Below are 72,089 nucleotides of genomic sequence, written 5' to 3'. Positions count from 1 at the left end.
AACATTCTGGGCAATGTAGTCCTGGAATATGATTGACTGGGCAGTTACTAGATACAATTGGAGCACTGCTAGAGAGAGGGCGGGGCTCAAGAGCCAGAGCCTATCAGAAGGGGAAGGGGACTGTCACTTTGGAAATGCTTCTTATATTAGAAACATTAAAAATGTCTTCAAAACATTTTTTTAAATGCTACACGTATTTTCTCATAGTACAGAATTGATTTATTTAAAAAAACACACGTAGAATATTGCTTGAACTGCTGCTTTAATATGTTGAATTTTGAAATTATAAGTATGATGAGCAATACAAAAAACTATTTTGTGGAAAAGTATTTTTTCTGTTTCTTGTTATTTTTGTATTATTTATTTTTGTATTATTTATTTTTGTATTATTTATTTTGTATATTGTATTATTTTTCCTACTGTATATTGTAATGTTGTTGTTTAAACACAATAAAAAAACTATGCCCCTTCAACATGAAAATTCAGCTCACGTTTAAAAAAAAAATGCAAGATGTGAATAAAGAATAATGTATCTGTTCTTTCTGATCTACAGTACATTGATTCTCACCATCATTGACCCCTGTAATGTTTTTATAGATAATGTTTTTAGTTTTCTGTCCAGAATGTTGATAGAGAATGAGAAACAATCCAAAGATGTGAAGCGGTGCACAGCTGAAGAAACGGGGCCAGCAGCCAAAATTCAAAGGTTAAAAATTATTTGATGGACAACATAGTAACGGGGAAACACACTCTAACGCGTTTCAGGCACGCAAGGATAAGGAGCTGCTGTATGTGAGTACCGTGTCTCCCCCTCATGGAGGAGTTTTTCACCGGTAACAGTGTTGTTCATTGAGAGTTCTGTCTGGTGAGGTACTACAAGAATTTGATACACTTACAAGAAGAAATGTATCCACCTCAAGGACGCTTAGAACTACATCCTATCATTGTATATTCTTAGCACTGGGTCCAGTACTTCACTTATTCAGCGTTATTTGGCTTCTTCTCACATGCATGTGTGTTTAAACTTTAATATTTATACATGTACATGTATCTGCTCTCCTGAGCACTGCTATTTTGAACTTTGTTTCTACACTATCTACCTGTTGATAGAGAATGTAATATTTATTAGGTTATCAGTCTGCATCATTTACTATGATGTTCTCAAATTTATTGATGCTTTTGTGTGAATCACTGCAAGAGTCACAGATTATATATAAATGTGCTGTTGATGGCAACTTGCTGAGAAGCAGCATGAGGGAAAGTTTCCAGTTTATCTCCAACATCATGTACCATTTATTTATTTTTGCTTTGCATTACCGTGCCAGTGTCTGGTATTTCACAAAATATGCAATTGATTGGGATAAAACATTATGCAGAATACACGAGTTCAATGTTGTTGCTTGTTAATACCGTCTGACAAGCAGCTATAAACAAATAAGTCTTATAGTGTATGCCTTCATCAGGGTGGTTTAGCAGTTCTGATGTAGAATCTGGCTCATACTTTCGCATATAAGTCCTGCTCAAAGGGGCAGTTCAATTTTGCGATTGAAAATAACATTTAACCAGCTTATCGGTAGAATTGGTTTCTTTGAAAATATTTAATCACCCTTAGCCCTTTAAGTTCTGTGGGGCCCCGGCATCAAAGTGTCACAGCGCAGTCATGTGACTGCGGCAACCTTTAACCTGGAAACAGAAAAGAAGGCATCCTACTTTTCATTTCCCTTCACTGAAGATCATTTCTTGCACTGCATGGGAGCACAGGACATGATCAAAGCTGAAAAACAAAATGGCTTTCCTTGGGCATGATGTAGCCACTATATCATGGGACCCCTGGAGTGTCAGACCCTATGTCGTAGTGACTAAATCTGCGGGCACGAAAGGGTTAAACTATTTTACTAATTTCTACCTTGTGAAAAATGAATATGTATCCCTTCTTGTCGGGAACACTAAGCATATTAGCTACTTATGCTTATCAGTTTGGCTTATGATTAAAATATGCACCATGATTACTTTGCAAAAATAACAGCACTAAGTTAACCCTTTAGATTACTGACAAATAGTCACCAAAAGACAGTAAAAGATTGTAAAACCCCTCCAAACATTTGTTTACCATGGAAATGTTAAATTAAATTATAATTTTTTTATTTTAAGGTGTCTAGCAGCTATATTTAACCAACTAAATAGGGCACTGTACTTTTGTCTCAGGCAGGACGGTCCCTTTAGGTCCGATCCACAAAGCTTTGTTAAGTCACTAGGGTGACGATAACCTAACACCACCCACAACAGGTCAGGTTTTAAGGATATCCCTGCTTCAGCACAGGTAGTTAACCTAACTTAACGTCATGTTGACACTAATGGTGTATCTTCACAACAATAATATAACGTTAAGTAATGTTTTATCCTCCTTTATGAAGAGCATAACTATAATGGCCGTTGGCGATACTGATATGCAAATAAGGCCTTATCATAACATTGAATATCCTCTTAAGTCCGTTAAGGTTAACGCAGTGACTGAACGTTACATTAGTTAGATCACATCTAAACTTGCTGTTATTCACATCCAGACCATGAAATACGGCTTTTGCGGTGTACAGGTGGCTGTAATGCCATTCCTATAAAAGCATTATTTCCCAGCATTATTTCCCTCGCCTTTATCTCTCCACTTCAGCAAAAGCCCTATTTCTGGTCTAGATAGTAGTAACGCTAAGACTGACATAATGTCAAGTTATTGGAAGATAATGCAAAGTTATTCTATAATAACGTTATGTTAAGCTTTTGCTAATTAGATGTACAGTAGTTCAGGCGTTGTTTGCATATTATTAGCTTTGAGGATACCATGTTAACTCGGGGAACATAACGCCCATTTCTGTTTTTAGGTAACCTCACGTTATGACCCATGATTTAACAGAGCTTTGTGGACATTAATATCTTAATGGGAACCTGACACTAAACATAGTTGACTATTGTTGCTCATTCTTCAGTTTAACAGTTTCATGCTACAGACATTCAGGTGACATGAGATACTTTGCTTCACTGATAATAATTGTATTACTTTGCAACAGACACACATTATAGTAGCAATGAAGAGAGAACTCAGATTTAACCTTAAAAAATCATGTTTGCATTTTCTTGTCACGGAAGACTATAGTGTATTTTTAAACAGTGTGTGATGGTGGTTGCTTTTGATATAAACATGTTCCCTGTAAAAATCCAGGGATCCAAATGAGGGAAATATGAGAATTTAACAGATTTTTTTTGTAGATAAGTCATGCTTCCCTTCCCCTGTATCTTATCACAGCTGGACTTTGAACGTATAATGTACAGTAGCATATTCTATATTATTTAGTTTCACTTACAAAAATGAAAATCAGGGAGCAGAGAATAAGTATATATTGCTATCTACCTATTGGAATCTACTATGTCGCAACGAACCTGCTTTCCATTGATCGCTTCCATTTTCTCCACCTCCAGGAGAAAGTCATCCCCCTATCCATAGTAAGTATGAAGAATGACAACGAAGAGGAGATAAAAGTAGCGCTAAATAATACAATTAATCAAAATGGGTGGCTAATCATTGAGAATATTCAGCTGGCATCAAAGACTGTCTTAAAGAACCTCTGTAAGAACCTAACATATGCCACTAAGATGCCAGGTAAAGTTATATGCTCAGCGTGTTCAGATTCCACGGATCACTGCTAAACGTTTGAAACTGTTTTTCAATGTCAAACCTAAGGAGGCTACATACTGTATGAAGCTAACATTACGTAAGTCTTGCAGTAGATCAGTTGTTTTTTTTCTCTGTCTGTGATAAATGTAAGAAATGTGTAAATCCCGTTTATTGGCTGCGACACTGGATATGTTTTCCAGGCTTACCTCAGGTTAGACATGATGGTGGTATTTATGCAAGAAAATGGGGTTAAAACTTTGTATGGGGATGCAGGAACATATGTTTTAATTATAATATGTATGTCAGGTAACTCAGTGCCATGCAGTGGAAATTGAGCAAAATATTTTGATACACTACCTATATGAGACTCCTGCTTCTAATGACTTTATTTGAAACAATTTAATAGCAAAAGCATTGCTTTATGAGTTGGACACATGTACCTCAAAATACTGTGGCAATGTATGCATACATTTCAGACTAAGATTAACTGCAGTAAAGTTACTGTTGAACCTATTTGCTTTGCAAATAACACATACCGATAATGAAATCGTTGATTTTATACTTAAATCTTATAGATAACCATGAACCAACATGGTTTCATTTCTTATATTAATTTAAATGTAAAAAGGCAAATGGACACTTTTACTAAATAGTGCTATTGTTTTATTCAAGACAGTGGGGAGATGTAAGATGGAGCAATGTGCTTCATAACACAAAAACAAACGTTTTAATTTGCTTCAAACTGCTCCATAAATCCTGTTATATGAGGTTCTTACATATGTAGCATTGGTCACCAGAGACCCCCCTCCTTTGTGTCAGCGTGGTCGCGGGTGCCGTCGGAGGCAGGGACGGACCCACAGGCTGTTCACAAAGGTGGGGGCCAGTGCAGGGAGCGCTCGGCATCCCTGAAGTTCCGGCGGCGCACCCGGCTAGCGGGGGTCGCCATAACGAGTTGCGCGAGCGTGCGCGGGATCGCGCAAGCGCAGATAGAAGCAGAAAGTTAAGGTAGCCCTTAGGGAGTCGCGCGAGTGCAGGGACAGCCCACGAGAGGTTGTGGCGGCCATTGGAGACTTGCGCATGTGTAGGGCAAGTGCGCACGCGGCCCCAATGCAGAGACAGCCTTCTCGGGACTACAACACCCATGGGGCATAGCGAGGCAGGCACCAGGTGCCTCATAGGAGCCAATAGGGCTGCAGGATTGCTCTGGAGACAGATAAGATACATTTCGCGCGCTGAGAACGGCAGTTGGAGCAGCGGAGCAGAAGGGGAAGGAAGGGTGCAGGGAGCGAGTGAAGCTCCTGCACCGCGTAAGGGCCCCCATATCCCAGGTAGGCCCCAACTCCCCACCAGGCTAGTGGGTAAGTGATAAGGGATGGCCCCAGTTAGGAACTCTGCCCTTAGTGTGTGTGTGCTGTCTTGTCAGAGTCACGGCTGTCAGTGCTGTGAGGTCTGACAAGCAGGCACAGTGTTTGTGCAGCCCGTTTGCTGTACGTACCAAGTAGGTGGCAGTGCATTACTGCAAGTACTAGGTACTAGGTAGTCAGGACCGGGAAGAGCTAGGGGGACAGGATAGGCCATTAACCCCTTAGGTCCCAGGTAGGTCCTCACTCCCCAGCTTGTGGTGCTACAAGGACAGGCCCTAGGTTAGGGACTTGTCACGTTAGTGCCAGTGATAGATAGGGACACAGCGGACGCTGCGCTTCCTAAAAGGAGACTTGGGTTCAAGTCTGTGCCCCAGAGACAAAGACTATCTTCAGGGTGGGATCGCCCCTGGCGGACCCCAGGCAAGGAATCACCGGATCAGACGGGATCACCGGTCGACAGATCCTTTGCGAAGTGGTTGCAGGCCCAAGTGCAGGAGCACTCGTCAGGAACCCCATAAGTGCACCAACAAACCTTAACATTCTCAACACACGTAGTGGCAGCGCTGACCACGGGACAAAGGGGTTGGGCTGTGGGCAACGTGTGGGGATGTTATAATATCTCGGTGGTGTTATAAGTATTATGTAAGAGTTCTCATTTATTCATTCAGTAAACTTGTTACCCATAACACTGGTGTATGTGGTTTCTGGGTGGGTTCCTATGTTAGGGCCATTCTACATTCCCATAGAATCCTACATAGGTGGAGGCGCTGAAACCGAGAACGTTCCAGAGGATTCACCCCAGGCTCTCACTGGCGGAGGCTCAGCCCTCCTGTGAGCCTGCAGGTATACGCACCACACCTGGTAACACTGTATGTTCTCCGCACCCACACTATATATATATATGCGATTGGGTGGGGGGGAAAATACCCGTTACACATATTTTGCTGATCTCCTGAGGAAAAAGTTTAACGCAATCTCATACAGTATTTGGTGAATATTATTGATGCAGCCCTGCTTCATTATGTTGATACAACTTATGATACATCACATTATATAATATTATTGTTCCTAGCAACATCTTCCTAACGTCTCCAAAACCACTCCCTAAATCGCTAAGTGGCACAAGTGGGGCAACAAGGGCGCAAAGCACCTTAAAGCTGCAGTTCAGTCTTTTTTTTTTTTTTACTTCAATAGTTTCATGTGGCCAATCTCTAATTACCTAAAGAACTGCATAGCTGCCGGTCAATTCGTTCTCCGTCTATTGATCGGCAAAGTTTGGCGACATCTTTAAATATGGGGAATGTAAATCGTTCCTATAGGAACAAGCATGCTTGTTAAAATAGAATACAAGAAAATTGGTCTTTCAAAGTTATTTTTTTTTTAAACAGAAAATGCTAAAAGTATTTTTTCTTACTACAGAACTGATTTATTAAAAAAAAACACACACATGCAGAATATTGCCTGAACTGCAGCTCTAATACATTGATGAAAAGTAGCACACAGTCAAAATTGTCCCAATTTCTGTACTTTTTATGCAATGCTTCAGCTTGCAATGCTTGATACATACTTATGGGGTGCTAATGTTTAGCACTGTTTAAATTCTCAAAGAAGGCTTAGAACTAGTCTTACAGTATTAAAATGTCCAGAAATCCTCATTCACACTGGAGTTTCTCATTGAATGTTTGGTGTGACTTTCTTTTTTTGTTAAGAACAGTGTCGCCGAAGGAAGAGAGGGAGTTCTGTGTCTGGCTAATATTTGAGCCTGGAGCATCTATTCCACAGAATTTCCTTTCTCGTCTCAAACAGGTAACAGAAGAAATGATGAAATCTTCTTATTTGGTTCTCTTACAGTTTCACCCAAGATGTGTTGTAAAAATGATGATGGCTTTTTTCAAAAGAATTCGTAGCAGTCAGCTTTTAGTCCCCAAAATATCTGATAGAAAACAGGTAACATATTCAGCAATCTAGAAATGTACCTCATGAACTATATATTTAACAATAGTTCACAAATACTTAAAGCAGAACTCTGTAGTAAACAGTTAGGACACTATGTAATGTGCTGTAAAGCCTCTTTCAAATATCAGGGAAGCATTTCGTTCAGTAGAAGGTGTTCGTGGATGAAAAAGAGAAGCCTGGTTAATAGCCAAATTGGCAATAGATCTATGTATAGCTGCAGCGGCCGTTAGCCGATCATTTACCTGGGTGAATCATGCACTATACCGTGTGGAGGTCCGAGATGGTCCTCTGCAGACTAAATGGCCCATCGGATTAACACAGCAGGGGTCCCACATTACATTTCCTGCAATATTAAAAGGCCAAAAAAAAACAATTGATTGGCAAGGTACCACTATGCCAATGCAAATGCCAACCTAAAAAAAAAATCCACCTTTTTCTTACTTTTTGATGTCTTCACTCACCGAAGCCGACTCCAACAGTAACTCCAGTAGCAGCAACTCCCGGTCTACGATGCAATGATCCTCAACAGCCTCGGTCCACAAGTAAAATCCTTAAGTCTTTTCTTTCTTTTCTTTTCTTCATCTGTAATTTGTAATCCATTTTGGGGTCTTCTTTATCTTCATCTGTACCTGTAATCCACTCGTGGTTCTTCTTTATCTTCTTTATCTTCATCTGTTCTTCTGTTACTCAATAGGGAGGTGTTGCTCCTTCAGCTCCGTTTTTTTTTTTTTGGAGGTGACTTCATCAAAAGGGAGTGAAGCCAGCCAATCAGGAAGGCTCAGCTTCCTTTCCCTTTATGATAACGTCACAGAAACCAGAATGCCTGGCATCACATGGTACTAGAACCAATAGGATGACACCTCCAATCCTATGTCCCTGTGTAGTCTCATTTGATGGCACGGAGCTGAAGGAGCAACAAATTACAGATGAAGAAAAGAAAGAAAAGACTTAAAGGTATTACCCTAGGACCGTGGCTGCTCAGGATCATTGCGTCGTAGACCTGGAGTTGCTGGAGTTGCTGCTGGAGTTGGATTCAGTGAGTGAAGACATCAAAAAGTAAGAAAAATATGATTTATTTTTTTAAATGTATTTTTTTTTTAGGTTAGCATTGGCATAGTGGCAGCTCATACCCACAGGGCATGGGTGTGCCACCTTTCCAATCGATTGGTTTTTTTTTTTGGCCTTTTAATATTTCGGGAAATGTAATGTGGTTTTTATTTAATGCATGTTTTTATTTTTTGCAGGTTGCCCATTGCCTGGCATAGTGGCAGCTCATGCCCACAGGGCATGTGAGCGCCACCTTGTCAATCAATAGTTTATTTGTCATTTGTGTTTTAAATTGCATGTGTTTTAAATATGAAGATTGTTTGTAAGATTGGCAGGATGTATGTGGCCTGGCATAGTGGCAGCTCATGCCACAGGGCATGGGAGTGCCACCATGCCAATAAATTGTTTTGTTGGCCTATTTTCCTGTTTTAAATCCATATGTTTTTTATTTTAGGCTTTTTGGTGATTGTCAGGTTGTATATTACCAGGTATGGTGGCAGCTCATGCCCACAGGGCATGGGAGTACCACCATGCCAAGCAATTGTTTTTTTCGGGCAAAATAAGAGATAAGACATTTACAAAATCAGTGATCCTTTTGTGGGAGGTTTTTACTGAAATAGCAAACCTGTGACATTATTATTGCAGTTTTAAAACATTAATGCAATGTCTTAGGTCTCATGGCTATACATTACCTACTGGTATCTAACATAGTATTTATTAAAAATGTACACAGATGGAGATGTTTGTCTTGCTTGCATCATACCGAGAAAAAAAATATTATTATTTATTATTATTAATGTTATTATTTTTTTTGTCTTATATTGTGCTGATACGCCTCATGAGATAAAATGTAGAACAGGAGTCAATTATACAGACATATATGAAAATTATGGTACCTATTCAATAGCTTGTGAAGCTGTCTTCACAGCATATTGAATTGGGAATGCGTGAAAAAAAATCCTATTCCTAACCGCTTTCAATGAATAGGGTCTACCTATTAAAGTAATCTAGGACAAAACACACACAAACCCTGCAAGCTCGGAACCAATATCCACCACACATATTTGTGTCAAAAGGAGTGTGTAACAGGGACTTATCACTGTTGCAGAGAAACTGCCTCTAAATCCAGCAGTGTGCTTGTTAATTGCACAGGCAATCAGCCAGACTCCACCTGTTTTTTCCACCTGGCTGATTAGGACTGTTAGAAAAAGCCTGGTCTGAGTTTCAGGAAGGAGATTCCTTAGCTCAGCGGTGCGCAAACTGGGGGGTGCATGGGCACGAGAATTTCTTGGGGGGGGGGCGCAGCAGTTACAGAGGCCCCGCGCTCTTCCCCACGGCATTTAAATTAAATGCCGGGAGAGGCGTGAGGCTTCTGTAACTCCCTTACCTGTTCTCTGCCGGGTTTTCGGCAAAGAGTCGCCATGGCAACGCGGCATCAAATTATGCCACAGGTCATGTGATGTGACGCGTCGCCATGACAATGCGAGTCCTTGGAGAGGGGGGCGCGAACGCTGTGGCTGCCAGGCAGGGGAGCGCAGCTCAAGAAGTTTGCGCACCCCTGCCTTAGCTCACAAGGGAGCTGACAGAAAGAAAAGGAGGGCTATCCTGAAAGAAAGACACAAGGGGGCCAGACCTCTATGCCTGGACCCTCAAGCAGACACCTACCCAGACACCACTGACCTGAAGGGCCACCTGCGTTAAGGTATAGCTGAGACTTTGGGATAAGTGGGTAAAGGGCTTCCCCCCCCCCAGCCTTGCAGAGAGGGGCTGGGGAAGTAAGTCCTCCCTTGCACAGGGATAGGCGTTTATTGTTTTATGTATCTTTTTGTTTGCTATATTGTTTAGAGGAGCAGGCAATAAAGCCTTATTTTAGTTTCACCTTAAAAACGGTCTCAATTGCATACCTCTGCACACATCTCTTACAAAGTGCCACTGAGTTTGATCAAATGTACTGTATACAACAAAAAACAAAAAGCTCCAATGCAACATCCAAAGGACAGGGTACTGTATATAGTCAAATAGTTATCTGTTTGTCTTCTCATAAGTAAGGTAATTTAGTTAAACTCTTTGGCCAAAGCGTTATAAGCCTGCAGCCACGTCACGGCTTGACCAGTCTGCAGGTGCTAACACTACCTGTGAAACTTCTAATTTACCTCTACAGTGGAGAGAGAAATGTTTCAATAGACAAGTCTTCCCTAGGTGCATGAAGACAGGTCTATTAAGACATTTCTCCCTCAAATTTTTTTTGTTGTATACTGTATAATCTTGGAGCAAAATTAATACAAATTTATATCGCAGTTTAGTGAATACCCCTCAGAAGCAGTATTTTTAAGTTGTACCTTGTTGTGTTGAGGTGTCAAGATAATTTGCTGCAATGTTAGACCATGTGCATCTGCTTGAGATCTGAGGTGATGTCAGTAGGAGGAGTTACATGATGCATACTGTATATTGTAGTTACGTTGTGTGCCTCTCTTAATCTTGCTTTCATCCTTATTGTCGGTATTAGAAAATACCCAATACAGGTACTTAGTTGGAATAAACCACCATTGTTAACAATCTGCACCAGGTATATACGGAAAGGATTTAGCAAGCTTGCTACATTCCATAACTTTGAGCAGAAAAGGGTTCAGAAACGTTAGACGTATTACATGCAAATGCACAATAGAATTGGGATACCTAGCAATCACATGACACCTTTATTAGTATATAAACTTTATTCACCAGTCACCATCAACTTTCCTCTTTCAATACGTTATCAAACTCTGTCTCCCCTTGAATCTCAAACAAAAGGGGTTATGTCTAGCACACCTGTAAGAGTATAATGAACCAGCAATATACAGCTGCGGCACATCCTATTCTAACTTTTACCCGTCTTGCCCCGCGCGTAATTACGGGCTGGCGCCGAACGTGGCCGTGCGCCAGCCCACCCTAGCCGCATCTTCCGCTCCCCCTTCCTTTCCTCTCACGACCCCCTGGCTGTTTCGGCCCGCTCCACGCTCCCAAAAATAAAATACCCCCTTACCTGCAGCCTCCTTCGGGGATGCCTGGCGTCTTCGGGGTGCCTGGCATCTTCGGGGATGCCTGGCGTCCTCGGGACGCGCGGCACGCCAGAAAAAAAAAACAAGTAAGCCGCGTCTGCCCGCACTTTGCGGTGGCGGCCGAGTTAGAATAAACTCTGCCGCCACTGTACTTGCAGTTAGAGGTACCGGTGCTCCGTGGTTCAGGGAAATAACCTGTCTGTGTAATTTCAAGATATATGAACAAATGGGAGGATCCAGGGCACTACGGATTTTTAAGAAAATAAATTTATTCTAGGCACACTCAACGTTTTGAGCTGTACAAAGCTCTTTCTCAAGTGACTGGCAAAGAAGACAGCATAAAAGTCCAATATATATCGTCCAAACTAAAGTGATTGATTAAAGTAAACCCCCTTGATTACCCATGTGATTCCCATAGTCTCTTGATTGCACTTCCGGTTTTACTTAAGTCAGATGACACCCTAGTCCTGGGTGTGTAATGTCCGTGTCTCCTGATAGGCTCCAGTCCCCTCTTCCATATCCTGATGGGTAGTCTGCTCCGTGTCAGCGTGGGATGTTCCCTCTGCTTTCCTCGGTCTTCGTGACATCATTTCCGCGATGTCACTTCCGGTGTTGAGTTCACGAACTCTGTCCTGGCATAATGGGCTTCTCCTTTCGACTGCGCATGCGCAGCGGTGTCCCTGTCGTCCTGATGCGTCCGTCGCTCCCATGACGTCATCGTCGGCTTCTGGTTCCCAAATGTGTTGCAGGCTTCCATTGGCTTGTGCACATGTGCACTACTCCGTGGGCCTGAAGGGGGGTGTCAAATCATCAGTGGTCATGCGCAGTGATGTCCTACTCATAGGAAATGGGGAGGCAGGATATCAGCCACTTGTCAGGATGTTGTACATATATAATGAAATAAGAATGAAAGATTGCAATCAATATTAGGTCCTTAAGTGTTCCCACCACCTCTAAAAGTAACCTAACACTGTATAAACTATAAAATGAAAATCATTGTAGGTTTGAAAAGTACTTGGTAAGAAAGGAGGAGATCTCATTCTAGCTAAAGTACCAACCTTCTATATGAAATGAGTAAGCAGCAGCAGCAGTATGAAAACACTGTGAATTACAACATGATGGTTAGTATGTGTTATCTGCTATCCAAAAAAACTGCTCATGGATAAAAAATCATTAAGTCCTTTAGGATAAACTGTATCTAGGGTGAAAGTCCAAAAAGCCTGGTTTTGGAGCATGCTTAGTCTCTTCCAGCTCCTGAGATAGTCCTGTTGACCTGATCTATTCCCATCAGTTTAAGGAATGCAACACTATGTTTAAATTCTGTACAGCGAGATATCAATGCAGTTTCTTGCTTTTTGGCATTAATTTTACTCCGATGCTCTATAAATCGAGTCTTGAGCATCCTATTTGTCTTTCCAACATAGATTAAGCCACATTTGATGATATGTACAATGTTAATGGAAGTGCATGTTATTCTATGTATGATTTTATATTTATATCCGCTCCTGGGATGAGAAAATTCACTGCCTGTATTCAGACTATTGCAGACACTACATCCGTAGCATTTACAACATCCTGGCGTTAAATGACTCATAAAATGTGTTGTTCTGTAGTATATTTTATCATCTGCTGTGATTAAAAGATCTTTTATACTTTCGCCTCTTGTGTGTTACGCCGGTGCTGCCCGCAGACCAGACCCGTCCCCTGTGCTGAGGTGGGACGTAGGGATACACGCACCCGCAGCAAAGGGAGCGTGTCCGGAGTGTGGTGTTATTGTTGCCAGGCCAGGTATAGTAGTGAAGACAATACTTGCCGGTACCGGTAGTAGAGAAGGAGTAGTTATTGCCGTTGCCAAGGTCAGGGATGCCAGAAGTCACGAAGTCCAAGTAGAGCCAAAGTCGAGAGCCAGAGGGGGTAGTCGTCCAATCCGCGTCAATACCTGAGGAGTCACTGAGAGAATAGTCAAATGCTTCCATACATAACTATGTAGAGCGACGAGTGATGGGAAGCACAGGCATAATAAAGCTGGGCAGGCCAATGGGAAAAGGGGGCAGGCCTGGAGGACTGCAAGGAGTCCTCCCTGATAGGAGAGAGGTGTTACAGCCCAGCTGAGTGTAATCGTTGCTTTGCATTGAACTGTGTGATACTTGGGGGCGACGCCTCACTGCAGAAGCAGAGGTTAAAAGTGCTCTGTTAGGCGTGTGCTCTGTAAGCTGAGACTGCATGCACATAACGTCTGAGGCTGGCGTGCGTGTAGGAGGGCGTGGGCGCGCCAGACGCCGAGTAGAGGAATCGCCGAGGGGAGTGATCCCGTGACAGCGGCAGGGACGAGGAGCCGTGGAGGACGGTAAGGCAGGCTTGTTTTGTGTGTGCAGGGGCTCCCTGCGGAGAGGGAGTGCTTTGTGTGGGAAGCGAGGAGAACGCCGATTCCTGACAGTACCCCCCTCTTCAGGAACGGCCTCAGGACGGTCCAAGAACGGTTTCTCTGGAAACTTTCTCCTGAAGGACTTAAGAAGGGCCGGGGCATGAATGTCCTTTGAAGGTACCCAGGATCTCTCTTCAGGGCCAAAGCCCTTCCACTGCACCAAGAACTGAAGCTGGCCCCTGGATAGGCGAGAATCCAAAAGAGAGTGAACTTCGTATTCCTCGTTATTTTGTACAGTAATGGGATCCGGTTTACGAGTCTGATCCGGAAAGAATTGACTGGAGATAAATGGTTTTAAGAGGGACACATGGAAGACATTGGGAATCTTCATACTGGGTGCTAGTTGGAGCCGGAATGCCACAGGATTGATTTGTTCACAAATAGGGAAGGGACCCAGGAACTTAGGTGCCAGTTTAGGAGATGGTACCTTGAGGTGGATATTCCTAGAGGAGAGCCATACCAAATCCCCTGGTTTGTAACTGGGCGCCGAACGACGACGACGATCGGCCTGTAGTTTCGATCTGCGGGAGGAGTTGAGAAGGGTAGACTGAATCCTGGACCATGTGGTTTGGAGGGAAGAAATGCATTCATCTACGGCTGGTACTCCAGAAGAAATGTTGGGGATGGGAAGACAGGGAGGGTGGAACCCATAATTTATAAAGAAGGGAGACTCCCGGGTAGACTCGTTTTTGGCAGAATTGACGGCATATTCTGCCCAAGAGAGGAATTGAGCCCAATCATCCTGGAAATCGGATATAAAACATCTCAGGTACTTCTCCAGGGATTGATTGATTCTCTCCGTTTGTCCATTGGACTGAGGATGATAGGCGGAAGAGAAGGAAGAAGAGATGCCCAATCTCTTCGTGAAAGCTCTCCAAAATTTGGATACGAACTGAGAACCTCTGTCAGAAACAATGGACGAAGGAATCCCATGAATCTGGAAAATCTGCTCCGTAAAGATATCAGCAAGGGCGGGGGAGGTGGGTAATCCTTTAAGTGGAATGAAATGGGACATCTTCGAGAACCTGTCCACGACCACCAAGATAGTGTTCATTCCTCTGGACCTGGGCAACTCCACGATGAAGTCCATAGAAATGTGGGACCAGAGGCGGTTGGGAACTGGAAGGGGTAACAGAAAACCCTGAGGCTTTTGACGGAGAGTCTTGCTTTGAGGGCACGTGGGACATGCGTGGTAAACTCCAGAATATCTTGAGACATCCTTGGCCACCAGAAATTCCGACGAATGAGATCAGTAGTCTTCTTAAAACCTGGATGACCTGCAAATTTAGAGGAGTGACCCCAAGACAGGACCTCTGGAACAAATTTGGATGGTACAAAGAGTTTGTTGTCGGGAACGACCAAGTCCTTGGGAATGCGTCTCTGGGAGTGCAAAATCTTGTCAAGATTCTTGAAAGTAGACGTGGCGAGAATCCTCTCATGTGGAAGGATAGTCTCCAACGATTCCTCTGGCCTCTCTTCAGAAGAATGTATTCGGAAGAGTGCATCTGCCTTTACGTTCTTGGTCCCGGGGATATAGGATAGGTGAAAATCGAATCGAGAAAAAAAAAGAGCCCAACGAGCCTGTCGTGGACCAAGGCGTCGAGCGTTCTCTATGTAAAGAAGGTTCTTGTGGTCCGTGAGAATAGTAAATGGAAGGTAGAATAACTTCGGGAACAGAGGTATTAGCCAGCAGTTGACGAGTCTCGCCTGACCTCGGCCTCCAGGAAATGGGAGCGGAGGAAGTCCAGTCAATGAGAGGATTGTTAAGCTGTAGCCAAGGAAGACCAAGGGTGATGGGTATCCCAGGAGCATGAATGGCATCGAGAACTAAGGTCTCCTTGTGTAGATGTGAAGACAGAAGCAAGGGAGCCGTCTCTAAGGAGATGTGGGCCGGGGTAAGAGGACGTCCATCGATACCGACGAGTGCGATGGGAACCTTCTTCCTTACTAGTGGTATGCGGTTAACCCTGGCGAATTCTAGATCCACGAAGTTTCCTCCAGCTCCTGAGTCAATGAAAGCGGCGGTAGAAGTCTTGAACTTATCGCCTGAAAGGAAGACTGGAAATGTAAGTTTCTTAGGGAGTTCACCTTTAAGAAGGGGACGTGGAGACATTACACCCAGAGAGAGCCCCTCTGTACACTGGGTGTTCCCGTTTCCCGGACACAATGGACACTCCCGAACCCGATGTTCCATGGATCCGCAGTAGAAACACAATCCCCACGGCGTGGCGGAACTGCCGTATCGGTGTGCGGATGCGTTGTACCCCCAATTGCATTGGCTCTGGCAACTCCAGTGCAGGACAAAGAGGTGTGGTAGCACTTGAGGGAGCAGGAGTGCTGCTGAGAGTACTGGAGAACGGAACTTGAAAGTTATGAAAGCGAGCGCGCTGACGCTCTGAGCGGCGTACCTGGATGCGTTGATCCACTCGGTCGGCCAAATCAATCAGGACCTCCAGTTGATCCGGCCTGGATTGGCGAGAGAGTTCGTCCTTGATGGGATCTGCCAGGCCTTGCCAGAATACGGAGACGAGAGCCTCTTGTCCCCAGTTAGTCTCGACTGCTAGAGTCCGGAATTCCACAGCATACTGTGTCACCGTTCGCCGTCCCTGCGTGATCTGGAGGAGATACCATCTCCCGACGAGTGGGGGAATAGAATACCCGTTGAAACTCGGCTTTAAATGCTGGGTAATCTTGGGTAAGGTCAGAACGTCGCTCCCAAACCGGGGAAGCCCAAGCCAGGGCGCTGCCAGTGAGGAGGATATAAATGTAGGCTACTTTCTTGCGATCAGTATTGTAGAGATGGGGGGCCATTTCAAACTGCACCTCACACTGGTTTAGGAAACCCCTACAATCTTGCGGTTCACCTGCATAAGGCTTGGGAGGAGGAATCCATACATCTGAGCTGCTAACTGCGCTTGCGGATTGGGGGCTTACATCTGGCGGGGTCGCGGTCGGTACCCTGTCTGAGAGTACTGCGACCTGGCGTGTAAGTGCCACAATTTGATCCGCCATGGCCTGGTTATGCTGAAGCAGATTAGAGAGAAACTGCTATAGTTCGGTCTGGTCTGCGTCTTGTGGGCTCGACATAATGTTACGCCGGTGCTGCCCGCAGACCAGACCCGTCCCCTGTGCTGAGGTGGGACGTAGGGATACACGCACCCGCAGCAAAGGGAGCGTGTCCGGAGTGTGGTGTTATTGTTGCCAGGCCAGGTATAGTAGTGAAGACAATACTTGCCGGTACCGGTAGTAGAGAAGGAGTAGTTATTGCCGTTGCCAAGGTCAGGGATGCCAGAAGTCACGAAGTCCAAGTAGAGCCAAAGTCGAGAGCCAGAGGGGGTAGTCGTCCAATCCGCGTCAATACCTGAGGAGTCACTGAGAGAATAGTCAAATGCTTCCATACAGAACTATGTCGAGCGATGAGTGATGGGAAGCACAGGCATAATAAAGCTGGGCAGGCCAATGGGAAAAGGGGGCAGGCCTGGAGGACTGCAGGGAGTCCTCCCTGATAGGAGAGAGGTATTACAGCCCAGCTGAGTGTAATCATTACTTTGAATTGAACTTTGTGATGCTTGGGGGCGACGCCTCACTGCAGAAGCAGAGGTTAAAAGTGCTCTGTTAGGCGTGTGCTCTGTAAGCTGAGACTGCATGCACATAACGTCTGAGGCTGGCGTGCGTGTAGGAGGGCGTGGGCGTGCCCGGCGCTGAGTAGAGGAATTGCCGAGGGGAGTGATCCCGCGACGGCGGCAGGAGCGAGGAGCCGTGGAGGACGGTAAGGCAGGCCTGTTTTGTGTGTGCAGGGGCTCCCTGCGGAGAGGGAGTGCTTTGTGTGGGAAGCGAGGAGAACGCCGATTCCTGACATTGTGTATGCGAATCGTGGTTGTTCTTTACAAATGGTGCTTAGTGTATTATCCATTTGAAGTATTCCCCAATGTCTTTTTACACTGTTTTTTATGAGTTTACTCGCCGTTGTGTATTTACTAACGAAATTAATTCTTTCATTATTTTGTTTTTTTGCTACAATTACTTTTTTTAATGCCATGTCTACTGTTTCTTCTTTATGTCCCCTTACTGTAAGTCTTTGTTTAATGTCCTCTAAAGTATTCCTTAGATTATCAGGCCTATCCACTATTTTCGTGGCCCTAATCTTTTGTGAATATGGTAACATTTTAATAAGGGGATCAGGGTGAAAACTGTGAGCATGTAGAGTGGAATTTGTATCAGTTGGTTTACGATATAGGTCTGTGTGTAGTACTTGTCCATCATAGGACACCAGTACATCCAGGAATGCTATTTGAGTAGCACTCCAATTTTTTGTGAAGCTGATAGGTGTGGGCAAAGCCTCAAGGTAAATGAAGAACGCGACCAGCTCTTCATCCGTTCCTGCCCAGATGAAGAACAGGTCGTCTATATACCGACAATAGAACAGCATTTTATCATAATAAATTGAATTGTATATATGATCTTCCTCAAATTTCGCCATAAAAAGGTTGGCGTACGCCGGTGCAACATTGCTGCCCATCGCTGTGCCAGTGGTTTGCAAATAATATTTGTCTTCAAATTTAAAATAATTTTTATGCAGTACAAAGTGCAGTAACAATATGATATAGTCAATTGGTGGCCCTGATGTGTGTTCTTGAATTAAAAATTCTCTAACTGCTTCTATACCACCATCATGTGGGATGATGGTGTATAGGCTAGTTACATTCATGGTCACCAATAAAGGTTTTTGATTCCTTAAGGGCACTGTTCTTATTTTTTCCAAAAAATCAAATGTGTCTCTGACATAAGATTTAGCTTTGATCACTATAGGTTGGAGAAATTTCAATAAAATTCAATAAAAACCGCAAGCGTCTGATTGATAGAATTCGTAGCAGATATAATTGGTCTGCCTGGTGGGTTATGTAAACTTTTGTGAATTTTTGGCAGAAGGTATAGTACAGGACGCCTTGGGTTAACCATGGTTAGAAAGTCTAATTGAATTTCTGATATCCATGTACTGCACCGACACACTTTATTCGAGCAAATACCCAGTATGTACCTGGCAGATACCTGGAATGCGCCGCTCCTCACCTCTGACAAGCCCCGTTGCGTTTGCCTTCCCAGCCTGGGTTCATGCCTGGCTGACGGGCGGCTGATCTGTTAAATGATCATGATTAGGATTTAATAGGCTGAAATGCTTCGCGTGTCTACCAGATGGCATAAATTCATGAATTGTAATGCAGTATATATATATATACTGTGCAGTATTGCAGCCAGCGGGAATAAAATGCTTCAATCCCTGCCTGGAAAATACCTCAATGCACTCGGGCAGAAAACAGTCACAAACCTCAATACACCCGGGTATACCCGAATTCGTGGGACTAGCCAAGCTCAAATAAAGTGTGTCGCCAGTGTATTGTCTACTCATAATTCTAGGATTTGTTTAAACTCTTGTTGGTATAATAGAGTAGGATCTCTATTGAGTATAGTGTAGCAATGTACATCCTCTAGTTGTCTTAGTGCCTCTGTTTTGTAGCTGGTATACAGTAGTTCTGTAAAACTAATGCTCCCCCTTTGTCTGCTCTCTTAATGATTATTTCTGGATTGGCAGCCAATGTTTTTAAAAATTTCTTCTCAGCTAGTGTCAGATTATAATATGTCTTATGTTTATGTTTAAAGTACTGATTAACGTCCCTTTTTATCATATTCATGAAAACATGCACAGATGGATTTTTGATGGGTGGAATAAATTTAGATTTAAGTTTACACACCTGTTTGGCTGCGATTGATGTCTGTGTAGGCGGTTGCTGCTGCTGCTGCTGGACCTGCGGATCAATCTCTTTGCTGGTAAAAAAAGATTTTAAATTAAGTTTTCTTTCAAATTTGAATAGATCTACTTCTATATAAAATCTCCTAGCAACTGTGGTGGGAACAAACGAAGAGCCCATCGAGAGGACTTTAAGCTCCATATCTGAAATAGGATGATTAGAAAGGGTAATTACAATATTTTGTGCCTCCTCTATTGGTGTGACCGTGTGACTGGAGGTGTTCTTGGAATTATGTTGCCCTCTCCTCGTCTTTTTCCTTTGTTTTTGGTCGTCTGATGGCCTTTGTCTCAAAAAGGCTTTGACGGTCCTGGTTTTTGTGGTCTAGTGGTTGTTCCGTCTGCTGATGCGCTAGCCTCTGAATCACTGCTGTTTGTATCCACCTTCCTCTGTTGACCCTTGTTCTTATTAGAGTAAGGGGCTTGTTTCTCTTGTTTTTTCCAAAGATATACTGTATTCTCCTTATAGTCGTTAATGACTTTTTTAAACTTGAGTTTTTTGAAATGTACCAGATTACTTTTAAATTTAATGAGTTTTTCTTTTAGATCGTCCAATAATTGAACAGTAGTATCATTCTGGGCGGTCTGTTCTATTTTTATTTCCAGTTTCAAAATGTCGTGTCTGACTTTAGAGAGTTGTGTGCCTACTTCTTCTATGACTAGCACTATCAGGTCTAGAGAGGCCTTGTTTAAGATCCTACACCAATTGTCACAAAAATCTTTGTTGTCTACACCAATAGTGGGGCGGTTTTTAATCCTAAAACCCCTCGGGATAAGCCTCTGCTTATAATATTATGTAAGAGTATTCCCGTGGGAATATAGTTCTATTTCCTTTTTTTTCAGTTTTTCAAGATCCCATATGTGATCTACCAGCCTATCAGGGCCAAACGCCTCTTCGGGAGTTGATTTGAAGAGTATGTTATTGATCTCGTCTTCATTAAATGTTTTGGTTTCCGCTTTGTTACGCAATTCACTAGAAAGGTTGGCCAGCCCTTCCATTAATTACACACAGTATAGTCACCTGAACCAGGGATAGCACGGGTAACAGGAGGATTAAAACTTCCTCACTCATAAAATGCTCAATGGTTAGCACTATATATGCAGATGCATAGTGCAAAATAAATGCAACCCCGAAGGTTTTTTTAAGGAGGGTGCAGACAAAAGGCAGTAAGTATGATCAAACAAAAGGGGTTATGTCTAGCACACCTATAAGAGTATAATGAAGCAGCAATATACTTGCAGTTAGAGGTACCGGTGCTCCGTGGTTCAGGGAAATAACCTGTCTGTGTAATTTCAAGATATATGAACAAATGGGAGGATCCAGGGCACTACGGATTTTTAAGAAAATAAATTTATTCTAGGCACACACAACGTTTTGAGCTGTACAAAGCTCTTTCTCAAGTGACTGGCAAAGAAGACAGCATAAAAGTCCAATATATATAGTCCAAACTAAAGTGATTGATTAAAGTAAACCCCACTTGATTACCCATGTGATTCCCATAGTCTCTTGATTGCACTTCCGGTTTTACTTAAGTCAGATGACACCCTAGTCCTGGGTGTGTAATGTCCGTGTCTCCTGATAGGCTCCAGTCCCCTCTTCCATATCCTGATGGGTAGTCTGCTGCGTGTCAGCGTGGGATGTTCCCTCTGCTTTCCTCGGTCTTCGTGACATCATTTCCGCGATGTCACTTCCGGTGTTGAGTTCACGAACTCTGTCCTGGCATAATGGGCTTCTCCTTTCGACTGCGCATGCGCAGCGGTGTCCCTGTCGTCCTGATGCGTCCGTCTTCATATCCCCTTGAATCTCTCCATTTACTGTAGTAGCACCGCAAGTTTCTCACATCATCTTCAGGGTCCCTAAATCTCTCTATTACATGTCTATGTTTGTCTTCTTCCTTCTGCGTGCTCTATGTTCCATTCTTTCCTCCTACCGTACCTGTTTACGTCTCAAAACCCCTCACCATCCTTATCTTTGAAATGTACTACATTGGTGTTTTCAAGGCATCCATTCTCCATTGAAATGAAAACCATACTGCACCGACACACTTTATTCGAGCAAATGCCCAGTTTGTACCTGGCAGATACCTGGAATCCGCCGCTGCTCACCTCTTGCATGCTTCGTTGCATTTGCCTTCCCAGCCACGGTTCATGCCTGGCTGACGGGGGCCTGATCTGTTAAATGATAATGATCAGGATTTACTAGGCTGCAATGTTTCGCTTGTCCACCAGATGGCATAAACTCATGACTTAAGTAATGTGTGGGCTTTGCAGTTGTTTCGTTTAAAAAAAGATACTGTACCACAGTACAGTATGCTATTGTAACTTGCCCTTGAGACTGAAGGAAGACGTTGCAAAAAATGTATCAATTTAGGCTTTACATACTGTATTAAATAAAGACAAAGACCATTTTCGCTTACACTATTCTCCAGAGACATGAGTGTTCAAATGCAGCCCGTGTTCCAAAAACCTGACAGAAGTTATGCTTATTTGATATGGGCCGCTATTAATGCAACAGAGGATAAGATGGCAACAGTTGTTCAAATTTATCAGTATTTTATCGAAAACTATGACTTTTACAAATTTTCGCCAACTCCTCATTTGTGGAAGCGTGCAATAAGGAAAAGGTTATGTAGTGACCCCTGTTTTCACCGTATTGAGCCCCAATTTGTTGGAGGGTATTGGTGTGTGTCACAGGGTTTTTCCCGTATCTATGATCATGGAGGCGGCAAAAGGCGAAGGGTCGTGTTAAAACCAACTAAGAAGCGACAGTCCCTGCCAAGCAATGCGCCAGAACCAGAACCAGAACCAGCACCAGCACCAGCTTCTAATGATGGTCCCGCCGTCAGTGACAACCCTGAGACAGAGTCGGATTTCGCGGCCAGTTTTGATGAAGCTTGCATGTACCTAAGCGATTTCCCGCCTCACCTGCTGACTACAGGTGGGCTAGTCCCTCTGCAAACTATCGACGTGGGTGATGATGAAAGCTGGACTGGCAGTGGCCCGGCGACGGCGCAAGCTGAATGGGAAATTCAGTAATACAGTATGGTGAGTACTGTATTGTTGCCGTATTATTTTGGTGGGGCAGGCTGGGTACTTCTTTAGGGGGCTGACCATTACTGTACATTAAAACTTTTCATTTTGTTTTTCCTCAGAAAAGAAAACGGCTAATGGGGGGATTTCGATGGATAATATTGTGCTGTACAGTATGCTGATGTTTTCCGGCCGAACAGTATACTGTGTAATAAACCCGAATAAATAAAACTATGCATTTATTCTACAGTACATGTTCAGTAAATTACTGCACATACATGGGGGCGAGTGGTGGTTCCACGGGTGACACATGCGGGGATGATGATGTGTGGTCCCACTTCTGTGGGGGCACCGCGGACCCGTAGTCTGCGGGCATGACGATGTGTGGTCCCACTTCTGTGGGGGCACCGCGGACCCGTAGTGAGCACCCGTGAGTTCCCCAGACCCCCATGGGAACCACCCGAGGCCCCGCAGACACCTGTGGGTTTGACCCGGGGCTCCCAGACATCCTTTGGCCTACCGTGGGAACCCAATTGTGGCTCACGGTGACCCAAGGAGACCACCTGGGCGCCATGGTGCTGGCAGGATCCACCAGCAGGCCTCCAGAACCTGTGGAATGCTGCTGGTAAACTGTAGGTCTGTCCAGGTGCCCTGCCAGCCCACCGGGGACTAGCGTGGGGCTGCGTTATGGACCCTGAATGTAAAAGAATAAATCTTGTATTTATGGGGGGGCACAGGGGGTGGGTAATGTATTTAATAAATAGAATGCTGTTTATTGTGGGGCTGTGCATTGTTTTGATTGTGGGGACTGGGGGTGGGGGGGGGGTTCCCCAACGGTATGTGGGTAGGCCTCCCTTGTGGGTAGTTAGTGGGTGAGGGTTGAGGGTGGTTAGGCCTCACGGGGTGGGGGGTTAGAGTGGGAGGGTATGTACAGTAGGCGTCCCGAGTGGTGGGTGAGGGTGGGTTAACCCCTTCATGACTGTAGCGGTTAATAACCGCTATGGTGATTAAGGGGTTAGGGGACATTACTTTGTATGTTTTAATTTTTGTGTCTGTTTTGCAGAAGCGGAGGGGCCATGGCCAGGATGGGGGGGGGGGGGGGTAACGGTACAGTATGTGGGTAGGGGGTGAGGGTGGTTAGACCTCACAGTACATTATGCACATTGGGTCCCCCCCCCCTCCCCACATTGACAGTACATACACTGCATGACATCAATGCAGGGAGGGTTTACCAATGCAGGGAGGGTTTACCAATGCAGGTAAGGCTTTAGGCCTTTATATCTCTCTCCCTTCATTGTAATCTGTTTAACAGAAACATTAGGGGGGAAGGGGCTTTAGGCCTTTATATCTCTCTCCCTTCATTGTAATCTGCTTAACAGAAACATTAGGGGGGAAGGGGCTTTAGGCCTTTATATCTCTCTCCCTTCAGTGTAATCTGCTTAACAGAAACATTAGGGGGGAGGGGGCTTTAAACAATGCTGTGTATAATGTATAAGGTTTTTTACAATTAGATAGATGTAATCCTTGGTATTGTAAGGGTTAGCTTTGGTTTTAAATTGTGTTTTCTGGTTGGTACTTACTGTACAGTATATATTGACTTTTGTTTACTTGATTGGTTAAAGTGTTTGTTTGGAAGTGTTTGTACAGTATTTACTGGTAGAGTAGCTTGCAATTACTGTATATTGTTAACATTCATTTGCAGAATGTACAGTATATGGTGCATACAGTAGATTTAATGCTATGCATCATTTACAGTATACAATGTAAATGCAATGTACTGTGTGGATTGGAATGTTATGTTTTATATTGTAAAATCAGTTAGGATTATTAAATGGATTATTATTATTATTGTCTGTACTATATAGAGAAGCGTTATTTGTAGGACAGTATGATTTTGATAACCATTCTACATGTACTGTATTTGTATATTGGTTCATCATCTGTGTGTATATACTGTATACTATATATATATATATATATATATATATATATATATATATATATGTATATATGTATATACAGTATATGTATACAGTATATATATATACTGTAAACAGTATATACTGTATATGTACTGTATAGGGATTGTTATTATATATACTGTATACTGTATATATATATATATCCAGTATATATACAGTATATACTGTACAGTATATATTTATTTCTCTTCATGTATTTATTTATTTAGATTTATTTATTAATTGTGGGGCTGCTGTGCGTGAATTTTTTTTATTGGGGGTGAGGGGGGTGTTTGGCCCTTGGTGTGAGTTTAGGACTTGCAGCAGCAGCACAATTAATAAATAAATCTAAATAAATAAATAAATAAATGACAATAAATACGTTTGAAATACATTTTTATTGATAGTGTAGATGTGCAGGGGGTCTCTGGAGCTGAATCGCGTTGGTTTTAGGTCTGGGGACCCCGTGCCCCCCGAGATACAGGCCCCTTTAGGGGGTGCCGGTATCCCTCTGCTCTGCTTGGTTTACAGGCCACGATCACGTGATCGGGGCCTTTAACGCAGAGCACTCAGCACTCAGAAACACAGGCCAGGCAGATTTAACACACACACACAATAGGGGGAGGTTTTTTTTACATAGATTGCAGGGAAGCTTAACGCACACACACAATAGGGGGATAGGGGGAGGGGATTTTACATAGATTAGAGAGAAGGCAGGGAGTTTTAAAAGCGAGAATAGGGGGAGGGTATTTTACATAGATTAGAGAGAAGGCAGGGAGTTTTAACACAGACATGAAAAATATGTATTGAATGTATTAATTGTTTATTATGCCTTAACCCCTTCATTGCCTTAGCGGCTATGCACATCTACACTATCAATAAAAATGTATTTCAAATGTAATTATTGTCATTTATTTATTTAGATTTATTTATTTATTTTTTGGCAGCTGCTGTGTGTATGTGTATTTTTTTATTGTGGGTAGCGGGAGGGTGAGTGAATGGGGTATTAGCCCAAACGATGGTTGGGGAGGGCTTGCGGGGGGGGGGTAGCGGGATGGCTTAACCCCTTCATGACCGTAGCGGTATTAACTGCTACGTTCGTGAAGGGGTTAAGTGCACCCGCAACCCCCCCCCCCTCCCGTAAGTCCTAAACTCACACCAAGGGCCAAATACCCCCCTCACCCATCCCCACTACACACAATAAAGCAGGCACGGTGGGTTAACCCCTTCATTGCCTTAGCGGCTATCCGCTATGGTAATGACGCAGCATTTTCTGTAATTTTAATAATATTGAGCAGAGCAGGAGCAGGGGGGGTCCCTGAGCATTAATTTCTGGCTCAGGGAACCCCCTGCTCACTGTACAATATTATTAAAATACAGAAATGATGCTTCTTTACCATAGCGCATAGCCGCTAAGGTAAAGAACTAGTGTTTATTTATACTGTATATTGTATGTGTCTTATTGATACGTGATCTGGGCCTTTAAACGCAGAGGGATACCGGCACCCCCTAAAGGGGCCTGTATCTCGGGGGGCACGGGGTCCCCAGACCTAAAACCAACGCGATTCAGCTCTGGAGACCCCCTGCACATCGACACTATCAATAAATATGTATTTCAAATCATTTTTATTGTGCCGATGTTTGCGCAGAGAGAGAGCAGCGGATCTCTCTCTGCTGCAAACACATCACGCCCCCGCCGCCCATACAGTAGTATCATTTATGTATATGCATACAGTATACAGTACTGTATGTGTACAGTACTGTATGTTAGGGCTTATAGGGGTTGTTGTTATACAGTATATATATATATATATGTAACGGTATTTCTGGCCCAGCCTGACCCACCCAATCTCACATTGGCCCCTGTGGTCTAACCGGACCCCATTACAGTGTCAATATGCCTGATGGTGCACCTGCTGGCTACAGGACTCCTGAGTCTCCCGCATGATGGTGTGTGGGGAGAACCCGTCTAGACAGGCAGCTGAGGTAGTGTGTTGAGTCTCACCTAGTTCCAGTGCAGCGCCTCCACCTCACCAGGGTCCCTGCGTCCGCATGGGGATGATCCTGACGAGGAACTCCTCGGTGGTGCAACCTCCTGTGTAATCATTGGACTCTCACACACAGGGGTTTCTCTGATCAGCTCCATCTTTATTGTCACGGTGGGCATAGCTGCCCTCCACAATGGGATGTATTCAGCCGATCATCTCGCCCGTGCTCCCCTTTGATAGGTATGTCACCTAGATGAGGGATTCACTATTCCCGCAGGAATCACTGCCCTGTGCCAGGTCCCTGGACACAGTCTCCCATGGAGTTACTATAACATAATTAACACTCTGCAGAACTTGAACTCCTTCCTGAACCTTGCAAGAACTTTCCAGCAACTGTACTCGCCTTGAACTCTGACAGAACTAACTCTTTGACACAATGCTGTGCCTTATGTAACTTCTGAGGCTGACACACCTCTGACATCACTAACCATGGAGTCAGAGCATGTGACCAGTCCCATCCATACACAGGGCACCCCACCAGGGTGTGAGGGAAAACCTCCATGATTACTGCTGGCATGCCCACACTTACCAGGCCTTGCTGCCAGCAGGAGAGATGACTGTAGGCATTTTACATGATCGCTACATTCTCCCCCTGGTGAATCCCATCGTCCTCGCTGGGACCTAAATTTGTATACCTCTTTCCAGGAAGCACTGTAAAATGGAACACACATAATTAGTCACAACATTACAGTACATAACTTCATCACACATAGTAACAGATACATCCTAACTTTGGATGATAACAACCCGGGTTACTCCCTTATGGAGTATCCATTAGTGGTACTACCATACCCTCTTACGGTGGCTTGCGCACAGCATGGTCCACTGGGCTTAAAGCAGCAATGCTGTAACCCTCTGCGCGACACTTCTCATGTAACCCGCCAGGATCCCAATCTTCTTCCCCTGATCCTTCCTCCTCATCAGTGCCATATCCCCTATCCTCACCAGTGGAACCCATTTTAAACTCAATTTCTCCCTCCATGAGGGGTTCAGGGACATACAGGTACTCCAACCTGTGGGACGCTTTGTACTTGGCAATAATGGCCCTTTCTGCCCGGCTGCTCCTAGTCAGCTCCGCGTTCCCTGCCCTCCCTGGCAACACCCACGACAGGGGCTCGTCTGTGTCCACAGGGTCAGATAATATCCCAGGCCCCATAGGCTCTATATTATGCTGACATATCTGAAACCATCGTTCCTGCATCTTCCTCTTCTTCTGGGCCGGTGTAAATTCCCCCACCGCCCACCATCGGGTCTCCTTACGTTCCTCAGACCCCCACTCTAATGAGTCCCCCTCCTCTGCATACCCCCAAGAAGATACCCCAGAGGTTCTTGATGAAAGAGGCCTAGACAACCTCTCTTGTTTGGAGCTATCCTGAGACTTAACTACGGCCACACTAGGTACCCATTGGGACTCGGATACTTTTCCCAACTGCCCTCCACCCCTCGACCCACCATCAGAGGCATAGCTGTTCAGTCTCTCCCCAGTCCGTTCCTCACCGGTTCCCTGGGACCCTCCCGACATTCCCAAACTGGACGTGGACCCACGGGAAAAGGTGACAGGGACAGGGGCTTTACCTAGGGCATGGGGTTGGGCATAGGGACAGGAAATGGGCATCCGCGGGGTTCCGACCCGCTCTGTGCCTTCGGATAGTCCCGTATCATTGTGCGGACGTGCCGCTGGTTGGGCCTCACCCGTCTCAGCTCTCCTCGCAGCCTGCCAGCTCTGTGTTGACACAGGTGATCGGGAAGCACTGCCCGATCGCCGAGGCGTTGTGGTTCTCTCTCTGGTCGTTCCGCTACCTCCGCCGGAAGTGACTTCATCACCGGAACCGGATACTCCGCCATCTTGCGATGGATCCCCATGCGGGATCTCTTCCTCCACAACGACATCCGCCGCCGGAAGTGATGGTTCTGCTCTCCGCTCCGCTCGGGCCTGGGCTAGGCCTTCCTCCGCCGTTGCCACCACCGGCGCCTGGGGAGGGTAAGGATGTATCTCACCGCTCCGTCGGCTCGGGATGGAATCTTCTCCTCCTTCCGCGCTGTAAGTCACCACGGCCGTGGGACTCCGCCGCTCCGGTTGTCTCTGCACCGGCGACACTAGACTCCGCTCCGCCGCGACACAGGTAAGTGCCGGTTCTTTTCCAGCACCGCTGTAGTGGTCCGCCGGTAGGCGCATCACCACCGTCGTTAGGATCGCTTGTTCCTCTTTCGAGGAGCCGAACTCCGACTCGGGGAGTGGCACTGCCGCAGGGGACCGACGGTGAGGTTCCGGGTTCTCACCGCGGTTGTAGACCCCTCTCTCTTCAGGCTCCGTTCTGGTCATTAGGAGCGATCCCCATTCTCCGGGATCAACTGGTTCGGTGCAGGCCGTACGCGGGGCTTCAGCCGTCAGCATGGCTGTGTCCGCCCCCGCCTTTACTACCAGGGAGCCTCCTGGCAATAAATAGGGATATACCCCAATGTCCATCTCGCTTTTGGTAGTGCTGGTTACAGGAGACACTTTGCACAATGGTCTCTCCTGTTCACCAGCTCGCAACTGTGGGACAGGAAGCTCACATCCAGCTCCTCCCTCAGACAACTCGGGTCTTGGCTGGCAGAGATAGAGACCACTCCCCCTGGTGAATATTTGGGGAGGGTCCCACAACGGGATAGGATGTCCTTTAATTGAGGCCGCACCTCTTTCAGTCCTAGAGGGCGCGGTCTCAGCTTTCGCGCCCTTATCCCCAACAGGGTGGGGTCCTTCTTTTGCCGCCAATTCCAGCCGTTTTCTTTCAGCTGCCTTGCGTGCAAAATACCCTTCCTTCTTGCATGCAGTATCAGCGGCAGGAACTACTTTTGGTAACAGTACCGCCGGCTCACCAGCTCCTTGCTCCGCTGGATTCATGCCCACGGGGCATAATTGGAAACCACTCCCCCTAGTTGAGATTAGGGGGAGGTCCCACAAGTTAATTGGATGCCCCGGCACAGGGGCTAAACTTTTCACAGTCCTGGGGGGCGCGGTCTCCGATTTCGCGCCATACCCCCCATCAGGGCGGGGTTTTCCTGTTGGCGCCGATCCTGGCCAACTCTCTACAAGTCCCGCATGTGCAGAATTTTCTGCAACTGGCCCACGCGGTCTCCCAGGGAGGCGGGAGCCGCCATTTTGTAAATCCTGTTCTCCAGATACAATCTCAATGTCCTCGCTACTATCATTCAGGGTAGCACCCCGCGGTCCTAGGCAGGGCCAAAACGGTGCGGCTACATCTTTCGCTCCACTCCACAGCAGGCTTGTAAAAGACAGCTCAGCGACAGTTTGCTCTTCAGTGGGGCGCACGCCACGGGTGCCTTCTCCATCAGCCTCCGATCGCCATTTTGGACTCTCCGCACCACGCGGATCCTCCATTCCTTGGGTTGTCACGCTCTTGTACCAATTATCGTACATGGGGCTCCGCTCTGCGGGGCAGCCACCACACCAGTACAATAAAGATTGCTCAGATGCACCACCACATGTGTACCTGATCTAGGCTAGACTCATGTTGCACTACCTCAGGCTAGGCTCACTCTCTCAGTGTCTGCTGTTACTCCTTCCTCCCAGTCTGTGCTCCCTATGGTAAGTGTCTGGAATGGGCTAGGTACTCTGGCTCTGCCATGCAGTACTTGGGGCGTCTACCTGTCTTGGTCAGCCTAGCGCAGACCCTCTCCAGGATTCCTGACCACGTTAACAGGCTATCCCTTCTGGCGTCCTACCAAATAGCACTACCTCAAAGTGACTCGGTCAGCTATAGCCCGGCTCCAGAACCCTCACTCCTTTCAGGCCCCTAGGTCGTCCCTGCGAACTGACAATACCCTGTCAGCCCCTGACCGCCCCTAGGTCCATCCCTACGCAGCACAGAGTGGCAGCAGACGCTCTCCCTGTTTCCCAGTGTGCCTAGCTAGAGCCTGTCCTGTTGACAGATCTGATCTCAGCAGCTCGCCTCCAAATGTAACGGTATTTCTGGCCCAGCCTGACCCACCCAATCTCACATTGGCCCCTGTGGTCTAACCGGACCCCATTACAGTGTGAATATGCCTGATGGTGCACCTGCTGGCTACAGGACTCCTGAGTCTCCCGCATGATGGTGTGTGGGGAGAACCCGTCTAGACAGGCAGCTGAGGTAGTGTGTTGAGTCTCACCTAGTTCCAGTGCAGCGCCTCCACCTCACCAGGGTCCCTGCGTCCGCATGGGGATGATCCTGACGAGGAACTCCTCGGTGGTGCAACCTCCTGTGTAATCATTGGACTCTCACACACAGGGGTTTCTCTGATCAGCTCCATCTTTATTGTCACGGTGGGCATAGCTGCCCTCCACAATGGGGTGTATTCAGCCGATCATCTCGCCCGTGCTCCCCTTTGATAGGTATGTCACCTAGATGAGGGATTCACTATTCCCGCAGGAATCACTGCCCTGTGCCAGGTCCCTGGACACAGTCTCCCATGGAGTTACTATAACATAATTAACACTCTGCAGAACTTGAACTCCTTCCTGAACCTTGCAAGAACTTTCCAGCAACTGTACTCGCCTTGAACTCTGACAGAACTAACTCTTTGACACAATGCTGTGCCTTATGTAACTTCTGAGGCTGACACACCTCTGACATCACTAACCATGGAGTCAGAGCATGTGACCAGTCCCATCCATACACAGGGCACCCCACCAGGGTGTGAGGGAAAACCTCCATGATTACTGCTGGCATGCCCACACTTACCAGGCCTTGCTGCCAGCAGGAGAGATGACTGTAGGCATTTTACATGATCGCTACATATATATACTGTACAGTATATACTGTATACTGCATTACAATTCATTATAGGGGACGGCTTCACAGAGAACAGCTCGCAAGCGCCACCATGTGTATTTTCACGGCATTGCAGTATTTCAGCAAGCCGGAATAAAAAGCTTAAATCCCTGCCGGAAAAGAACGCAATGCACTCTGGCAGAAAACGATCAGAAACCTGAATACACCCGAGTATACCCGAATTCGCGGGACTAGCCGAGCTCGAATAAAGTGTGTCGCCAGTGTATGCTGACTTAACCCTTTGCAATATACCATATGTTGCTATAAACATCTCCTATCATGCTGGCTAGGTTGAAAGCCTATTTTATGCATAGTATTTTACCACTATGCCTTTTCCGAGTATTAATCTACCACAGGTTATATCCCAGTATTAATATATAAAAGTAAACTGTGCTTTCAAAAACCATTAAGCGCCATTTCAGTATTTATTAAAGGATAAGATCTATATAATTATTCTTACTATTAATAATTAATTAATAATAATGCTAATAATATCAACATACTGTATCTGCGAGATCCCTGGAGAACGCAACAAAATTATAGTTCTACAGTTTTCAATCAGTCTTCTTAATTGCAATTAATGCCTCCTCGACCAGAAGCATTAGTGTTAATGCTTCATTCAAGATGTAATTGGTGTCTAATGCACACACTGTAATCCTTCAATAATAACAAAATACAACGTCACACATATAAATACCATCTTCGTGCAGGTTATTTATCATTTATGTCTTCTGTTAATCTCTGAGTTTTACTTTTAGTTAATTAAACATGTGAATCACCAGCAGTGGGTGAAGAAGGGATGTAGCTTAATTGCTGTTTATTACATTTTAATGATGTCTGTCATGAAGCGCATTCAGGTTTCAATTAGGATCGTGATGCCACAAGCCTAAATAATTTTGAAGCAGAGAATCGCAATATGCGTATTGTATCATAACAATTATAAACCTCAACTATCCTTGTAACCATGGGCTACACATTTAATAGCTGCAATCTCAACTTCACATGTGCGTTGCAGGAAAAGTACTGAAAAATACGTAGAAGTGCATAAAACTAAGATAAGTTGTATAAATTATTTAGCAGATTCACTAAACTCTGCCAGTGCGTTTGCTAGCGCATGTTTACTTCAGTACCATGAGCAAAACCACTTTAGAAGTTTAATTACTTACTGTATATACTGTACCTCCCAAAAATCTTATCCGTACAACGCGTATATCTGTGAGCACACCTGTGAAACCTGAGACCCACTCCCAACTCGGAAATAAGGTAATTGTAATGAAATTTGTATATTCAAGTTATCTTATTACAATACAATACATCCAGCGTGTTCATCTCTATATCTCCATGTGATGTATAGATTTGGGAAGTATATAAGTGTAGCCCTGTGTAATTTTGGGGTTACATGTCTTTCTCCTCCTGTGCAATAATCCCTGTTAAAGGGCAGGTTTGCCAGGAGTAATCATGGTGTTTGCCCTCACTTCATATGCTGTGTATTATTTAGTGAAGGAAGTGACATCAGGCTCTGTGTCCACTAACTGTGACACAGGGGTGGTGCCTACTGAAGCTATATAATATGCAGCACTTCCTGAATTTAGTGTGTGTGCCTCACCATCTGAGTGAGGTGAGTCTATCAAGCAACCTGTCAGGGCTCTGGCAGTGTTTGTGGCCTTCCCTTTAGGGAGTGGTGTGGAAGACTATACCTTTTACTTCATTAGGGAGTAAGGGAAGAGCTAGACCTGCTTTCAGTGCCCTTGACTGGGAGTGTATGGTCAGGGACTTCCTTTGGGTTGGCAACCTGAGAATGAGTGGTTAGACGACCAGCCACTATGATGGGCGGCTGCCCATGTCTGCTGTTAATAAAGAATGCCAAAGAGAGAGAACGCTTCTGTCCTGATTGTGGAGTCAGTTGGGAAGAAGGTGCACATAGAGGTTCTCTTTCAGAGACTCCTCCCTACTTCGCTGGGGGTCTGGAAGAGATGGAGGCGCTATAGCATGAGTGAGTATAACTCAGCATTACCTCAAGCTAGTCCTGATGCCATTCCCCATAATACCATCAAGCGGGAGACTCAAGAGTCCTGTAAGCCAGCAGGTGCACCACACTATAGCCATGTGTAACCAGAGTAGTATTTCCCTAGGGGGCCCTATCTGCGATTTGGGGGGGGGAGGAATCTGTTACATTTTGGAGGCGCTGCTGAGATAGGCAACAGGACAGGCTTTCAGCTAGGCGAACTGATGTAGGAACATGTATGCTTCCAGGAAAGTGCTGCGGAGTGGAAGGGAGCCTAGGGGTAGTCAGGGGTAGATTGTCTGCTCGCAAAGCACACCCTAGATGCGCCTGATTGGTGTGATATAGTTCTGGAGACAAGGCTATTGCTTGGGTCACCTGGAGGAGGGTAGTTGTTTGATGCCTAGGGGGTAGCCTGTTAACTTGGTCAGGAACTCCTGGTGTGGGTCAACACTATGCATAACCGACAATAGGTGTCATGTTAAGTACAGTCGGGCTGATCCTAGGTACTTCTAGCCAGTAACCAGATTGTACACCACAGAGCACTTACACTGGACTGATATCGTGTGCAGCATACAGAGAAAGAGTTTAGCCTAGCCTGAGGTAGTGCATTACAACTGAGGCATATACACTTGAGATACATATAGATGTGCACACTGGCTTACTTTATTGCATCAGCATGGCGGCCGCCCAGCAGAGGAGCACCATGTGCGATTTCAGCAAAGAAGTAAAGATGGCGATTATATGTGATGAGGTCCGTGCGGTGCGGAGAGCCCAAAATGGCGGTTCACACCAGAAATGAGAAGCGCACGTGCTGTGTGGACAGCGGAGAAAGCGTGTGCTGTGACACCTATACTGAGTAGGCTGTGGAGTGGCGCGAAAGCTGTGGCCGCACCCTTTCTGTCCTGTCTGAATTCCCTGAGTGTATCAGAACAGGAGATTAGTGAGGACATTGCAATTACGTGTGAAATGTTGGATGACGTATCTGAGTGCCAGTCGGTGATTACCGCGCTAGTCAAAGCTGTGGTGAGTGTGGACTGTAGAGTAATCCAAGATGGCAGTTCCCGCCACCCTGGGAAACCGCGTGGGCAGTGTGCAGAGAGAAATTCTGCAGGGACTTTGCCGGGAAGTGGCGCGAAAGCTGTGGCCGCGCCCCCCTATACTGTGATAGGCTCAGAGCCGATTCTGGGTCATGATGTGCAACTGTGGGACCCTCCTCTAATCTCCACCAGAGGGAGGGGTCCCTGCACCCACCAATGGAAAGCTGATCTGAGTAAAGGAGGAGCCTGATGTGAGCTTCATATCCTTCAGTTGCGAAGAGCTGGCGAGCAAGAGAGACTGTTGTGTCATGTGTCTCCATTACCCAGCGCAACTACTAACTGTGCCATGGCGGACTTTACTATACACCCCTACCAACTTCCAGGAGGCTTCCTGGTAGTGAAGACGAGTGATCGAGAAATTCTCCGGTGTCTATGCATGCAGTGTAGACTACCGGGCGGAGAAGCCAGTACGACAGCGAGATGCCCTCAATGCGGCATCCACTACTTGTGGGCCGTGGAACCATTCGTACATGGGTATGCAGAGGTGGGAGGAACTACAGCCATGCTGACGGCCGTAGAACCGCCAAAGATCAAGACAGAGAAGTGAGATCCCTGAGAATGGGGATCGCTCCTGATGGTAGCGCCGGAGAAAGAGGGCGTAGAGGCCTGTGACCATAGCGGGAAACCGGAGCCTCAATGTCGGTCCCCTGTGGAGGTACCCTTACCCTCATCGGCATCATCCTCGTCGGACGACGACCATGGGAGCAGTGCATCGGTGGTGATGCGCCTACCGGCAGACCACTGCAGCGGTGCTGTGGAAGAAAAGTGGCTTACCTGTAATTTAGGCCCGCTACAGATCGACATCCCTCGCCAACAAGCGCTGGTGCGACCGGAGCAGCGGAAGAGTCCCACGGCCGTGGCGATTCACAGTGCGGCAGAGGGACATCCGGAGTCGGGACCGGGGGAAGTGGAAACCATTGCAAGCCAGCGGAGTGGTGAGGAACCTCCTTACTCCCCACAGGCTCCAATGGAGGAGGCCGTAGTGAAGGCCCCAACCAAGGCCCAAGCGGAGCCGAGAAGCGTCGCGGGGCATCCAGTGCCGGGCGTTGAAATAGAGGAGGAAGTTCCGGGTGGGACGACTCCACCCAAGATGGCGCCACCTTGCATGAAGAAGATGACGTCACTTCCGGGTTTAGCAGCGGAACCGACCAGGAGCATCCGACAGCGGCGATGAGCAGTAACCGTCTAGTACAGCAGGATGGAGATAAATAACTATACTCCTTGAGAAAGGGCTGCAGTAGCCTGAAACGCGTAGGAGGTGTTTTTTTGTATTTGTTTGTCACTTTTTTTTGTTTTTACGTAGTCTAATAAATAGTTTTTATACGTTCCTATCCTGGTGAGCTGTGGTTGCTTCATTTTGGGACGCGGCAGTCTCGTACCAATCATCCTTGCCCGTATGCTGTTCGTTGGATTGGGGAGACGCACTGTGGTCTGGAGGACACGCCGGATGAGTTTTTGCTACTGCACGGAGCAAGGGGAGCGTTCCCGCACGGACCGGAAGTAGGTGTACACGCCACCGGCACTCGGGAGCTCCAGCAGCTTAAGAAAGAAGCAGCAGCAGGTTGGAGACTTCGTAAGGTCTACACCAGGACCGGATCAGACGGACCTGTGGAGGTAACGGAGGCTACACTGAGGGATCCCAAGAGAGGTAACATACATTTCCTCCAACGGTGCACTCATCCCATGTAGCGATTTCCAAAGGAACTCCCACTCCACTTACTCCTTTCTCTGGTCCCATCTCCAATCAACTTATTCCATATCCCACGGCCTTTATTATACCTCATAACACAGACCACAGTTGTCATTGCTTATTATTTACTATTTTTAAGCTCTCCGTTTTAGAGCTTTGGGTAGCTTTCCTTTTGATTTTTGGAGATAAATATCGGCAGGCTATGTGAGGCCGGGAAGGACAGCGAGTTGATGATTCTGCTACCCCAAAGGCCATGACAGGTTGTGGCATCGCCAAGCTGCTGATTTCCCTGCCAAAGCATAAGAACACTTCCCCATTCCCTTTGCCTAGTGCCAAGGTCAATGCCCCTGCCCCTATCCTTACCATGTCACCTTTGGGGTCACGTTCGAGCCAAGGGTGGTCTGGGGAGTCATGGGACACATCTGATGAGTGGCATGTGTCGGCCATGGACTGGGGGGACTGTAATCCTTCGGATGAGGGATCAGGGAAGGAGGTAGTACCATATGCGAAACCACCCAAGATGAATCCTACTATTTACACCCACATTGTTAGAGGGAGGCAAAAGCGTTATGGGGCCTCTACACATTCTAGTATCACATCTGGGGTCTCATCAGGAAGGGACTCAGAAGGGCATGAGACTGCCCTGGTGGTGCGAAACCAGTTGAGGGATCATAGCACTAAGTGTTGGGCTCCGTTATATAAGGGTTACTCTGAATTGTTGGACCGCACTAGATGTATCCTGATGCGAGGAGATGTGATTGATCACTGGTGGGATGTGGGTGTGTAATCGGCTGAGGAAGGCCAAGAGGAGCTCGTGAGGAGATGGGATGAGATCTAAAAGGGGATAGTCACCCCTAAAGGGTCCTCTATTTTGTATGACGTTATTGCCCCTGAAGAACCACTGTCCTGGGTACTGCCAGGTAAAGCAGGGAACAAAAGGCTGGTGAAAGTAAGTAGGGCTGAGAGAGCCATAGTGGCTAGATGTAAGCAATCTCATGGCTTTGAGTATCCATATGTTCCTGAGTCCATAATGTAGGAAATTGAGGACAATTGGGATACCTGGTTAAGGGAAGCGGTGGAGGACTACCTTAAATCTAAGTCTAGTCACTCTGAGTACCGAACAGAGGCGAGAGTATGTTATCTCATGCATATCTGGAGTGTAGGCAGGAACACTTACAAGCACAAGTTAGAATACAGACCAGAGAGGTAAAGAAACCTGATCCCAGGCACTATTACTGAGTGGATTCTCCTAGGGAGTAGTCCTAGAGATGGGAGGGTGAAATGAATATGCTCTATATTACAGTAATAAACTTGTGTTGTATCTGTATTTTGTATTAATGTAATTTTTGAATTGTTATGTTGCAGGTTGTCTGTTTGAAGGAAGACCCAGCAAATTTAGAACCAAGTGGGGACCATTGGATCCACCAGAGGGAGATTGTAGCCCTGTGTAATTTTGGGGTTACATGTCTTTCTCCTCCTATGCAATAATCCCTGTTAAGGCAGGTTTGCCAGGAGTAATCATGGGGTTTGCCCTCACTTCATATGCTGTGTATTATTTAGTGAAGGAAGTGACATCAGGCTCTGTGTCCACTAACTGTGACACAGGGGTGGTGCCTACTGAAGCTATATAATATGCAGCACTTCCTGAATTTAGTATGTGTGCCTCACCTTCTGAGTGAGGTGAGTCTATCCAGCAACCTGTCAGGACTCTGGCAGTGTTTGTGGCGCTCCCTTTAGGGAGTGGTATGGAAGACTATACCTCTTACTTCATTAGGGGGTAAGGGAAGAGTTAGACCTGCTTTCAGTGCCCTTGACTGGGAGTGTATGGTCAGGTACTTCCTTTGGGTTGGCAACCTGAGAATGAGTGGCTAGACAACCAGCCACTATGATGGGCGGCTGTCCATGTCTGCTGTTAATAAAGGATGCCAAAGAGAAAGAACGCTTCTGTCCTGATTGTGGAGTCAGTTGGGAAGACGGTGCACATAGAGGTTCTCTTTCAGAGACTCCTCCCTACTTTGCTGGGGGTCTGGAAGAGATGGAGGCTCTGTAGCATGAGTGAGTATAACTCAGCATTACCTCTTAAGATAGTCCTGATGCCATTCCCCATAATACCATCAAGCGGGAGATTCAGGAGTCCTGTAAGCCAGCAGGTGCACCACACTACAGCCATGTGTAACCAGAGTAGTGTTTCCCCAGGGGGCCGTATCTGTGATTTTGGGGGGGGAAACCCATTACACAAGTCTCCCGCCTCTCTCCCTCGCGGGAATTTTACAAAATAAATACTCAAACTCTCAAGCACAGATTTTGGGAGCTTAAAAGTTTTATCAAACTTTTTTTTGCAAATTTTGAAACATTAAAAAAAAAGTTTGTACATCTCCATGAGACATTATTGTGTGGCCTCTTTATATATGTCCTGGTTTAGCATTTTCCAACATTTGTGAACTTCTTACTAATAGAGATATACCTTTTTTTGTTGCAAAACATGAGAAATCGCACCTGTACGCATTAACTTTTCTTTTCCTTTAGATTAGAGGCGGGGTGTCTATGTGTTTTAGCATGGCAAACAAACTTGTGCATTTTTGACTCAAAGAAAAGGAAAATATATGATGCATAGATAATTTTATACATTATAATGTGTGTCAGCAACTCCTCCCAAACTCCTCTTATTGACAATCCCTAAATTATGGGCTGATGGACACAAGACCAAAATTGGAAGGAAAGTACCATGATAATATACTACAAAGTAAAAATACTGCTCTGCATAGAAAGTTTGCTGTAAATTGCCTTGACATACAGACCCCTCTATTCTGGTAAATTTGTGTTACAACTAGAGATGGGCGAATTTTGGGGGCAGATTTGGTTCGGCCAGTTCCCTTGGTCCGCAGATTTCAGCGTATCAATCTGTAAAACGTTAATCATCCTTTGATAAATTTTTTATTAATTACAATACAATCAGCGGATTCCGCAAAATGTGAATGGATTTGTAGATTCCAATCCGCGGAATCAGCAATCCGTTGGGGGATTGTTAAGAATCCGCCATTGGATTGCTGAATCCGTCAATGGATTGCTGAATCTGCCAATGGATTGCTGAATCCGCGTATTGGATTCTACAAATCCATCTACGGGTTGTATCCAATGGCGGTTTTTGATGAATCCGCGTGGATTGAAACTGCCCAAATCCGCTTGCGGATTTTACACCAGCAAAAATCCGTGAAACCCAATTTGGGTGGATTCGCCCATCTCTAGTTACAACCTGCCGTCTTTATTAGCTGTTCTTTCCTGATGTAACAATGTATTGAAATTTGGTAGTAAGTTCATGAATTACATGTGGCAGTTTATCATTCTAATAATAATTGTTTGTTCTTATATAGCGCTGCTAGTTTTACGTAGCGCTTTACAGAGACATTTTTCAGACACAGTCCCTGCCCCGTGACAGACAGACAGACAGATGGGCCACCAACAGGGGGGAGAGTGGGCCCCTGGGCTTTGCCTGGGCTATTGCTACACCCCTGATCCATGGGAACCCGGAACTCCACTGGGAGTATGATCTTGCTACACTTGTGAGTATGCTCATTTTACACCTCTCAATTGATAATAAATGTCATCACAGATTTATGCTATGTGGCACGCGCCTCTGTTTTTCTCTCTTCTATACATACATACATACACACATACAAACATACATACAGGTTATTATTCCACTGATTAGGAAATACACAAGGACATGACCAAACTTTAGTGCGAGGTGGAGAGATGTAGTTTTTTTAATACAATGTAGCAAAATACAACTAAAAGTGTGATGTTAAAAATACAATACTTGCCAAAACGTTTTTGATGGAGACACAGGAAAGCAGAGTGAAAACAGAAACCCGCTAGGTATGCACCTATCACTTGCAACCACGGAAAAAAAGTTTGGAATGGCAACCATGTGGCGATTTTATGCTTAGGTAAAAGGAAGTATTACATGAGAGAGAGATGAGAGAGAGATTAGAGGGCTTTCTTAACTGGCTTGAGGCCTTTGTTGTCCTGGCCAGTGTGGTTGGGTAAAAGGTATTGCAGAACTGTTAAGTGCTGATTAAGTACTTAGAGACTATTTGGTCAGCTTATACAGTAACATTTATGAGGGGAGTGCCAGGTGAAGGTATGATGTGTTCAAGCAAGAAATGGTGGTAACCATGGTCCTTAAGATTTCAAAGATAAATACCTACAGATGCAGCGGCCGTTATTCGAACATTTCACGCGTTGTATACCTTGGAATACACATGTCATGGCGCGTCATTACAGCGTGTTGACTCGTGTTTTATCGAGTGCAGAAAATGGCATTTTAGTGTACTGGTTTTTAAACACCTGCATGTTTACACAGTACTGTGCTGTACACATTACAATTCATTCATTTCTGCCACGGAAACGTGAAGAATTGCACCCAAAGGAATCCATGAAATTCAAACCAATCAACCGCGTGATTGGCCACGTGGAGTACAGCAGCGCACGAAAACAGCTCCGTGATATGATCGAATAACGACCACTGCATCTGTATAGCTATCACCAATTGCTTCAGTCCTCAGCACCCGTATCCCTTTGAAGAGTTGGCTGGCAGTGCAGGGCACACTCCACAGTTGGCAGAAGAAAAAGTGGGGTGTCTGTTGGGCTCTATGAGTCATGGTCCCAGTTGTATGGATCTTGCCAGTTTTGTCACAAATGCTCTTTCTCTGAAGGGAGGCACATTTGACAGCTAGTTGCTTCAAGCAAGCTAATGGTTAGGAAATTGCTCAAAGATAGAGACTACTAAGTAGAGTGAGACTAGGCCGCTTAGTACATTGGCCGCAGTTATACATTGGCTTTGCAAATGAGTTATGGATGCTCTTTAGAAAGTTAGGGCAGGGCATTCTTTGAAATTGAAGTCCTTGGATTTCCATAAGGGAATTTTGAGGGCCAATCTGAGTAAGGAAGTGTAATTGGTGCATATGTCAGGCCACTTCTCTGACTCCCCTTTGTGGATTCTAAGACTATCTCCATTGAAGTGGTACATTAGGAGGAGCCAGGGGTTATGAGGATGGATACTCTGTGAAATACTATCGAGAAAGGGACCTGTGACATACATATTATTTGACAGGGCGGTGAAGTTGTTAAGGGAATGTGGGCTTGGTTCCATGTTGGCCAAGGCAGACATACATTGAGCCTGCATTCCGATTGCTTTTGGAGATTTCTTTGTAGACCACTATTTACTATATAAATGGAATGCTCAATCTCTTGACAATTATTTTGTGAGTCCAGATGGGTTTGTGCAGGGCAATATTAAATAAATTCCAAGATATTACAGCTCAGCTATATAAGGTCTGTGACATCACATTTGAGTGTCAAATGGTACACCCCAAATCCGATTGGCTGCCTTTCCTTTTTTGTGGGTTTTTGTTTTTCCCTGCACCCCAGAGTGAAATTTAGGGGCAAATTGAATGAAAGGGGTATCAGCCGACAAGAGAGTATTACCTGCTGAAACAGAAGAGTCCCCGGCTGTGGTGGAGACGTGGATCTTGGAGACTGCACAGGTAGCGGCGGAGGAGGTGGCGGGTGAGTGCCATCTTGGATTGTTCTGGGCATGGTGGCCTAGGTGGAAGCTGTGACAAGGATGGGTACCTGACCCTGGGAGCAGGAGGAAAGCAGCAGCAGTCGGGAGGGTCTCCTCACCCTGATAGTGGTACACAAATTCTGCTCTGGGCAAGGGGGGACTGGACTATGAGATCAAGGGCCGCCCAAAAAGCTAAGCGGCAAGGCAGGTAGCTTGGACATGGCACAGTGGAAGGCAGAGACATTAAGGGTGATGGAAGGCTGAGGATGGGGAGGGCCGCAAAGTCTGTGGGCCAGCGGGTTGGAGTAATCTTAGTTACTGCGGGAAGTGAGGAGGAGGGCCAGGAGGGCATGGAGTCAACCAGGATCTGTGTCAGGACAATCACAGGAACGAGGTCCAGGGTTCCGTAAAGTGGCCTGTTCTGGGTTATGCTAGAAAACCACAATTTGTGGTGCAGTGGGAGGCATATCTGCGTGAGGAGCTTGAAGACGAAGATTGGGATGGGATTGTGATGGCTTCGGTTAAGAGCACAATCTGCACGACACTGAAGAAAAGCACATATAAAGTCCTTATGAGGTGATATTTCACTCCGCTCAAACTACCTAAATTTGTCCCAGGTTACTCTCCATTGTGTCCCAAATGGTGTGGAGAGTCTGCGGACTTGCTACATATGCTGTGGTCTTGCTCATGTGTGGCCCCCTTGTGGGAACAAATTAAGGATTGGCTACAGAGGATTTGGGGCCTTGACATCCCCATGGACCTGTGGTTATTCTTATTGAATAGAAGAACACAAGGGCTTGCTAGAACCAACTAGTTGCCCACTTTGCAACTGCAATGAGGTAATAATAATAATAATAATAACCTGTTCTTGTATAGCGCTGCTAGTTATACGCAGCGCTTAACAGAGACATTTTGCAGGCACAGGTCCCTGCCCCCGTGGAGCTTACAATCTATGTTTTTGGTGCCTAAGGCACAGGGAGATAAAGTGACTTGCGCAGGGTCACATGGAGCCGACACCGGGAATTGAACCAGGAATTGAACCAGGTTCCAACTCAGTGCCAGAGTCAGTCTTTTACTCAATGAGCCACTCCTTTACCATTATTAAATAACCATGCTAGATATGATAGAAACATATACAGTATTGCCGTAAAATGTTTGCTCCCAGAAGAGGTCAGACTTAGGTAGCTGAAAGATGAAAGTTGATCATCCCATTTGTCAAAGGCAACAATTTGGTAAACCAGAAGAAAGCATAAACCCAAGTGTTGCAAATATGTGTAATGATGCTCGTCTCTGAATAGGAAGTGAACCCACAGTGCTGAGGTAGGGGTATAAGATCACCGACCAGAGCCAGGGGACAGAGTGTTGTTAAAGTTGTCGTGATCCAGGCAGAGGTGAAGGCAGGTGGCAAAGGTACATGTCCGAGGTACAGGTGTAAGGTCAAGGCAGGTGGCACAGGAGCGGTGGTCAGGGTAACAGGCTGAGGTCGGCAACAGGGAATCCAAAAGAGCAGGCAGGGCTCAGGAACAGGGCAGGCTCAGGAATTAGAATTCAAGGGGACCAGAAGCACAAGGAAATGCATACAATGCTCAGGCAGGGACTTGGAGTCACTGACTGCTATTTTAAGCCCTGGAACAGGTGCAGTCAATTCAGGAAGTTCAGGAACCAAGATGGCCACAACAGCCAAGTAATGGCAAGCTCCAGCAAAACCCTGGACCAGAACCCTTACAATATGACATGTATTAGGCACATGTTTATATACAAAGGTAACAAAAAAACAAAAAACTGTGCCCGCCACAATTGCCACAGTAGAGAGTGTTCCTCCATTTAGATATAATTTACATATAGAGACATAGAAACATAAAATTTGATGGCAGATAAGAACCACCCATGTGTCTATTCATTCACCTATCTGCTGTAAAACCCCAGACCCTATTTGTTCCTTGGCTATCTTACATATTTAGCATAGCCTTATGTTTATCCCAAGCATGCTTGAATTCCCCTAGCGTATTAGCCCCTACCACATTTGTATGTATGTATGTATGAATGTAAGTATGTATGTATGTAGGTATGCATGCATGTATGTCTTTATTTATATACTGTAGTGCCATAAATGTACAAAGCACTTCACAGCAGTAATACACATTATAATCATATAAATAACAAATAATACAAATAACACATAATGGGAAGAAGTGCTTCAGACATAAAAGTAACATTTTGGAAAAGGAGTCCCTTCTCAGAAGAGCTTGCAATCTAATTGGAAGATATGAATAATGTACAGAGTCAGTAGGAGGGCATTCTGGTGAGTGCGTCTGCAAGGGGCCAAGGTTTATGTATGAAGTGTAAAGTATCAGACAAGGAGTTACTCATATTCTTCCTTAAGAAGGTGTGTTTTAAGGTGGGTCTTAAATGTGGTAAGAGAGGGTGCTAGTCAGATATTGAGGGGAAGGGCTTTGCAGAGGTGTGGTGCACTCAGTGAGAAAGGTTTAAGGCGGGAGAGGGCTTTAGATACAAAGGGTGTAGAGAGAAGGCATTCTTGAGCAGAACGCAAGAGTCGGGATGGTGTATAGTGAGAAATTACGACTGAGATATAAGGAAGAGCAGAAGAATGTAAAGCTTTAAAGGTGAGGAGGAGAATTGAGTGTGTGATACAGGATTTTATAAGAAGCCATGAGATGGATTTCAGCAGGGGGGACGCTGAGACAGATTTAGGAAAGAGTAGAGTGATTCTGGCAGCAGCATTTAGGATAGATTGTAGGGGAGACAGGTGAGAGGCAGGAAGGCCAGACAACAGGAGGTTACAGTAATCGAGACGGGAGAGAATGAGGGTCTGTGTCAGATTTTTAGCAGTGGAGCAACAGAGGAAAGGGAATCTCTTTGTAATATTGTGGGGGGAAAAACTATAGGTTTTAGCTACCTTTTAAATGTGAGCAGAGAATGTGAGAGAGGAGTCGAGTGTGACCCATAGGCAGCGTGCTTGTGCTACTGGGTGTATGATGGTATTTCCAACAATAATGTGGAAGGAGGTAGTAGGGCCAGATTTGGGAGGAAATATGAGGAGCTGTGTTTTTGGCATGTTAAGTTTAAGTCGGCGGAGGGCCATCCAGGATGATTGTAGACGGACATTCACAGAGGTACACAATTGGAGTCGTTATAATGTGAAATTATAATGGGCTTTATTGTGCCTTTTCCTTTTTATCAGGAAATTATCCAAACACAGGGGGGAACAAAGCTTCCATTCACTTGGGAGTATTTCTAGTGAAATCCTTGCAATTAGTTCACATCTCCATTAGTTAAGCATTTCTCCCACCCCAAACACATAGCATAGCATTTCCCTGCTTCAGCACATTCTTGTATCAATTTTCACACTTTTCTGCATATACTCCATTCACAGCTGGTAGTCCTATGCGGTGTGGCAACCTTTATCTGCAAAATCAGTACCACTTGTGGGTCACCATCTGAATTCACTGCTTCAGCGAAACTTTTGAAAACAACAAACACCTATCCCTTTTCAAGGGCTGACTCACTTCTTGAACCCTGACTATGGCTGGAAGGCAAAATCCCTATTTCAATGACTGTATTACACTTTGTGATAGGCAATTAAAGGTTTACCTGCTTCAGCAGTCTCTTGGGATTGGGGAAAAGAGTCCATCCGTGGTTTTTGTAAGTCTCAGTGCAGTGTAAGTTTCAGTGGTGTGTACCCCTTTAACTCTGCCTCTGCTGCATGAGAGGTTTTTTTTTTTTTTTTTCAAGTTGGGGGGGGGGGGGACGACAAAGCTTCCATTCACTTGGGAGTATTTCTAGTGAAATCCTTGCAATTAGTTCACATCTCCATTAGTTAAGCATTTCTCCCATCCCAAACACATAGCATGAAAATAAGCAGATATAAGCAGTCTCTTAATAATGAAAGTCTTATCTGTTTATCAGCTGTAGAGTAAGCTTCTCTGCTCTCCTGGAACCGCACCCGTGCGTGCACAGAAAAATACCAGCATCCAGGTTTAGAAGTCTTATTGGGTGTCTTGCAATCAGCTCTGCTGTGTGGCTGGCAGAACTCAAGACATTGTGGTGTCTCCAAAAGTCAGCTCTCAGTCAGAGCTAAAGAGAGTCACTTCCTGTCTCAAAGGCAGTCTTTTATAAACAATCTAATCAGGCAAGTGGGGTTTAGTAATTAACTACCACACTGCTAGATTAAAGGAACATTACTGAACAGGGATAAGTCCCCTGTTACAATGATATAGCAGAGAGACATTCAGAAACGTTGATCTGTACAGCAGGTGTAAAGTCAGGGGTTGAAAAGTAAATTTGTTTCATTAGCATAGAGGTGATATTTGAACCCAAGTGATTAGATTAGGTCACCTAGAGAGTGTGTACAGAGAAAAGAGGAGAGGTCCCAGGACAGAGAACTTGGGTACCTCCACAGAGAGATCGATAGAGGAGGAAGTGTTAGCAAAGTACGATGGGAGAGTTAAGAGGAGATCCAGGATTGACCTGTGTTACGAATACCACGAGTATGGAGAATGTGAAGGAGAAGTGGTTGTCCACAGAATGAAATGCTGCAGAGAGGTTGAGTAATATGAGCAGAGTGTAATGACCTCTGTCTTTAGCAACATGGAAATAATTCGTAATTTTAGTGAGGGCTTTTTTCAGTGGAGTGAGCAGTGTGGAAGCCAGATTGTAGAGGGTCTAGGAGGGAATAGGTGTTGAGAAAATGGAGCAAGCGAGAGAATACAACACATTCAAGGAGTTTAGAGGCAAAAGGCAGGAGGAAGACAGGATGGTAGTTAGAAAGATAGGTAGGGTCAAGCTTGCTGTTTTTGAGTAATGATATAACTGTTTAATGTTTTAAGGATAAGGGAAATGTACCAGAGTAGAGGGAGTCAAAAATGTGTGTGAGCATAGGGATTATAGTAGGAGCAAGAGGTTTTAGGAGATGGGAGAGAATTGGGTCAAGAGGACAAGTGGTAGAGGGAGAAGAGGAGATCAGCAATGACACATCCTCCTCTGTGAAATCTGAAAAAGAGTCAAGGAAGGCAGGAGGAGAGTTAGGAAGTGGTGTAGGATGGGAGGACGATACAGGGGGGATAGCCCAAAATTTGGATTCCACCTTTTTCTTGAAATAGTCGGCAAAGTCCTGAGGTGAGATGAAGGAAGGAGAACAGGCAGCAGAGGGTGGTCTGAGTAGGGAGCCAAAGAAAGAGAAGAGTCAGCATGGGTTAGACTTGTGTGTGTTAATTAGTGAAGAAAAGTAGGTTTGTTTAGCTTGAGAGAAGGCAGAGTTGAGTTGGTCCCAGGATACTCATTTTTCCAGAGAAAAAGTAGTATATAAATCCTCATAGATATAGCCCATCTTTAGGTCATCCAAGAAACTAAGGTATGCATTCCAAAGGTATAGATAAAGAAAACAATAATGTTTTATTAATAATAAACAACAACAACGCAAGTGATATATTTGTACAGTGATGGAGTGTTTAAAATCCCCAATGGTGAGCCGGCTGCATTGTTCAGGATATGTATAGCGGTAAATAGTGATACATATATGTATTTAATAGTATTCAGAGCAGTATGATATATCCTTAAAGGAAGTACGAGGCAAATCCACTGTATAAGTGGATATAGGTGGTGTAGCAGGGTTGTAACAAATTATATATTCCTATAGTCCAAGTGGCTGTGTATCATGGAGCGGTATCAACACATTCCAGAGCAAAATAAAGGGTCATGCAGGTGAAAATATCCTTCAATGCATCTGACATGTATATACCTCTGAGTAACCTTATGAGTATTTGGTGTGTCATATACACTAAGCTGCTTTACCAGTATTCAAACTTTTCTGTCACACACACATATGCTGCTGTGCTGTATAGGGATCCAAATGTGTTAGTACTTTTATTCTATTAGTGGCATCCGCTATGTGGTGTTGAGTGATAGTGCTCTATTGAATGCATAGAGCCCAGAGATATTATGCCCCTCAATATGGTTTTATAAATCAAGTCGTGGTAATCAAGGCTGTCTCAAGGTCTCCATAAGCATTAAAATTATATCAAACACCACCATACAACCGTGTTCCGTGGTTTACTTCCGGTTACTGGTCGGCTCACTCATCAGAGCCACCGCCGTGAGGTCACTAAAACCCTTTTCAGAAACAGAGTGGCTGTGGCAAAGGATACCTAAGCAGCCAAATGCAAGCAGAGACTTAGACATGGTGAGACCAAATGTCCGATTCCACCTGCAGTATCCACTCTTTTGCAGATCTTTGCATCATTGCATAAAGGCATAGTTATATAATTAAGACAAGGCGAAAGGGACACATTCTGCTTCATAGGGTATAGCAAAGATTTGCAATAACAAATTATGCAAATTGGAAATTTGGAATAGGTATTGGTGGCCCCATTGCAAACATGAAGAAAATATAACTTTTTGTGGGAAGTGCTTTGTTGCTCTATGTTCACTCTCCCATTTCATTCTCATAGCTCAATTTTTATTTCCACTACCTTTGCTCTCAGTTGCAGGGATTAACAGGTAAATCTCTGGGTGACTGCAGAGTCTGAAAGAAAGTCTGACATATGGTCTGCAGTAGCAATATGAATGATGTTTTGATAGGAGTATATGTCCTTTTATCCTTAATAATCATTACAGTAATTTCATATCGGCACTCTTTGAATCAGAACACTGCAATCTCGCTCTTGTATTCATATGTCTTGTATGCTGCTGTATTTGTTATAGGTGTCTTGGCACATCTTAGTGTCGAATAAGATTAACAGGAAACTGTTACTGGGGGATCTGATATTTATTGACACCTTTCCAGGATTGCTATCATTGGGTAAGTAATAACATGTACAGTATATGTAAAAAAAAACTTGGTTTACAACTATGTGCAGTTGAAATGTAGGGGATGAGTCACACAAAATTAAAATATGAATACATTCTTGAATATTGTCAAGGCTTGACAAAGTCCCTTGCATGCACTAAAACAATGGTGGTGGAATGAAGCAATACATTTTGAAGAAATAATCCCTTTATTACAATAGGGCCTATTGTGGTGTTCATCAATATTGCTTGGGCTTTCATGTGATTTAAGTATTTTTATGATTGATATACTTTTAGCTTAATAAGTGTGTATTTATATATTTGACCTAGGTTTTATCCTAATCTTTACTAAAACATGATATATCTCTTCATTGATTTAATTCATTAGTATTTTACAGTCCCTTTTAGCGCTGTCCTTCAATGTGTTTATAATTAAATATATATATATATAGTCATGTGAAAATGAAAATACATCCTCTTTGAATTCTATGGTTTTACATATCAGGACATAATAACAATCATCTGTTGCTTAGCAGGTCTTAAAATTAGGTAAATACAACCTCAAATGAACAACAACACATGACATATTACAGTGTCATAATTTATTTACCAAAAATGAAGCAAAAATGGAGAAGCCATGTGTGAAAAACTAAGTACACCTTATGATTCAATAGCTTGTAGAACCACCTTTACCAGCAATAACTTGAAGTAATCGTTTTCTGTATGACTTTATCAGTCTCTCACATCGTTATGGAGGAATTTTGACCCACTCTTCTTTACAACGTTGCTTCAGTTCATTGAGGTTTGCGGGCATTTGTTTATGCACAGCTCTCTTAAGGTCCAGCCACAGCATTTCAATCGGGTTGAGGTCTGGACTTTGAATGGGCCACTGCAACACCTTGATAATATTATTTTTCAGCCATTCTGTTGTAGATTTGCTGGTGTGCTTGGGATCATTGTCCTATTGCATGACCCAATTTCGGCCAAGTTTTAGCTGTCGGACAGATGGCCTCACATTTGGATCTAGAATACTTTGGTATACAGAGGAGTTCATGGTCGACGCAATTACTGCAAGGTTCCCAGGTTCTGTGGCTGCAAAACAACCCCAAATCATCACCCCTCCATCACCGTGCTTGACAGTTGGTATGAGGTGTTTGTTCTGGTATGCTGTGTTTGGTTTTCGCCAAATGTGGCGCCGTGCATTATGGCCAAACATCTCCACTTTGGTCTCGTCTGTCCAAAGGACATTGTTCCAGAAGTCTTGTGGTTTGTTCAGATGCAACTTTGCAAACCTAAGCCGTGCTGCCATGTTCCAAACAAACCATACACGTTGAGTCTTTTTCTAACTGTACTGTCATGAACTTTAACATTTAACATGCTAACTGAGGCCTGTAGAGTCTGAGATGTAACTCTTGGGTATTTTGCAATTTCTCTGAGCATTGCATGATCTGACCTTGGGGTGAATTTGCTGGGATGTCCACTCCTGGGAAGATTGGCAACTGTCTTAAATGTTTTCCACTTTTGAATAATCTTTCTCACTGTAGAATGATGGACTTTAAATTGTTTGGAAATGGCCTTATAACCCTTCCCAGATTGAAGGGCAGCAACAATTGCTTCTCTAAGATCATTGCTGATGTTTTTCCTCCTTGGCATTATGTTAACACACACCTGAATGCTACAGACCAGTAAACTGCTAAAACTTCGGCTTTTATAGAGGTGGTCACCCTTGCTGATGATCAATTAATCAAGGGCATTTGATTAGCAGCACCTGTCTGCTACTTAGCATCTTAATTCCTATGGAAGCAGTAAGCGTGTACTTAGTTTTTCACACATAGCTTCTCCATTTTGTCTTTATTTTTGTTAAAGAAATCATGACACGTGTAATATGTAATGTGTTGTTGTTCATCTGAGGTTGTATTTACCTAATTTTTAGACCTGCTAAGGAACAGATGATTATTATTATGTCCTGATATATAAAACCATAGAATTCAAAGAGGGTGTACTTTCTTTTTCACACAGCTAAATATATATATTGTGACAGAGTCATTAACTCAGTATGCTGGAATGGAGGATATGGTGCCTTCCAGCACTCAACCAGTTAACCTCCCGCTGGAAAACTGCCTGCACCTGCAGCTAATTAAGCAGGAAGGTCTCCTGAGAGAATGCAGGTTTAAAAGGCAGGGAGTGGCTTATACAAGTTGAGTTAGCTTTTCTCTAGGAGGGTAGAGAGGCTTCTCCCAGCTAGGAAGGACCCTGGCTGCAGTGGTTCCCCCCAGCTCTGCAAGAAGCTCGGCTGCTGGGACCAGCTGGAATCCCAACCCATGATAAAAGATCACCACGGACTGGACAGCCTGCTCCCTTGAACCGGCGTTCCTGATTGCTGTTAGAAATACAGATAAGAGACTTTCTGATTTTTAACTATGAATACATAATATGTTTTTAGTGGATAACCAAATTACTGTAGCTGACTGCCCGCTAGAAAGGGCTGGAGTGAAGTCTAGTTAGTTTCCCTAACGGGAACAGAGGTTTATTTTATTATTTGGTTTTCTTAAAGGGACAGTGCATCTGATGTTTAGAGTTAAGCTTTACTCAGTGTCCTGCCACAGGTGGTGACAGCGGTGGGATGCTACGCCTCTGGGGGTCAGTAGATGAAGATGTGTTAAGGTCATAAACCCAGGCAGAAAACCAAAAAAATAAATAACAAATTGTGCAGAAGCAAGTGAAATTGCAGCTAGCAAGTGCTGAGTGTCAAATTTGCCCTGTCAGGTGTGAAAGAAAGTGAAAATCGATTTTTGCAAATATATTGCACTAAGAAGAACCAAGAAGGTCCAAACATTGTAAAGCAGGTACAATGCACGTGTGTTGTATAAAGTCTGCCCCATCAGGTGTGAAAGAAAAAAAAACGGGGTTTTAAAATGGCCAACATCAAATGTCTGTTTTGCAATGTACGTAATCATACAAAACAGTGTCCCTTCAGGCCATACGATGATGACTCATGTGGCCCCTGGAAGAGAGCCGTACCCACAGAGGAAAGCTGCAAAAGTGACCAGCGTCCAGAGCACAGGGCCCCATAAATTAGGAACCAGGAATTTTGAGCCATGCCAGCTAGAAGGAAACCAGGTGACTTTCTAAAGGATTCAGTATGCTGGACCTGTCATGAACCTGGTCACACGGAAAGGTGTTTCCCCAAATTCTCAAATATAAACAGTGGCAACCGGAGCAGCGCAATGAATATTGTCCCACAGCTGCAAAACAAGCAACACGTTGTGAGCACAAGAAAGATGTGGAAGCTGATACCAGTGACTGTGTGCCCAGTACCACTGATGTCTCTGGAGCTAATAAAGAAAAGAGAAAGAATAAGTAAAAGAAAAGTATTTCTCAAATCACAGAGGAAGTGACAGAATCACTTGAGCCTACGATATCAGGACAAAATGCGTCAGAAAGGCACCGAGATATGCTGCAGACCGTAGTGATGGGCAGAATCATTATGGAACAGAGGCAGAGAAAAGGAGGAGCGAAGGGAAGCTGAATCCTTGATCCAGGATAAAGAGGCCTTAATTTCTGTACTCTAAACTGCCCGTCTTGATTATGAAGTCCTGCAGAGCAATTGGATAAGGAGCAAGAAGCTAACGCTAAGGTACAGAGGTGTATACTCCCAGCTATACAAGAGTACAAGGCTTTGAAGAAAACAGAGCGTCTCTTACGGGTGAGTTAGAGGAGGTGACGACAAGTCTGGAATGGGCCAACACCTCAATTACTACCATCTATGAAAAGCAGAACAAGTCTGACGGACTAATTGCTAACCTGAAACAAAAATATGGGAAGGCTCTGCAAGAGGTGCACAATCTCAGTACAGAGGTGGAACACCCACGCCAGGAGGGCCACCGGCTAAATACGGAACTATGTACACTGAAGGATGCCAATGAGATGGTCCTATGGGTTATAGAGACTGTAAAGATGGAGAACATAAACCTGAAGGAAGAGGTTTTAAACCTGACTGGTCAGGTCAGTGAAGGGACTGAAAAAACTCACCAAACACAGAAATTGAAGACGCATATGGCGCAAGAAAAATTAGCAGTGCAGGAAGCCCTGGAGAAGACAGAACGGATGCTGAAAAAAGAACATGTCTCCCTGGAGCAGCATACACAAGCAAAGCTTATACTGCAGAGTCAACTACAAGAGCTGCGGGTGCATCTACAGAAGGCCAAAGAGAAGCAGTGGGTCCTGCAGGAAGAAAGTATCCAGGCTGCTAACGAAATAAAAGTGCTACAGGAGCGTCTGACACTCTACACTTTAACTTAAAACACCTACAGTATAACTCTCGTCACCTTACTATATACTTGGTGAGAGATGTACTGAACCCACACTGGGTTCTGGGGTTGGGCATATACCGGGACCTGTAATGTAAATCAGTTCCCTGCCCGTTCTTACTGTCCTGGCCTATGCTGAAGCAGGGAGATTTGGCGGTGAGCTGCAAACTGCTTTCTAGGGAGGATTTTATCAGGTGGTCTGTGTTCCTCATGTCCTCAAGAATCTGGGGGGAATCCTGAGTACATGTTTTGGGGTAACCCACAACATTGGCCCCCTTCTACCCAAACATACCCTAACAACATTTTACCATAAAATCACCCCTGAAACTCACGCTCTGCACATCTCCGCTGGTTGGCACTCCTGGAACAGTAAAAATACACATACAGGTGTATCTTTATTACAAATACAGTTATATGCCATGATTGGGTTGAAGAGCTGACAAAAACAATTCCGCAATATGACTCAGGGGCACCACGCCGGGCCAAATACCTTTATTAATGGACTGGGTACCTCCTCACCGTCACAGGGACAGCTGCTGGTAATGTCTGAAAATAGTACAAAAGTCTAGGGAGAATATTCATCTTAACTGCAGTTATACGCCCTATCCAGGATGTACAATGAGAATTCCAGGCTTGTAGATCTTTTTTAATTTTGGAGAATAGGTCAGGGTAATTATATTTATATAATAAATTATAATCTCTGGTAAAATAAATTCCTAAATATAGTTAATTTATAGTCCAAGTGTAGTTTAAGCACCTCGACCTCTTCCGTTAGCATCAAATTTAGAGCTTCTGATTTTCCCATATTTACTTTATACCCAGAGAGCTCACTAAACTCCCAAAGGGTGGACTGCAAATTCAGAAGAGATGTCAATGGGTTAGATATAGTAAGAATAACATCATCTGCAAACAACAATATTTTATAGCACTCCTCTTTTATTTTGATCCGTTGTATATTTGGGGAGGCTCTGATGGTGGCCACTAGAGGTTCGATTGTCAGAGCGAAAAGAAGAGGGGAAAGGTGGCACCCCTGCTTTGTCCCATTTTTAATTGTTATTAGATTCCCTCCTGGGATCTTCAGGGTGGCTGTTGGCGACTGATAGAGAGCACGGACTCCCCGTAAAAAGACTCCGGAGAATCCAAATGCCTCTAATGTCTTATCCATACGATTCTATCTTATCCTATCAAACGCTTTCTCCGCGTCTAGACTCGGCAGCATAGCTTATCGTTTGGGTTTGTTTATTTGATCAATAACATTAATAATTTTTCTTGTGTTATCTGACACCTGGCGCTCGCTCACAAATCCCACCTGATCATAGTGAATTAATCTTGTAAGTATTGGATTTGGTCTGTTGGCTAAAATTTTGCTATAGATTTTCAAATCAGTGAGATTGGCCTGTAGCTACCACAACATAAATGGTCCTTTCCCTCTTTAGGGATCATCACTAGATTAGCCTTCGTCATCTGTGGAGGAATTTTTTTTCCACTGAGAAAATCATTAAATAGATCCAACAGACAAGGAAATACCATTCAAATAAAAATTTAAAATGTTTATAGTAGAGATTTGAGAAACGATCTGGGCCCAGTGCTTTCCATGGTTTCAAAGAACCGAACGCTTTTCCCAGTTCTACCAGAGTTATTTTTGCATTTAAAATCTTAAAATCTTCCTCCGTCAATTTCGGAGGGCACAATCTCTCAGATAATCCTCAATCTGGTTCAAGCCTGGGACTTTAGCATTCGGGGTTGAATTGTCTAGATCGTAAAGTTCTGTATAAAATATAGCAAATTCCTCTGCTATCCTTGAAGTGTTGTAGGTCACTCCCCCACTTTTTAATCTAATAGCGGGGACCGAGGCCCTCATCTTGATCCCTCTAAATTTGTTTGCTAATAGACGACATGCCTTATCTCCCTTGTTATAGTACGTCTCTCTAGTCCACTTAAGTGCCTTCTCTACATCCTACAATTGTAATATCTTGAATTCCTCCCTTGCCTGGTTCAAAATGTTATATACTTCAACTGGAATTTTTTATGTGAGCTTTCTAACGTTATAATTTTTTCCATTAAATATTTTTGTCTTTCCATTTTATTCTCTTTCTGTATGATGCTATTGAAATAAGCTGTCCTCTAATACTGGCCTTACAGTATGTGCTTCCAACAGAATCGCTGTTGATTCTACAGACCCAATGTTAGACCAAAAATAATTTTTAAGTGAGTCTCCAATTTGTGCGCTAATCTCTGGATAATTTAGTAAAGAATCATTCATCTCCAATGAAATGACAATCTTGGTGAATGGTGGATCAAACAGGATAGCCACGGGGCGTGGTCCGACCAAGTAATAGCCTTATATCTGAGTGGACCAATACTTCTAGAATATCTGGAGATACAAAAATATTATTGACTCTAGAATACGAATCATGTGGGGGCGAATAGAAGGAATAACCTCTCTGCCCTTTATGCGAGCAACGCCAGGCGTCCAACAGACAAAATTCTTTGATTAGCAATCTAAATTTCTTTGCTACACTGTATGTCATTGCGGAGTGTGAATGCCCTGGATGTGTGGATTTGTCCACATCCAGGTCTGGGACCATGTTAAAGTCACATCCTACAATATATAGCTGTTCTTGGTTTTTCCCCATTGACCCCAATGTTTCCCTTAAAATCAATTTGTCCCTCATTAGGCGCATATATATTCACTAATGTAATATGTTGGCCTGAGAGAAGACATGGACCCCCCAGTGACCTCCCTCCCTAGTCTCTCTTGACCTCCAGTGTCTGGAACAGGATACCCTGTTTTTATCAAAATCGCAACCCCCCTTTTCTTACTGGTAAAAGATGAGTAAAATGTGATAGAGTATGTCCTGCTAAAAGTATTTGGGGGTTCTTGGGAACCTATATGATTCTCTTGTAGAAAGACAACATCCACGTTCAAATTTCTAAATTCTTTTAGAGCCAGTTTACTATTACTGTTAAGTCCTTTACCATTCAGGGATACTAACTTCAATGGTTGTAGGGAACAAAAGGGGGTAAAAAACAAAAAGAAGGGACTTTCCCCCTCCGGGAACTTGGAGAAGAACAAAAACAACACAAATTAAACTATAGGATAAGATGAGTGAAACCAGCCACTCATCCCAAGTTTGCGGCCAGACCCTACGTGTCCTGGTGGGCATATGGCCCTGCTGGGGGCAACCGGACATCAGGCATGCAGAGCTTCCACCGATCCTGCACACTCTGCCTCTAACTGCTCTACCTCCCTGACCACACCCTCACCACAACTTAATTAGAATATAAAAGAACCTAAGAAAAACACATGAATTCCTAACCCCCGTGAGACAAATAAACATAAAACTTTTTGTGTTAACATATACGTATAGGGGTAGACTTCCTGGCTAGAAATATAAAAATATAAAACTCCGGATTCAAATTTTATCTTTAAGTGTTCAATGTCTTTTAGCATTAAAATTTTTGAGTAGTAAATTGCTCTTTGTTTCTCGTTGAAGCATAGTGTCTTTTGTATCTATAACTAAGGGACTCATGCAGAGAGCATAGATAAGGAAATAGCGCCATCTTCTGGCGAAAAAACTAGCCAGAAATCCATAAACTCGGGAGAAAATGGCGCGATTTTTAAAAGTGCTTTGAAAATTTTTCAGAGCTGTAAAACTCGCCAAACTTGTGGCGAGATCCTGGAACTCGCCATGCTAATGTAGCGTTGTATTCCAGAAGCTCCGAATCGCTGGAACACGCCAATATGTGCATTAGTATGGCGAGTTTCAAATAGCCAGGAAAAGTTGGCAATTTGCAGTTTTTTGCGGAAATGAGTTAACGACGTTCCCTGCATAACACCTTCACTAACGGCAAATCTGTGGCTATTTTACAGCCATTTTAAACTTTTTTAACGTTCCTCTCTGCATAAGCCCCTAAGCAAGAAAAAACAGCTCTTCTAAATCTTTGGGCCAAGGCCCGCTCATCCATCGCTGGGACTCTCAATCTGTGTATTCACCGGTTTCGTCCATCGATCAGCTTTAGCAAACCGACACCCGAGAATCAGGCAGCTGACTCCAAACCGTGTATTAAATAGTCCCTGTAATAGATTGAAAGTATAGAGGGAGACTGGAAGGATAGCTGAATGAAAAGGGAAAACAAATGTAGCTGCACATGCAGGATATCTTTCCCTGAGTTACCATTGGTTGCTGAGTCGCCAGTCAAGGAGATGGCCACAGACTCGTCGAGAAACCTTCAAAGCCACCGTCAGTCTTGAATCTTTTATCTCCAGGCAACCGCACCCCCAGCCGATCGATCGTCATCAGTGTTATCTTCTCGGGGTCTTCGGTGCTGACTCGTACCTTTGTTGGGAGTCAGACTCAGTGCCCAGTGCCAATAGAAAAGACGCTGATTCCTCTGGGTAATGGAGGGAGACCTGTCTGCCTCTATGGTTTACCACCAAATGGAACGCAAAGCCCATTGGTAACAAATATTCTTTTCCTGAAGCACCGCCATCACTGGGCGCAATCCTCTCCTCCTCTCAATTGTCATTTTTGACAGATCCTGGAAAATCTGGATGGAGCTGTTTTGAAATTCAATGAAACCACTGTTTCTGCAGCCTTTTATAATTCTTTCCTTGGTTGCATATTGATGGAGTCTTAGGACTACATCTCTACTTGTTCTGGGTTTTTTTAATTTCGGTCCTAGGCCTCTGTGAGCTCTGTCCATCAGGAGATCGCCATCTTGCAACTGGGGGTTGAAAAAATAATATTGCTGAATGGAAGATACTGTTGATATTATTGAAATGGACTGGGGGGGTCTCTGGAGAAGGATTTAAGGCAATGTTCAGTTTCCATTTTGTCTGAGCTGTTTTATGTTTAGTATCCATTTTGTGTGTACAGTAAAAGACAAGGCAAGGAGGGGGGCCCAGTAGCGAGGTGGGGAAACTGCAGGAGACTCGAGATAAGAGATTAGTTGCCGCGCAGCTGGGGAGCGGTGCACGTCATCACGTGAGCGCGCTACGCACAGGAGAATGTACGACGGGTCTGGAGGAGTGGAGCTAAGCTCCGGGGCACGGCTGAGCCAGCTGTTCGTGCGCTCATGCTCTGGCAGCAGAGCGGAGATGCATGCACTCTCAGGCACCAACGCGGGGGGGTGTGTGCCACTGGTGAGGAGCAATGGAGGATAGTGTCCAGCGCACAAGGTGGAGTAGAGTGCATTCTGGAGGACATCCAGCCTCCTTAAAGGCATAATGCCAGTAACAAAAGAGATCAGTAGTACTAAGTTCAAAGTAAGGGTTCTTTAGTTAAATGCTTTGGCCAAAGTATTGTAAGCCTGCTACATGTCAAGGTAAACCCTAATCAGCAGGTCCTACAGTACCTGCAACGGTAAACTAACCTCAGTATTAGAAAGAGTAATGTTCCAGTCTTCCGGAAAGCCAAAGGAGAGTTAGTAGAGGTCCAGTGGAAATCCAGGTAGAAAACAGCATGCAATGACAGGAACAGGCGGCATAGAATACTGGAGTTGTACTTGCATGACCCAGGGCAGATAGCCACAGGCTGCTATTTAAGGAGCAGCAGCAGCAGCTGATGGAAAAGAGGGTCATAGTGAGGCTTGCTTCCTGTCAGGAGGAAGAGAGCAAGGTTTGCCAGAAAGCAAGATGGGGTTGTTTGCTTCAGTATGCTTGAAGTCACTAACTGTAGAAAAAACAAGGCAGGGACGGAGCGGAGGCGCAGCCTCTGCTGAAGCAGGGCAGGGTTCAGAACACAGACAGCAGATAATCTTGACTCTCAACTAGAGGGCGGCGATCAGAGATTCGACAGGTAAAAAGGGAAACGCCACAGGGGGGGTGTTACGCGAATCATCACAGTTTCTAAGTAGACTTATGACTGTGCCTGAAGTAACGCCCACATTCCTAGTCAAAGATTATACCAGGTACCTATTAAGAGATATTTTAAGCCAGTTTTAACTAGGTTTTAATGATCTGTAAAATGATTGGTTTAAGAATTAAGGAGTGGTTAGTATAATCTGCCTATTAACACATTTTAGACAAAGGAAATTAAATTTATAAAAAAGCCTGCTTGGACACTCCCTGGCAGAGAGTCTCATTTTGACTTTTGTGTATGATCATATCATGTATTAAACTTCTCATTATCAAACGAACCCTTGTTTGTGAGTTTACAAATAAAGACAGGGTCAATTGACATCAACAGTCTCTTAATGTATGGCTGGAGGGCTTCTGCAGAGACCGACTCAGGGACATGGCGGATTTGTAAATTCTGCCTTTGCTCCCTGTTCTCTAGATCGTCAATACCATCCCTCATGGCTCTTATCTCTTCATTGAGATGCACAACCTCGTCGTTGGTATTTACCTGGTTATGTAAAGAAATGTCCATTTTATTTTCAAGCTCCGTAGTTCTTTTAGCCAATAAAGAAACTTCTGCTTTAAATTCCTTTACATGCAGTGGTGACTGAAAGCTCGCTTGCATTTCTTTCAGTAAGTTCTGGAGGTCTTGTTTGGTAATTACTATGTCTCCCTCTGCCATACTTAGCTCTCTGTCTGGAACAGCTCTACCCACTGCATCTTCTCCTGCTGCAGAGTGGGTTTTCTGTCACAAAAGTCCCCTTCAGCTCCTGCAGCCTGCCTCTCACCTTCCCTGTTTGTTGTTGTGGCCGCACGCTCCCATGCGCTCAGCTTGGTGGCGTCATCTTTAATCCATCTTCTCTCCGCTGCTGCAGGCTGTCCGTGGCTATAGTGGGAGAGATTGTGCATCCCCGGCTTCGGCGTCTTCTTCATGGCCATTCCTGCAAGTTCCCCCAGTCAGCGCAGCATCTCGCTGGACTGATTAGAGCCTGTCGGGGTTTTCAGTTAATTATAGTGGTAGAGTGCACGAAGTTCCCCTAGCTTGTGTGCATACGCAGTGACGTCATGCCTGCAGCTCTAAATGTATTGGTTCTGTCTTTCTCACTCTTCCGTGATAGAGGAGTGTCCTATCCTCTCACCTCACGGGGAGTGTTATTTAATCCAAGCTGAACCAGGGACCTGGTTTTAGACCTTCACTCCCGCAGGGGAGTGGAAGCAGCCCTCATGCTCCATCAGAGAGTGTAGGGGATTGGGTAGACCTTTGGGGCCTCAAGCCCTGGGGGTTGAGTCCAGGGGCACAGATAAGTAAGTGTTGATGTATGCTGTGTACTGTTGTGAAGAATAAAGATCAAGTTCCTGTTTTTATACTCCTGCTTGAGGCTGCAGTCTGTCAGGGGGAGGGGGAGGTGTTTTCTACAGGGGATTGCACCTATCTGCGATAGGCCCTGTGGGGATGGAGGCGCTGTACAATAGGAGAAGAGAGCTGCGGATCACCAAAAGCCTGGCCTGTTGAATCCCCAACTAACATTGGCGGAAGCTCAGGGCCTTCTGTAAACGTACATGGTGTTGTTGTGCTCACCTGCAACAATGAGATCTCCTGTCGGGAGGACACCGGTTACATTTGGAGGCGCTGCTTAGATTCTGACCTGGGGTGCCCATATAAAGTAAACCAAATTAAGTTAAGGATGATGTCACTACCGTCCTGGCAGGAGGTCTATGACTGGGCCTTGAAAACTTACATGCTACCCCAGCAAGTGCTCGCCATTGGGCAAGTCCCCGCCCACACCTCCTTGTACGATATATGCAAGGTGCTGGGGCAGTTCCCAGGCCTACAAGATGCTCATATCTTATGCCGCTGAACAGACCCAAGCGGATGCAGCGACACCGCGGAGCGGTGAGGATGCGATTAATTTCCAGGCTCCTGAAATGACTACAGCCCCGCGGATCGGCAAGGCATGTGGACAATAAGCTGCACTGGATATATTGTGTGTGTCCAAAAAAGTATGGTAAATTTCAAAAAAGCTGTATTAAATGCTGCTGGTCGTCTAGAGACTGAGACTATCACTTTGTAGTGAGAGCCCTGGTGTGACACTCACAAACATATTGTCAGAGTTGATTTTCTTATTAACAATGATCATTAGCTGCAGCACAAGAGTGGTTTTGCAAGTGTTAGGTAGCCCATCCTTAAGCATAGCCCCCTTTACAAAATGCACACTTCTAGTTTGAGATGTTTGTTCGGGAAACAGGATTTTTTTATGTTTGTGTTTCGCTAAGCACCCATGTACAAATTTAAAAAAACATGTCAAACTGCACTTCATGCATCTTTGTTTTATCTCTAATTACTTGCATTGAAATCAAGGTATGATGTGAAGTTTCATGTTGATAAATAACAACCCCAAGAAAATCCAGTGTCAGAAAATCAAAGTGGAGAAGTTGCTAGACAAGATGTAGAAAACTGCAGGAGATGCTCCATTGTGGAATTTATACAGAAAAACTTTGATTTTGGGTCCCTTGAAGATCGAAAAACACTTTATTGTATAGTAATGCTGAAACTCGAACTGACGAGTGTATATCAGTGTGGGCTGTGGTGCCAGTGGCCTTTTCCCTCTTTTTTAGTCTTGGCTTGTGCTTAGTCGGAAACAAGTGAAACCTGTAACTTACAGGCTGTAAGAGCTGCAGTTAGGGGAGAAACCGTGGCATGTGGTTCTGTGGCATGACATTGATAGGAATGGGTGTAGGGACAATCACTCCATCTATTCTGCAGAGGGAGAAGGGGTGAGATATACATGTAGCTCTGCATATGTGATTATATAAGTGCATGTGTCTGTATATGTTTATAATAATGTATAATATAATGTATATGTCCACATATTTATAGATTTGGTGGAAGAAATGTTGATATATCTTGATAATGACAAAATGCACCTGTATTTCCATGTATATATGTAATATGTGTGGTCATAATGCATTGAAGCATTTACAGACCCTTATGGAAAATATTGATCCTCATAATGGCTATGGGAGTGTATTTATCATGGTATAATCATTTTTGGCAAACATTTTCACCCAGATCCTTAAATACAGAATTCTGAGAGAGGAATTACATGAACTAAAATATTAAAAAGAGAGAAATGTATATTAAAATAAAAATATTCTCCATCAGAGAAAATGGCATAACAATGTTTAATAAATGTGAAGTGAATGGGTCATATGGTGCCTTTACGGCCTAGCACTGCTTACTAAGTATTGCCCTATGCAGGTCTCCATTTCCAGGCAGCTGACATTTTTAGCTCAAGTTCAGTTAAAGTCATTTTTAATACTAAACAAATACTATACGTGTGTGTTTTTGTTCTCAGCAATTCTATCAGCACTTGATCAGATGGAAGAAGAGACATTGATAAAGCAAAGAGGGAAACACAATACTTTCTAGAACATCTGTTTTGGAATCTGTGTACTACTGTACATGGAATTCTTCAAACACAGAAGACATTTCCTAGGACAGGACTGAACCACATAATTGATATTGTCCCTCTTCAACTAAGTCAGGCACAGAACCTGAATTAATTCACATTACTTTAATTGAAGATGTGCTTACTACTTCTTGTACAGTACAGTAGCTCTCACAGAAGTAGCTTTAAATTAGCTTGCTTTAGGACATAATGGTAAGGTACATTTCAATTCCCACTTCAAATTTATTTAACAATATGAAATAAAGTAATGTGCTCTTACAGAGATCTCTAATTATTTTTACCTAAAAAAATCTGTTCTTCCCTAGGTAGTTTAGAAACACTGAGCTAAGGTTTGCAGTCATACTGTACAGTATCTTTATTCATCGCTAAAAAAAAGAGCAGAACGAGATATATTCAATGTTTTTACGCAGATGTAATGAACACATCAACATTTTCAAAGTATAGTAATGTGTCTGAAAATCAATTATTTTGACTGAATGAAAATAAATGTTGCTGCAGTAGAAGAAACTGGTTTGTACAGTTCCCCAGGCCTGCTGGATGCAGGGCCTGCAGGGACTGCCTGGGATGCAGACCCAGGAAGAGACACCACGACGAAATTGTACAAGCCTGCTGGATGCGGGGCTTGTCTTCAGGGAACCAGCATTCTATAAACTGCTGAGGGAGCAAAGCTGTACTGTCAGGGTTGCTGTATCCAGAGGGATTTCCTGTACTCTCTTGGGACAGAGTCCCACAACTAGAGATGCAGACTTAATATTATATATTTCTATGCATGAGTGTATTGTTTAAAGCTGAAAACTGGGCTTAGCCAGCCAGTATGATAGTCAGGCACTGTTGTGTAGTTAGTCTCCCAAAGGGGAATAGGTTTTTATTTTATGATTCGGTTTGCCTTAAAGGGAAAGTGTGCCTATTTGTTTTGATGTGGAAAATAAACCACCGAAGGTTAAAGCCTAAAAACATACCGTTTGAACTCTTACTGACCCTACCGTGAGGTCGTCCTGCCACACAACACTTTTCTGTTTGTGATAATTTGTTTCCAATATTCCCAGCCTTTTGAGCTGCAAACTGTAACAATAGATGATGTTCCCTTGGTAATATAAGAATACATTTTAGCTGCTGAGTTAAACTGACTGAAGGATTGATTGAAATTGAAAGGCAGCCATTTAGGGAACCCTAGGAAGTAGGATCTTTGCTGATCGATAACAGGAGAACGAATACATGTATACATATATACATATACACACGTTTGCAGAAGTATTCACCTCCTACCAATAATGTCACAAATTGTTGAATTACAAATAATGTATGCATTTTTTTTCAAACAAACTGTTTTATTTAAAGCTACAACGCTGTGTGGTTAAACTGAACACTAATATATCAGGAAGAGGTTGCATGTCAGCAAAGGGGAAAAAAATGAAATGTACTGGTTGCATAAGTACCCCCCCCCCCCCTCCTTAAATCAGTACTTGGAAGAAGCACCATTTGCAGCAATTACTTCTATGAGTCTTTTTGGATAGGCCTCTACTAGCTTTGCACAGTAGGATGGTGATAGTTTTGCCCATTCTTCATGGGAATATTGATCCAGTTCTGATAAATTTGTTGGGGATTATCAATGGACTACAATATTTAAATTTGCCATAAATAATTGATTGGATTAAAGTCACAATTTTGGCAGGGCTCACTCAGAAACATTAATTCTCTTCATATTCAACCACCCCAGTGCGGCTTTGAATTTGTGATTTGGGTCATTGTCCAGCTGAAATGTGAATTTCCTCCCCAGTTTCAGAGTCTTGACTGACTCAAACAGGTTTTCCTTTTGGATTCGCCAGTACTTTGTACAATCCATTCTCCCCCTATCCTGACAAGTTTCCCAGACCCTGCTGAAGAGAAGCATCCCCATAATGTGATGTTGCCACCACCATGCTTGGCATTTGGGATGTTGTTGACTGGGTGATGTGCAGAGTTGAGCTTGTGTCAGACAGAACGCTTTGAATTTAGACCAATAAGTTATGCTAATCAAGTCCTACATGCTCTACGTTACTTCCATAAACGATAATTCTCAATATGGACTCCGTAAGCACTTGTGCAAACGGAGTACAGAGTCACTAGCCCCGATCGGATGTTACACAAAAATGGACGTAAATTGCATATTGCAGGACAAAAAAGTGCTTTAACAGAGTGGGGTAATATATTATGCGAGAACACGATAAATAAACCAAAACTGCCTTAATAGCAGCTCTGCTTAATCTTTTATTCAGAGGTGGAAATACAATGGTACTATTTCTCAATTGATTCAAAAGTTTAGAGTTTAATAGAATCAAGTACTGTATATGACATGACCACTATTTTTTTGCAGCACTTCAACCAGTGACATTGAAAAATACCATTGGTATGATTAATTCCTACTTCGAACAGCTTATAATATAAATGTTCTTGCTTTACGTATAGGCACATCACAGGCAGCGGCAAGAGGTCTGGATTAAAACTGGTGCCCGAAAAATTTGCTCTTTTTCCTAGATTTCAATTTTTTTTGCGCGATTTACATGAAAATTTGCATTGCTCAAAATGTCAATGACATTTGTCAATAACAATCATGCCAATTCTGCAAAATTGTGATGGAATTTGACCACCTAATGCTTTTCACCAGATATTGGCTAAAATCTTTAGTATTTGAAGGTCATGTGGCCTTACACATTGACTTTTAATGCTTGGTGAATTTGGTTTCCAAAGGTAGCTGATTTTCATAACGTTTGCCCAAAAAATAGACATATTGTGCCTGGTTTGTGAACACTACAAAAAAGTTGCTCTCTACAGCTAGGTTCATATACTTCAGATGTGTATCTACAGTACCACAGAGTTATTCTCTGTCTATTTTGTCTCGTTTCTATAAATATAAAATAACCTACTTTTATTTCTGACTTATGCTGATTTTTTCCTTTGCAATAGAAAATGCTTTCCTGCTATCTTAATAAAGTCCTCAGAAATGTTGATTAAAATGGTCACCTTTTAGTCTTCTCATCATTAACGCAATTCAAACACCATGCATAACAATGGCCCATTGTTATTCTGGTAATATGGATATTTTTCAAAATGAATAAGTGCTTTAACAAAACAGTTTGCAGATTCATTGGCTCTTTGTGGTTCTGTCAGTCAGCATTTCTACACTCTTACTGAGAAATCCATTTTGGAATCAGTTTTCTCAAAGGGGAAACTGACTTGAATTAAACATTACTGTCCGTTGAGCCTTCACTTAGATCATACTTTTAAGAAATAAATAACAAATTCTACTTGCAAAGACTACCATTATTTTTTCTACAGTGTAGAGATGAAACACATATTTGAAGCACACTTAAAAAGGTGTAGTTCTTCGTCAATAAATTGCAGTTCCATATATAACACAGAATGTTGGAACTTGGAAGGGGACTTTTATACTGTATTCCACTACATGAAAAATGGCTCAGCAAACATATTTCTTATATTTCTCAGTTTTCATTCTTTAGTACCGACTAGAGCTTTTGGTTAAATTCAACTTTCCACGCATTGTAATATTTGCACTCATAAATCGGCTATGTTCCATTCATGGTACGGTTCCTACTAGGTTTGGGCAATAACAAAACATTTCCCATGATAACAATATTAAGAAATGTCTCATGATAATAATCTTTTTTTGTGATAAATGTTGAATAGAAAGCATAGAAAACAATACTAAACACAATAAAGATAGAAGACATGGACAACTGAATGTATTTGAAAGCATTCTTTATTAAAAAAATGTAAAAAAATATGTGGGAGGTATCTAGTTTAATTTTCATTTTTTTACAAATTGGAATGTGTTTTCTAATAAACCACATTTTAAAATAAATGACTTACCCCTATCTCTGGACATCAGAGATAGAGAAAGGAAGGGAATTCAGGCAATAGGATAAACATGGGATAAAGCGATCAAGGTAAGGGAGGAGTGCTACAAACCTCATGGAAGGAGGCAAGGAAGGATTTCCACTATCCTATTTACACTGGCAGCAGTGTCTTCATTAAAGCTGGTGCTTCCTAAAGCAGCAGTTCAAGCTGCCGTTTAAAAAAAAAAAAATGCAATCTATGCACTAACAAGTAATTAGCCAAGTTGCTGATCGATCCATTCTCCTGTGATTGATCGGCGAAGATTTGGCTTGTGGGTTCACTAAATCCCTGTCCGTGTAGCAGAAGAGGACCAAAGATGCAAAGTTCTGTGTGGAAGATCATGTGACCAGGCAGTCACTAGATATATTTGGTGCCCTGCTAGAGAGGGCAGGGCTCAAACAGGGGTGTGGCCGAGTCTTTTTCAGAAGAGCAAGCGGATATGATTTAGTAAAATGGTTGCTATAGAAACAAAAAATGCTTGTCACATTATAATACATTAAAAATTGTTTAAAAAAATGCTACAAGTATTTTCTCATAGTACTGAACTGATTTCTTAAATAAACACACATATAGGACATTGCTTGAACTGCAGCTTTAAGCAGCAGTTCAGTCTGCTGTTTTTTAAAAATGTAGTTTATATTTTTTCCCCTTCAGAATGTCCATCAATACAATCTACAGTACACACTGACAAGTGATTAGCTAAGTGGCTGATCTATCCGTTCTCCTGTGATCCATCAGCGAAGATTCGGCTCGGGGGTTCACTAACTTCCTGTCAGTACAGCAGAAGAGGACCAAAAATGCAAAGTTCGCTGTGGAAGATCATGTGAACCGGCAGTCAATAGATACAATTGGTTCACTGCTAGAGAGATGGCAGTGTTCAAACAGGGGTGTGCCAGAGCCTATTCCAGAAGAGAAAGGGGATGTGACTTTGTAAATGGTTGTTATAGAAACAAAAGATGCTTGTAACATTATAATACATTAAACATGTCTTTAATGCATCCAGTGAGGAATGTTGGCTCCTTAAAATTTTTACCTACCAATTTGTGCAGCCAGGCACAATTTTTCCCCCCTAAAATAAATAAATATGTAAGTGAACGTACAAGCACATACAAATCATGTACTGTTGGGATGCGGATGCAAGTGTAAGGCAAACAAGGCAAAATAAAAAATCAGCTTCATGGTGACATTATGGGTGTACCTGAAAGTGAAAACAGTTTGGAAATGCAGAGATCGCTTACATTGTACGGTGTATGTAATAATACATTTGCATGGATCAACCTACACCAGCTTTCTTTGGAACATTTTCAGATAGATTTTTGTTTTGAATTCGTAAAATTAAATTAAACTCTGTTTCTGGGTTGTCCTGAAACATGGTAAACTTTTTAACCACCATGTGCAAATCATATATAACAGATGCAACCCAAAATTGTATTTTGTGTTCTTGCTTTGAAGGTTTTCTTATTATTGGGCACCTTTCCATTCCTGTTCCCCCAGTTAATGTGGACCCCTCACAATATTCCAGCTGGTTGATTGACCGCATGACAGAGAAATACACTGCTGAAGAACTACTTTTACCAGCAGGAATGGAGAAAGCTGCCAGCGAGGCATAGTAAAACCTGTATTGTCTGGTGTTTTGTATGCACAATGATCACTAACAGTTGATTACAAAGTATTGGTATAATTACCACAAACATTGCCTACAAATCACTGCTGAACAGCAGTGCTTTGGCTCCACCCTTTAAATAAAACATTATAAATTAATGTCATTTGGTTTTCTAGCAAAATGATAAAGACTATTTTTACCGCTGTTTAAAATGTCTAAAATCTGCACTTAAAACTCCTGTGTTTTTATGTGGTGCTGGCATTCTAATCTTCCCACTTCAATCTGTAGTGTCTCTAGCATCCCTTCTGAGTCGATTGAGTTCATGGCACAGTCTCTCCTCCCTCCTCATTTCTCTAATCAGGCGATATGTCCATGATTTTTTTCTCTTACTTATAAAGGGGTGGCTTGTAAATATGCATATATTTAAATCTCTATATTTTAATTAGAGATGGGCCGTCATGTCTGGAAAGAGGAGGGGAGGGGTTCCAATTTAGTAGGGTCTTCAGTTGTGTGTATGTGTGTATATATACATATACAAATATACAGTATATATGCTTCTGAAGAGTGATGTGAGCACTTTTGGGATTCCTGCTCAACGGACAAGCCAGGCTTATACAGTACCTCAATCAGCTATCTTCCACTCTGTGACCAGCCTATCACTCATGAGGACATGAAACTCCCTGATCAATACGCTGTATTACAGTACATCTACTCAATTACACTCCCTGATCGATACACTCAATACAATACATTGGATGCAGTGAGACTTGTTTGCCTTGTTTGTGTGAGTACTCTGTTGGTGCACATATATAACGATACCTGCCCAGTGCGACGGCACCTGGGCTTCAAAAAGGATCCGCCGATCTCCTGCGCGACGTCCAGGGCTCACCAGCGCCGGAGTTCATCAGGGGTGATCCCACCCTGAATACAGTCCTTTTCTGTGAAGAATAGACCTGGCCCCAAGCCTTTCTCTGGTAGCGCAGCGTCTGCTGTGACCCTACTTATAACTATGCAACTCTAATGGGGCAGGGTCCCTTATCTAGCACCTGTCCCTACAACAACCACAATCTGCAGGTGACAAAGGACACTATCTGGGGCCTAGGGGTATCTGGCCTAGTGCATTGGGTCACTCACCCCTGTGCACCACCTCCTATCCCTAGGTCTTCCTGGTCCCAACTGACTAGCGTGGGCTCAGCACGTTAAAATGTATCAATATCAGTCTGCCGAGATCACTGCACTCTTATTGGCTCCCTGGCATCATGTGGCGTGCTCCTGAGGCTCATGGGACTTGTAGTCCATGCTATAGCCTCCTTGCGATTGGCTGCCCTTCCGCGCGCATGTACTGCGCATGTACTGCACATGTGAGAACTAACAGGGGCCTCCCGCCGCATCTCTACACTACGCATGCGCGAGGAACAAACATGGCGGCGCCCTGTGCTGTCAGGCCGCCGCGGAGCCTCCGGAGCACCGGAGCGCTCCCTGCTCGGCCCACACCCTCCAGTAACGCCGGCGGGTCTGCTGCTTGGCTCTAGCAGTGCTCATCATCGCCCCGGCAGCGGAGGTAACGAGGTGGGGGGGGGGGGTCACAGTGCACAAAGGGGCCCAGGGCTACACACTCCCCCTGGTAAAACCCCCAAAGTCCTCGCTTGGGACAACATACTTATACAACTATACACATCAGTTATATAATAAAAATGCATAGCATACTTATATAATAAAAATGCAATGATTAAATACAATCTTACATATCGAATGGGCTTTAAACGATATTACATAATTCGGTCAGCATCACAATTACAGATTGTATTTTGCTACGAGACCACTGCTGAGCCTCATAGTGAGGTGCCCCAATTTGATCATAGGTTACCCGGTTGGGAGGGTACCTAACTCTTTGGCTCCTTTGGAGCTGTTCTTCAGCCACTCCCTCGGGGGAGTAATAGGTACAGTCCTGAGGCTCATGCTCTTCCCTTGAGGGGAGAAATGTCTCTGAACAGTCTCTGTTTGGTACAAAGCACAGGCTTTGAGGGTCCAAAGGCTGGTTCTCTGGAGCCACCTTAGTAGGTGTTGACCTATGGGGCCCCTTACCCATAGCTCCTTTGGGAGATGCCCCTTCAGGGGAAGAGTCCCTTTGAGAGGGCCTTCCATAGGATCTTCAGGAGTGTCAGAATTTGTATTTTTATTTACTGTCTCTGGACCAATCTCTGATGAGTCTGACTCAACGTTCAGTGGTGTGGCCAGTATTTCTGCCTCCTCATCTCCCATTTGTGGAATAGGGAGAAGATGATTACGGTGCCAGACCTATACCCGACCTTCAGTGTCTTTGATACGATATACTGGGAGGCCCGGCATCTGTGACTCTACTTCGTATACACCATTTCTCCAACGGTCAGCTAGCTTATGTTTTCCTGGGACTCCCAAATTGCAGAGCAACACAGTGTCCCCAGGATGAAGTTCCCGATACTTGACCTTATGGTCATAACATCTCTTATTGTCGGCATTTAGTTTGGCCGCGGACTTCTCGGCTTGTTGATAAGCCTATTGCAGATTGGCTTGAAGTCTTTGCACGTTTTTGAAATGAGTAGCATTGTGTATCCCATCCGTTGAAACTCTAAGACGCACACCTACAGGCAATCCCGCCTCTCTCCCAAACATAAGGAAGTATGGGGAGAATCCAGTGGACTAGTGGTGGGTACAGTTGTACGCGTGTACCAGAGCGTGTCGACTCCATTCGGTCTTCTGAGCACCCTTCAGTGTTCCTAGAATGTCCAATAAGGTTCGATTAAACCATTCTGGCAAAGTGTCTCCTTCAGGATGGTACGGAGTCATCCGGGATTTAGCAATGTTCAGCATTTTGAGCAATTCCCGGATCAGAGTGCTCTCGAAATCCCGGCCTTGATCGGAGTGAATGCGGTTTGGGAGACCGCAGTGAATGAAGTACTTTTCCCATAGAATTTTGGCCACTGTGATGGCTTTTTGGTCTTTAGTGGGAAAGGCCTGGGCATACCGTGTGTAATGGTCCGTGATGACTAGAACGTTGCTATGTACATTAATGGCACTATATAATTAAAGACATACAATACAATACAGTGCAGTTATCCCTGTTCAGGTAATGTGCCTCTAATCCAGCAGTGTGGTGGTTAACTGCTTGTAGTCATTTAGCAAACACCACCTGCCTGATTAGATTGCTTAGAAAAGCCTGTCTTTTGAGACAGGAAGTGAGACTCCTTAGCTCACACCTGAGCTGAACTTGGAGACAGAGCAGAGATTCCTTAGTCCACAACTGGGCTGAACCAAGGAAGGACAGATGTCTTGAGCGACAATCTGACCACAAGACAAAGGGGACAAGATTCTAACCTGGAGCCTGACATTTCCTGTGCACACAAGGGTGCGGTTCCAAGAGAGCAGAGAAGCTTCCCCTACAGCAGCCCAGCTAACAGATAAGACTTTCATTTATAAGACTTTTTATATCTGTTCATTTCATGCTATATGTTTGGGGCTGGGAGACATGCTTATCTAAAGGGAGTTGTGCATTGCATAGTATTTCACTAGAAACCCTTCCAAGTAAATAGAAGCTTTGTTTACCTCTTGTTTGGATGGTTTCCAGATGTTAAGGAAACAGGTGCAATAAAAGCCTTATTTAATTTCAACATAACCAGTCTGACTTGCATACCTCTGTGAGCGTCCGCCTACAGTTGCATATCCCTCTGGTAAATGGCTCAATGCACAGGAAGTTCATACACACTAGATCCATTGGACCAGAACTTTTCAGATGACCCATGGGCGCTGCTCGAGTGGGCAGGGTCTTTCGTTGTATACACCGGGAACAGCGGCAGCAATGTTGCTCTTCTGCTTCTCGCATCTTGGGCCAGAAGAAGCGGTCTCGGACCAACCCAAAGGTCTTCTCCACACTGAGATGTCCATGCTCGTCATGGAAGGATTTCAACACCAGATGTTGCAAGTTCCGAGGTAGGACTAGTTGTCGTCTTTCCGGGTGGTTGTTGTATTGCACCACCCGATATAGCAAGCAGTTGTCGATTTCAATCTGCCCACCTCCCACATTAGCAAAGCAACCATGTCTCTGGGGGCACGTTTCAGGAGAGCCAGATTCTTTCTTTGAACAGTTTGCCGAATGATGCTGATTACAGGATCTCTTAGTTGGTAGTCTACCAAATCCTTCCACCGTATTACTTTGTCGTGAGTTATATTCATCCACTTTGGATCGCAGTAAGCGGCGGTAATAGCCTGTGACTGGCATCCTAAGGAGTCCGCAACCCATAGTTCCGAAAAGGCCACTCAATCATTGATAATGACGACGGTGCTACACATAGCTCGCATCCCGGGTCCTGGGATCTCTTCCCACTCATCATCATCTGGAGTAGCACTCAGTCCTGGTCATCGGGATAGAGCGTCGGCTCCAATGTTCAAAGGACCCAGTTTATATTTCAGTGAAAACTGCTAATTGTTCAAAGTGGCCAACCATCTGTGCCCGATTGCGTCTAATTTAGCGGAAGTGGTAATGTATATGAGGGGATTATTATCTGTCCTTACCTCGAAAGTGACCCCATAGAGGTAATCATGGAGTTTGTCCACTATGGCCCATTTGAGCGCGACGAACTCTAATTTGTGTATGGGGTAGTTTTGTTCGCTGGGGGTCA

This window comes from Ascaphus truei, chromosome 3 (genome assembly GCF_040206685.1).
Source record: "Ascaphus truei isolate aAscTru1 chromosome 3, aAscTru1.hap1, whole genome shotgun sequence".
NCBI classification, from domain to species: domain Eukaryota; kingdom Metazoa; phylum Chordata; class Amphibia; order Anura; family Ascaphidae; genus Ascaphus; species Ascaphus truei.
Note: the sequence above shows the minus strand (reverse complement) of the source record.